General features: G+C 33.3%; 9 protein-coding genes and 2 pseudogenes across 12 annotated transcripts; 7 read left to right on the forward strand and 4 right to left on the reverse strand.

Annotated features, from left to right (window-relative positions):
* The first annotated feature begins 6,916 nt into the window (after nt 1-6,916).
* LOC120213202 lies at nt 6,917-15,262 on the forward strand (annotated as a pseudogene).
* Nucleotides 15,263-18,749: 3,487 nt separating this feature from the next.
* Nucleotides 18,750-20,690, forward strand: LOC120213203 (cationic amino acid transporter 7, chloroplastic-like). The gene is made up of 3 exons (XM_039211341.1): nt 18,750-19,730; nt 19,810-20,044; nt 20,125-20,690. Exons 1-3 carry the CDS (start codon nt 18,780-18,782, stop codon nt 20,673-20,675), a joined length of 1,737 nt encoding a protein of 578 aa, XP_039067272.1. The 5' UTR covers nt 18,750-18,779; the 3' UTR covers nt 20,676-20,690.
* Nucleotides 20,691-22,840: 2,150 nt separating this feature from the next.
* On the forward strand, nt 22,841-24,568 carry LOC120213403 (RING-H2 finger protein ATL8-like). The gene is made up of 3 exons (XM_039211562.1): nt 22,841-23,246; nt 23,448-23,545; nt 24,193-24,568. The coding sequence occupies exons 1-3, from the start codon at nt 23,088-23,090 to the stop codon at nt 24,566-24,568; spliced, it is 633 nt and encodes a 210-aa protein (XP_039067493.1). The 5' UTR covers nt 22,841-23,087.
* A 371-nt stretch (nt 24,569-24,939) lies between these two features.
* LOC120213204 (putative pentatricopeptide repeat-containing protein At3g08820) lies at nt 24,940-27,062 on the reverse strand. Its single transcript, XM_039211342.1, has one exon. It carries the CDS (start codon nt 27,033-27,035, stop codon nt 24,951-24,953), a length of 2,085 nt encoding a protein of 694 aa, XP_039067273.1. The 5' UTR covers nt 27,036-27,062; the 3' UTR covers nt 24,940-24,950.
* Nucleotides 27,063-29,967: 2,905 nt separating this feature from the next.
* LOC120213205 (R3H domain-containing protein 1-like) lies at nt 29,968-34,093 on the forward strand. Its single transcript, XM_039211343.1, has 4 exons — nt 29,968-30,436; nt 31,168-31,876; nt 32,904-33,273; nt 34,013-34,093. Exons 1-4 carry the CDS (start codon nt 30,187-30,189, stop codon nt 34,061-34,063), a joined length of 1,380 nt encoding a protein of 459 aa, XP_039067274.1. The 5' UTR covers nt 29,968-30,186; the 3' UTR covers nt 34,064-34,093.
* Nucleotides 34,094-36,582: 2,489 nt separating this feature from the next.
* LOC120213206 (40S ribosomal protein S15a-1-like) lies at nt 36,583-38,203 on the reverse strand. 3 transcript variants are annotated; one of them, XM_039211346.1, is made up of 3 exons: nt 38,134-38,203; nt 36,924-37,235; nt 36,583-36,790 (listed from the first exon to the last, which is right to left on the reverse strand). In XM_039211346.1, exons 2-3 carry the CDS (start codon nt 37,215-37,217, stop codon nt 36,692-36,694), a joined length of 393 nt encoding a protein of 130 aa, XP_039067277.1. In that variant the 5' UTR covers nt 37,218-37,235; nt 38,134-38,203; the 3' UTR covers nt 36,583-36,691. The 3 variants fall into 3 exon arrangements, with proteins under 3 accessions (XP_039067277.1, XP_039067275.1, XP_039067276.1); XM_039211344.1 differs by having other exon boundaries at nt 36,924-37,238; nt 38,134-38,202; XM_039211345.1 differs by lacking the exon at nt 38,134-38,203 and having other exon boundaries at nt 36,924-37,255.
* A 704-nt stretch (nt 38,204-38,907) lies between these two features.
* LOC120213207 lies at nt 38,908-42,041 on the reverse strand. 2 transcript variants are annotated; one of them, XM_039211349.1, is made up of 5 exons: nt 41,933-42,041; nt 41,416-41,897; nt 40,379-41,370; nt 39,603-39,714; nt 38,908-39,418 (listed from the first exon to the last, which is right to left on the reverse strand). In XM_039211349.1, the coding sequence occupies exons 2-5, from the start codon at nt 41,801-41,803 to the stop codon at nt 39,162-39,164; spliced, it is 1,749 nt and encodes a 582-aa protein (XP_039067280.1). In that variant the 5' UTR covers nt 41,804-41,897; nt 41,933-42,041; the 3' UTR covers nt 38,908-39,161. The 2 variants fall into 2 exon arrangements, with proteins under 2 accessions (XP_039067280.1, XP_039067279.1); XM_039211348.1 differs by having other exon boundaries at nt 40,379-41,897.
* A 1,570-nt stretch (nt 42,042-43,611) lies between these two features.
* LOC120213208 (copper transport protein ATX1-like) lies at nt 43,612-45,422 on the reverse strand. The gene is made up of 3 exons (XM_039211350.1): nt 45,307-45,422; nt 44,702-44,777; nt 43,612-43,866 (listed from the first exon to the last, which is right to left on the reverse strand). Exons 1-3 carry the CDS (start codon nt 45,313-45,315, stop codon nt 43,718-43,720), a joined length of 234 nt encoding a protein of 77 aa, XP_039067281.1. The 5' UTR covers nt 45,316-45,422; the 3' UTR covers nt 43,612-43,717.
* Nucleotides 45,423-51,548: 6,126 nt separating this feature from the next.
* Nucleotides 51,549-53,518, forward strand: LOC120213209 (OVARIAN TUMOR DOMAIN-containing deubiquitinating enzyme 4-like). The gene is made up of 5 exons (XM_039211351.1): nt 51,549-52,133; nt 52,234-52,355; nt 52,562-52,602; nt 52,702-52,800; nt 53,160-53,518. The coding sequence occupies exons 1-5, from the start codon at nt 51,608-51,610 to the stop codon at nt 53,329-53,331; spliced, it is 960 nt and encodes a 319-aa protein (XP_039067282.1). The 5' UTR covers nt 51,549-51,607; the 3' UTR covers nt 53,332-53,518.
* Nucleotides 53,519-55,686: 2,168 nt separating this feature from the next.
* LOC120213032 lies at nt 55,687-56,888 on the forward strand (annotated as a pseudogene).
* Nucleotides 56,889-58,580: 1,692 nt separating this feature from the next.
* Nucleotides 58,581-60,567, forward strand: LOC120213051 (cytochrome P450 714B2-like). The gene is made up of 5 exons (XM_039211194.1): nt 58,581-58,916; nt 59,006-59,232; nt 59,296-59,534; nt 59,716-60,070; nt 60,142-60,567. The coding sequence occupies exons 1-5, from the start codon at nt 58,622-58,624 to the stop codon at nt 60,565-60,567; spliced, it is 1,542 nt and encodes a 513-aa protein (XP_039067125.1). The 5' UTR covers nt 58,581-58,621.
* The last annotated feature ends 381 nt before the right edge of the window (nt 60,568-60,948 follow it).

Here is a 60,948-nt window from a genome sequence, read left to right on the forward strand (position 1 = left end):
TGTATTTAAGTTCGAGTTCGATTTTAAATATGGAACTTGATATTTTATTTGAGTTTGTTTGAACATTCACTTTTAAGTTTGAGTTCAGCCCAAAATATAACCAAATTATTCAGTTTTGAACTTTTAGGGGGTGTTTGGTTCAAGGAATGTGGGATTCCCATGGGATGGGAATCCAACATTCCCATGTTTGGTTGGCCGGGAATCTCATTCCCGGTAATGTTTTATTACCAATAGTAGATTTTTTGGGGTATATTACCGGGAATGTCATTACCTCCCTTCCCTTAGGTATTGTAACATTACCGGCATTTTGGACTAAAATGCCCTTAAATTTTTATTTTTTTTCAAAAATATCCTTCTTCTGTCATTGAATAATAAAAATTCTACGAATGTTAAATTACAAATTTATCCTTAAATTATTTTAGATTTACAAAAAAAAATCTATAATTAAAATTTTATATGAAGTTTAGGGGTTAAAAAAATTTTACATTTTCATTAAACCTTTTTTATATTTTTAATTTTGTAAAAATATTATATAAATATTATGAATTTAATTTTTTAAAAAAATATATAAATATTTTACAATTTGTAATATTATAAAAATATATAATAATAAGGACAATTTGGTCAAATATACATTCCAATAATCTTTTATTCCTTTAACCAAACACGGTAATCTTACATTCCTGCTAAACCAACCAAACACAAAATACAACATTCCCAGTAATCCTATTCCTTGGTAATCTTTTATTCCCACTGGTAATCTTACATTCCGTGAACCAAACGCACCCTTAGAGTATGTTTGATAAACTGATAACAACTTTTTGAAAATTAATTACGTTTTCTAAAAAACAAGTTTTAGAAATCATTTTTTGATGTTTGGGTGATGTTGTATATATCATTTTTCGTTGTTTAATATGTTTTCCTAAAAACAATTGCAAAACGTGTTTTTAGTGAAACAAAATATATTATAGATTTTTATTATTTGATTACCTTAATTATACCTAATATGATAAGAAATCTTTATGTAGTTTGATAAGTTATCTAAATATTATACATATTTTAACAGGATTTTAAAAAGAGAAAATCGCCTCAGTGATAAAAAATGTCTTATAATATACTATTTTAACCAATTTTTTTTGGATTTGCCAAAATGACCAACAAAATCGCAATACGAAATAAAAATCGCAACGCGATCTCCAGAATCGCAAATCAGTTCCCAGAATCGCAATGCGATAGTACAAATTCGCATTGCGATTTTCCATAATCGCAACGCGAACATATAAATCGCAACGCGATTCTGACTATCGGAACGAGTATCCGTAAAATCGCAACGCGTATCCGTAAATCGCAACGTGAATACGTAAATCGCAACGCGTATATGTAAATCGCAACGAGAATACGTAAATCGCAATGCGTATCCGTAAATCGTAATGCGAAAACGTAAATCGCAATGCGAATCTGTAAATCGCAATGCGAATCTGTAAATCGCAACGAGATTCTGACTATCGCAATACTGAATTTCAAATTCGCAACTCGATTTCTGAATTCGCAACAGGTTTTAATTTCGCAACACAAATGTTTTGGGTATATAACTACGCAGCAGCAGCAACTCATAACCTAAATCCCTAAATCGCAACTCATTCCATCTCCATCTATCACTCTCTCCGGCGACATCCGTTCCTATATCCAACGACATCCTTCCCCATCCGGCAATAGGTTTTAGTTTCGCAGCTCGTTTGTTTAGTAAATTAATTTACAATAATGAAATCATCTAATGTTGATCATGTTTGGATAGATTTGTGTTTTGGAGGGTCATGGGAGAATGTTCATGGTGTTTTACAATATATGCCTTTACACATGAATCTTCAACTAAAACTGTCATTAAAAAAGTTAACTTATGAAACTCTAATGTTACGTGTTACAAATAAATTGAATTTAGAGCCCCTAAGTGGATTTAGGCTATCTTATCAGATAAATGGTAAAGTTTATTTGTTAACCGACAATGAAGATGTTGAACGATTCATTGCTTAGATTAGTGTTTCAAGTGATGATGTTACATTGTATGTTGTTAAACCTAGAAGTAGTGAAGTTGGGTCAGTATCGGGTGAAAGCTTCGAAGCAATTGTAATGGCTAGGCTAACTTTATTCCTTAATGTCAATGAAGCCGAAAAAAATTTCTACAAAAACAATAAACATACCAAGTTAGATATACCAAAAACTACACTGTGAAGATATACCAAAAACAATAAACATAAAGAGTAGTAGTTTATTCTTGAAACTAAAATTTGCAACACTGTTTTCTCTTTTGATTGAAATGAAAATCGCAACGAGAGAATGAAAATCGCAACGCGGAAATGACTATCGCAATGAGAGAATCGCAAGGCGAAATGAAAATCGCAACGCGAAATGAAAATCGCAATGCGATTTTGGTTTCGCGTTGCAATTATCTCGTTGCGATTGTCATTTTCGTGTTGCGATTTTCATTTTCATGTTGTGATTTTAAGTTTAGAAACTATTCTTCTTCTGCAAATTGAAACTTTAATGGATTGCATTACTTCAACCAAAAGACAAAACAAAGACAAATACTAACTTCACAGGGTTAAAGACTAAACAGTTTAGCAGTATTGGCAGCAATCGAATGAATTTAATAAGAAATCTAAGTGAAATGATTAGTCTATTATTGAAATTACCAGTAAACTTATCATCAATTTCAATATGAAAAACCTAAAATAATGTAAAATTTTCAAAATAAAAATAATTAAAAAAACTAACACTCGGAGGTTGATTTTCCATTTCTGAATGATTGTGAGGGATTTCTGACCGTGAATGGTTGTGAGGGATTTCGACGGAGATGGGACGGATTTCGCCGTAGAGAGTGAGAGATGGAGATGGGACTGAGTTGTGATTTTTTTAGGTTTTAGGTTATGAGTTGCGATTACGGGATATACTGTGGACGGTTCAATGTTATGATTTTCTCTAATTAATATTCGTGTTTGGAATTTGAAAATAAAATATGCGTAGCGATTATAATGGCGCTTTAAAAATCGCGTTGCGATTTACGGAATCGCGTTGCGATTTTACGTATTGTCGTTGAGATTTACGGATACGCATTGCGATTTACGTATTCTCGTTGCGATTTACAGATACGCGTTGCGATTTACGTATTCTCGTTTGTAGATGCTCGATTTTGTCCGGGGCTAGGACAGAGTAGACCCGAAGCAGAGCAATTGGAAGCCCAAACCAGATGAAGATCCAACTCAAGACCAATTGACAACAGTTTGATGCAGAAAAAGAAAGAGATTGAGGTTGGTTTTTAGCAGTTGAAATAATTAGATAGTGGGGATTAAAAAACTGTAAATAGTCAGTTTAGAGGGAACAGGACAAAGGATTACAGATAAAAAAAATATAGCAGGCATTACGGGGGAAAAAACAGAAAAGAAACAAAGGAAGACTAAGAAACACAAAACAACACAAAAAAAGGAAAAAAACGACCAGAAACGGGGGGGAAGCAGAAAATTGGATCAACTATCAGCGATTTTGCATATTGAGGGAATACGAAAGGAAATCACAGTGTAATCATACAATTCAAAAATAGATAAAGCAATAAAGGTACATTTCTCCTAGGGGTTCTTCTCCAATTTTCTTAATTTTCCAGTTCGTCCTTTTGTTTTATGCATGTGTGATTGTTTTTAAGATTAAAATGTTGAAAGGGATTGGGACTTACCTATACTGCTCGAGCCTAAGAAAAAGAAGGAGTCTCGTCGGCTTCATTTGTTCTCTGTTTGGGTTCAGTAGTCAATAAAAAGTGTGAGATTTAGTTTAACAATACCAAAATAAAGAAAGTAAAGAAAGGAAAGGAAGCGAGGCAGTACCTTAGGGTCGAACAGTAGAGATCAGAGTGTAAGGGTCTCAGGGTTGAGAGTTTAGGTTTGCTTGAGGTTTGCCTGTCGAGATTAACTAGGGTAGATTTAATCTTCATCGGAGCTTGCGACGACTTTGTGTGGTCGTGGGTTCGTAGGAGGGGATGAGAGGCTCGGTGGCGTTCATGGATCGAAGGTAAGTATAAGGATTTTGGCTCTCGGCTAGAGTTGTGTGCGGCCAAACCCTCGTCGGGTTTAGGTGGTGTTCTCATCGGAGTCGAGCGTAGGAGAGGGTGAGAGGCTTGGTGGCGTTGGAGCTTCCTTAGGCTGTGAAGGCGATCGTGAGTGAGGAAGAAGGGGGCGGTTGAGAGTGAGAGAGAACGGTGAGGGATCTGTTGGGTTTAGATATTAGGGTTTTGTTTTTTAGGTTAGATTTTATTAAAGTATTAGCTAAAACGCCGTCGTTTCAGTCGATACTTTCCTAGTTTCTATTTCTGACCCAGTATTATGCGCGCATTCCATTTCGGTCCCCAAAATCAGGCATTTCGAGCTTTGTTGTTATTTTAATATGGTCTCTTAATTTTAAGCGTTTTACATTCTAGTCCAGTTACATATTAGGGTCATTTTCGCACAGTTTTTACATTGGTTGTGTAATTTACGGAACTTTCATTTTGGTCCTTGAACAAATCTGTTGCACATTCTTAATTTGGTCTTCATATTTATGAGCACTTTTCATTTTAGTCCTGAAATGTTTTTATATTTTATTTTTAAAATGTAATTTGTAATTTTGGTTGTTTGACCATTTAGTAACTTAGCATGTTTTTTTTATTTAATAGTTAAATTCTATTTTGCATGCTTAGTTTAATTTTATTTTATTCTGGTCCTTTATGGTAATTTTGAATATTGAAATCGAGTTACTAATAGTTTTTATTGTATATATTTGTTTTATTCCAATGTACGCCAATGTCGTTGTATTCATGTATATACCATATCACCATACTTTATTTTAGACTTAGGTGTTCGTTTGAAAATAGGATACTATTTAATTGGTTTTTACATGACATTATTTTGCATAATATGCATGATATCCTCATGTGCATAACTGGACATTATTACATAATTTAACTAAGGGTAATATCCTTTTAATTTAAAATTATTGAAGTGGGCAGTCATAACTGATTTGAGGTCCGCTTTTAATGATTTTAAATTAAAAGTGTATCCCGAAAGTGAAACAAAAAAAAATTGATTCGTCACCTAAAATTTGGGAACGAGAGAAAAAGAAATGTTCGTTTATTTAAATATATCGAGAAAATGTTGTTATATCTTTAAGATCTGGTCTCGATATTTGTAAATAATCGAACATTCTTTATCTTTCTAAAATGACTTGGTAATTTTAATTTAATTTGTTTGAGTGTTTTTGAATGTTTTGAATTTACATTTTTACTTTATGGGATCAAGAATCAAAATAAACTCGAATTTATAAAGTTCATTGCAAAGACGTTAATTAATCGACAAGGTACCAATTTAGGGCGTTGTGGGGGTGCTAATCCTTCCCTACACGTAACCGACTCCCGAACTCGGATTTTGGCAACGCAGACCTCAATTTGTTGTTTTAATTAAAATTAATTTTTATTTAAAATGACATCATTTTTGGGTGCCCAATCACACCCTAATCAAAGATTGGTGGCGACTCTTTGAATTGTATTTTTTCGATCGTAAAGGAAATCTAAAAATTTTTCGAAATGAGAGGTCTTTTAAAGCACATTTGTTTTTAAATTAAAAAGAGATAATTAAGAATTAATGTGGTTTTTAAAATCTCACTGTTTTTCACCTTTTAAGAAAAAAATCGTTTCGACATCGTTGCGATTTACGGATAAGCGTTGCGATTTTACGTATTGTCGTTGCGATTTACGGATACGCGTTGCGATTTTACGGATACTCGTTGCGATAGTCAGAATCGCGTTGCGATTTATATGTTCGCGTTGCGATTTTCATATTCGCGTTGCGATTATGGAAAATCGCAATGCGAATTTGTACTATCGCATTGCGATTTTTATTTCGCATTGCGATTTTGTTGGTATTTTGGCAAATCCAAAAAAAATTGATTAAAATCGTATATTATAAGACATTTTTTGTCACTAAGACGATTTTCTCTTTTAAAAAAATGTTCATCACATAAACAGCTCCTATAGTATACAAATTTATGAAAAATAGGTAGCAATAGTTTAATTAAGTAGTAATTATCTAAACTTAGGGTTAAGAAACAAAAATCGATTAATAAAACTATTAACATAATAATATACCCAAAGTAATAATGAGATAAATCTTGAAATGTTTAGTAATTAACGAGATTCGAAGAAGAAAATTTTGAAGTAATAAAGGATGATTTGAGGAACCATTTAATCGATTTTGTCAAAAAAATATATATAGAGCGAAAATTTATGAACTCGTTATAGAAGATGAAAGACACATAAGTATCTTGAAAAATAAAAATTTATCTAACAAAAAGGTTTTGTTTAATATTATGAATGAAATAAATTGAGTTGTAAATTTTTTTTAATGATAATTTTCAATAATATTCAATTTAAAATAATCGACAAATAAATCGAATATTAATAATTAAATAAAAATAATAATGGATTTTGTTTTGCCAACTAATGAGATATAAACCATATTACCTCTAACAAAGAATTTTATTAAATCGAATGCATCTAAAAAATAATTATTTCAAAACACTTCATTATAAGGAAGATTGAGTTGGCTTTAAAGTAAAGTATTGGAAGCAATCGGAAATTTAAAAACTATTAAAAATATATAAAAATAAAAGATTATATTTAATTTTTAATCAAATAAATCTTAACTCTTGTTTGCTCGTATGCCTGTCATTTTCAGATTATATGAGGGAATTTCGTAAAAAAAATAAAATATAAAGAATAAAAATTTTATTAATTAAATAATTAAAATATGGTAATAGTACTTCATCACTATTCTCGGACCGGTTAATTTCCGGGTCACGCATGATCTGACCCGGACAGACCGACAAAAACGGTAGAAAGAAACGAAGAATCGTCAACCCATTTTCCTCACCAAATTCAGAATATAAAAAACTTCTGCTCAGAAAACAGAAAGCAAAAGAGAAACCACCCGAAAAAGGATCGAAGATGGGAATTGCAGTTGCAGGGATGGATTCCCTAAGCGAGAGAGCAGCAATGATGAGAGAAGCTCTTCAAAAGAGCCAAACAATCACGGACAACGTCGTCACCATTCTCGGCTCCTTCGACAGCCGCCTCTCCGCCCTCGAAACTGCCATGCGTCCTACTCAGGTCTCCTTCTGCTTTCTATTGATCTCGGCTCTAAACTAAGTCGGATGAGTCAATTCCTTTTCCTCATGCTTTTCTTCGTTGGTTTCCGGTTTTGCAGATTAGAACTCATGCCATAAGGAAAGCTCATGAGAATATAGACAAGTCTTTGAAGTCTGCCGAAGTCATTTTGGCGCAATTTGATATCTCTCGTCAGGTTCGTGCTTTATTAGCATTTGTATCACTGAAAAGAACAAAGGCAGATGTAGATCTGTTGACTAGGTGTATGTTAGTTTGTGTATATTCAAACCTAATCCTTGAATTATGGAAGTCTAGGTATTTTTATAATTGATCGTTTGAATTTCGGTAGGCGGATGCTAAAATACTTAAGGGGCCGCATGAGGATCTAGAAGGTTATCTGGGAGCAATTGATGAGCTAAGAAGCAATATTCGGTTTTTTAGCGGCAACAAGAACTTTAGGAATAGCGATGGGGTGCTTAACCAGGCTAACACTTTACTTGCTAAAGCTATTTCAAAGCTAGAGGACGAGTTTAAGCAACGATTGAACTCTTATAGGTTTGTATTTCTGACTTATAATCTGCTTCTGACCTTGTGTTTTTCCCTGTGAGCTGTACATTTAGAGAATTCTTGTATTGCAAAAAATTTAGGCTCCTTAATGAGATGGTAGCTTCTTTGCTTGTATTGAAATTTTCTGTCATCAGAGATGATCTTTTACATTTGTGCCTATAATCCAAGCATATGGGGGGGGGGTACCACTGCATAGTTGATCTTCCTTTTCCTACACCCGATATATTTCTTCCTAACAAAACACCGAGAAATTGCATTGATATTTTGAGTTGGCTTTCTCAACGTCTCTTGCATCTGTATTTGTGTGAGTGTGGGCATACATGAGTCTTTTGGGCATCATTTCTGTCAGGTTTCATTTATCAGAATGTACATAGAAAAGAGGCCATAGTCTTATTTTTTATTCTGATTGAAATTATGGTTAAAGCTATAAGGCTGAGATCCACATGGTCTAATTGCTAAGAGTTGAATCGATAATGTTAATATTGCTAAGCACCTCATACTTTGGTGCCATTTCTCCCTGTATTTTAGTCTAGTAATAGTAAATCCAAGCATTAACTGGGAAATACTTAAATTCCTTCATTTTTAGTTGATTTTACTCTTGTCAGGGAGTTTAACGGTAACCTACTCTATGGGTGTTTTCTCAATCATCTTTAGGATAAGATATTTCCATTTTAAGGATCTAGTTTTTGTAGTTTACTTGCAATTGTCATTATGTTTATTCCTTCCATTTATTTCTTTGGCCTTGCAATTGAATTCCAGCAAACCTATTGAGCCTGATCATCTGTTTGATGGACTTCCAAATGCGCTACGTCCATCATCAGGATCACCTGGTAATCAAGGAGATGTTGGTGGCAGGGCTACATCCCATAGCCATTCTGAACATCAAAATATTGACTTGGAAACTGCTGTGTATACTCCTCCCACTCTTATACCTCCTCGAATTATGCCATTGCTGCATGATCTGGCCAAGCAAATGGTTCGAGCTGGACACCAGCAGCAGTTACTCAGGATTTACAAGTAAGATTTTCACTTTTCTTTTAGTTATCTATGCGTATATTATATTCTCTGACTGTTTGATTGTTTAGACTTCAAGCCAGATAATGTTTTTTGAACAATTAAATTATGATATGGTTGTCATTTCATTCATAAGCGTTTTCTTGGAGTTCTAGTTAAATAGAAGTGGTGAGCAATAGGCTGGGCGATGGGCTGGGGGAGAAAAGTCATGTTGGCAACATTAGGGAGCTAACATAGACAAAGTTAAAAAAAATTGATTCCCTAGTCTGAAGTCTCCTTACAATTCGATAACATGTTAAACTGTATCTTGTTCTTCCCTGTGAGATACACAAGCACACACAAACTGTTCATTGTGATTTTTTAGAGGTGTTGCCTACAGTAGACATATATACTGTTAGTTTCCTTTGATGGGCAATTCATATCTATAATAGCATGTGTAGTTTGATTATTATTTTGTGGGAACTGATCTTACATTTTTGTTCTTCTCTCAGAGAAACTCGTTCTTTGGTCCTGGAAGAAAGTCTCCGCAAATTGGGAGTTGAAAAACTTAGCAAAGATGATGTCCAGAAGATGCAATGGGAGGTTTTGGAGGCAAAGATTGGAAATTGGATTCACTTTATGCGTATTGCTGTAAGTAGTATAGTAACGTTCTCGAATATGGAGAAATCTCAATTAACATGCTATTCTAAATGACATCTTGTTTGAACAGGTCAAACTACTATTTGCCGGAGAACGAAAAGTTTGTGATCAAATGTTTGAAGGTTTTGATTCTCTTAGTGATCAATGTTTTGCTGAAGTTACTGCTAGTAGTGTTTCTGTTCTACTCAGCTTTGGTGAGGCGATTGCGAGAAGCAAGAGATCGCCAGAAAAGTTATTTGTACTTCTAGACATGTATGAGATAATGAGAGAGCTTCACTCTGAGGTATGCTTAATATGACAAAACTCACGAGGTCATTGCATTGAGAAAATGGTACTTAGGGAATGGATAAAATAGATATGCCCATTTTATGCAGTTCCACTTAGTTAGGCAGATCTGGAATTTTCTAGGATTTCCATCTTGGTTAATTTTTTATCAAGATGTGGGTCAAATGGAACAACTTATAATATTTTATATCGTCTTGGCCAAACACGCACCCTATAGTATTCCACTGATAAAATAGTTCGAAAATAAAAAAGAAGGGCTGCACTTTGTTTCATTTTTCTTCTTTATTTCTCTTTTTGTTGCTGTTAATACTCATTTTCTTAATAAAGATTACAACAACAGATAGTTTTCACTATAAGACTACGACTTTCTATTAGAACTCATACTTTCTTTATCGAATTTTTGCTTATACTTGTATTTACGACTCATTTCAGTATATGGAGACTGCTACTTCCAGTTAAAGTTAATTATAGTGAAACTGATGTCCAGATTAATGCCAGTCTATTTAATTTTGCATTTTTTCTGATGTTAGAATTTATAAACATCGTGTATCAAATGCATATCTATCAAGTCATGCTTTTTTATTTTGTTCTTTTGAATTAGATATTAAGGTTTTGAAGTATTTTGTTTCATAACCATGTAATGATCTCTTAAAAATTTCATGAATCTCATGGACTGGACATTTAAGGTTTGCAACAATACATGGTAAAATTTTCAAAATCTATGATGTATTCAAGTTCTCCTGGTCTGTCACCTTCGTTGTTAATCTAGAAGCATAATGATAATGTGTAGCAATCACATCCATGCTGTGAAGGTGGGGGCATACTCAAATGGTTCTAGATACTTTTCATTAACTTAACAGATGGTTTCTTTCGCAGATTAAAGCCATTTTCAAAGGTAAAGCTTGCACTGAGATTAGAGAATCTGCATTGGGCTTAACAAAGCGATTTGCCCAGACAGCTCAGGAGACCTTTGGTGATTTTGAAGAAGCTGTTGAAAAAGATGCGACCAAAACTTCTGTTCTGGATGGAACTGTTCATCCTTTAACCAGCTATGTGATTAATTATGTAAAGTTTTTGTTCGAGTAAGTTCAGTTTCCTGTAATTTGGAGTTTATTATTGCTCTCTTTTGGTCGTGGTAATGCATGCTTTACATCCACATTATATATAAATTTCATATTACTTTACCGTTTTATTACTCTCTCTCTCTCTCTCACACACACACACTCATACGCACATTCTTGCACAATTTACAATAGTTGCCCGGCTTTCCTTAATTTTGCATTGTTATGTTCATTTATTTAGTGTAATTTTTTATATTTATTAAATGGTTAGTTTATCAAATATTAGTTCAACGATCTTGTACCAAATTAGCTACTACTTGAAAATAAATGGTTGAAGAAATTCCCCCGTCTGTGGACATAATCAGCCATATTCCATCTGATATATGGAAAAACTTGCTTGCTTTCATTCGTGTGATGCTAATTGTATGTTTCTTTTACATTTTAACAAATTATGCATGACCTGGGATCTTTAGGGCTCATTTATATTTGGTTTTCATTTTAACAAATGGAGGACCGGGAATTTGTCAGCAGGATTAACCATGATCAAATCTTGATATGATCATATGATATTTTGCCTTGTCTTGATCTTGAAGCCAATTTAGCTGTCCAATTTTAAGAATCTCTGGTTGTGGCATATTTAATTATTTAGTTTTACTGCATGATTCCATTGGCTATTTATATATTCATGCTGTTGAACTGACAGTCATGTGTTGAATTCCTGCAGCTACCAATCAACATTGAAGCAACTTTTCCAGGAATTTGAAACTAGTGGTGATACAGGATCTCAGTTGTCTTCTGTAACAATGAGAATTATGCAGGCTCTTCAAACAAATTTGGATGGAAAATCCAAGCAGTATAGAGACCCTGCATTGACTCACTTATTTCTCATGAATAATATTCATTATATGGTGAGATCTGTGCGTAGGTATGCCATAAATCTGATATTCCCGTACATTAAAGGTTGCTTGATAGTTTTACTTGTAGTATTGATACTTTATAATTTCTTGTTTAGGTCTGAAGCCAAAGACCTGTTAGGGGATGATTGGGTTCAAAGACACAGGAGGATTGTGCAGCAGCATGCAACCAATACAAAAGGAATGCTTGGCAGAAGGTATTTTCTAATTACCTGATTGACATAATGCAGAACGGGACAAATTTGGCATTGTTTTTTTCATTGATATTCTTACTAAGATATTCATTGATGAAATTCATAATTGGAACCTTTTCAGTATTTTAATGCTCGAATAATGAAATCAACCTTTGAACACAGAGTAAATTGAACCATATAATATTAACTAAATTAGAAAGTAACGGCAATAAATTTTCCATGTAGTAACTTGGAAAAACCCAGCTATGTGGGCCCAAGATTAAGAAAAATCAAGATCTAAATTGGTGCGAACAAATAAGGAAGACCAGTAGCAAGATTTATGTTGTAACTATAGTTTTGACAATCTGCCATTATCTCAAAGGGGTTAATTACAACCTTCTTGGAGCCCTCAGGCACTGTAAAATATAAATCTTTGCTTAGGGAAGTATGAATAGTCAATTTTTTGGCTAATGTTTGGTAATTTCTCCATTTATTACCTGCTTGTTGCCTCGTATACAATTGGAAATAACTTGCAGTTGTATGATGCTTTCAGATTAATCATTTGCTCATGTTTAAAAAATTAACCATCTTTTTCTCAATGGCTTTTCTACTGTAGATCCTTCAGTGCCTTTCTATACAAGGATTGACCTCATCTGGAGGTGGTAGTGCAGTAGGTGATGGAGGCAATAGCAGTGGAGTATCCAGAGCATTGGTGAAAGACAGGTCAAGTGTAACTGGCCTGTTGACTCCGTTTGGATTTTCATTTAATTCCTCAAAAAATTTATATCAGAATACATCTAGTTTATTTGTCCTATACTTCTGATCTTGATGTGTAAGTTCTTTGGATCAGGTTCAAGATTTTCAATATGCAGTTTGAGGAGCTTCATCAAAGACAATCTCAATGGACAGTGCCTGACACGGAATTGAGAGAGTCTCTGAGGCTTGCGGTTGCTGAAGTGTTGTTGCCAGCCTATAGATCATTCCTAAAACGCTTTGGGTACATATTTCGCATCGCTCATAACCCTATTATAGATTTAAGTTAGACTAGAAAATTAAAAAACCTCTGAACTTTCTTATTTTAGGCCCCTCTGTTTTCATCCTATCAAATAAGCTCTAATCTTTTAATTTATACCCAAATAAGATCTTACTTTAAAAGAAAAGACGATTTTTGTTATAGTTAGTGTTAAAAAGGGTGCCAGGCGCACTAAGGCGATAGGGGTTTTATAACCTACGCACAAGGCGCGCGCCTTATTAAAGTAAGGCGCACTTTTTGAAAATAAAAGATGTACAAGCTGTTCCATCCACCATTAAACCCTGAGAACCCAAGCACCCCCCCTTTCTTGGTCCACAATTCCATATAAGAAACTGAAACAGTAAATAGAAGTCTAATAATGAGTTGGCATCAACTTCTTACTTGTCTTCTTCTTGTCTCTCCACCTCGCACCTCTCAATAAACGTGTCTTCCTCCTTTTTAACACCACCTACATCCTAAACCCCACTACTCCAAATCCACCCTAATCCTCCATTTTCGTATTTCTAAATTGTGTTCCCGAGCTTTTCTTTCTCTCTCATGGGTTCAAATTTCGCCATGTGCTAAACGTGCTGCTTAAGAACCCTTCACCATGCAACAAAACTCACCGAAACCAATCTTTTCCTCCCCCGATTCTCAATCCGTGCATGCATGCCTCTCTCTCATTTTCTCTGTCCAGTCGGTTGTCTTTATTAACACCAAAAATGGCCTCTATTCATCCCCCTTTGTTTCTCTCTCTTTCAAACTTGAAGACAAACAGTAATTATATAAGTTAAAGCACCCCCTTTATCTGTATTTCACGCCAAATTTTCATTTGTCTCCCATGAAAGTCTCTTTTCTAATCACCCGCACCATGTTTTACTCTTTTCTCCACTGACATTTCATTTTTTTCTCTTTTTTTATTGTTGTTGATATACAAGTTAGCATGTAAACCATAATAAAAAAATAAAAAAAATGACAGAACAAAAAAAATTGAACAGGCGGCCTTAGGCGTGCCTTGCTGCGCTTCATTGAAATCGCCTCGCCTAGACCCAATTAGGCGCTTCCCCCTCGCCTGGCCTTAGCGCCTAGGCTCGCCTGGCCTTAGCGCCTAGGCGCGTCTCAGCTGCACCATTTTAAACACTGGTTATAGTCAATGCCAACTAGAATTTCTTGTCCACATAGAAGTTGGCCTTACCACGTGCAAACTACTTCTCATTTTTTATTCTGTCCAAATCCTTGCTCCCCATTCCTCATCCCTGATACTGGCTGGATGAATCTGGGTCAAGAATTAAGGCTTTAAGTGGTTGAGTGGAAAAATAGATGGATGGAACAAGGAAGTGGGACAGTGGTAAGAGAACAAATTTTGAGTGTGCTTGGTAGGAGAAAAAAATGAGAGGATGATCATTTTCCATCCTCATGTGTTTAAACAAATCATTCCAATTTGGAAGGGAAAGGGCAGAGAAAATGTGAGTTTGTTCAAAATATGTATTTTTCAAAGTTCAATTTTCTTCTCAACTTTCAACTCTACTGAGCAATGAACTGAAAGAAAATTGCATTTGCTTTTAATTTCTCCATTCTTCGTACCCAAGCACACCGATGGAAAAAATTAATTTTCCGGCTTTCCACTTTTCTTTCCCTTCAATTTCCCATCTATATTTTTCTCTCTACCAATCAAAGCCAAAGAGTGAGAATTAGGAGGAAAGAGAGAGAACAAAGAAAAGGAAATGATAGTTTTGTTTTCCCCCAGTAATTATATTGTTTAATTTTCAGTTTCTGTTGGCGTCTTTGGGCCATGGCAACAGTAAAATATTTTTGGTTGTAAATCTCGGTTCGTCCACTTCATCAAATCCTGCAGGCATTGACTGTAACAAAAGTTTTCGACTTTCCATTTGGAATAAGGCTTATTTTGGTAAAAATCAAAATGGCTTATTTGGTACAATAAAAGGGGATCGTTTTGGGGGCTTTCATCGTATTGTTAGAACAGTTTGGGGAGTCTTATTCATTCAAATGGAATCATATAAGAATAGTTGTAGGATTATGTCAATTTTCATTTTTGCTTGCATGCATGTTGGTAATGGATTTCCTCACCTTTCATATCATTATATATATACAAAATGATGATAATTTCCCCATACATGCATGAGTTTTATATATGATACTGAGATGTCTTTACTTCGGTTTTGAACATGTTCTTATTTCTGAGTTTTTATTTCCTGTAGACCTCTAGTTGAGAATGGGAAGAATCCTCAGAAGTATGTCAAGTATACGGCAGAGGACCTCGAACGAATGTTGGGAGAATTCTTCGAGGGCAAGAATTTAAGCGAACCTAAAAGATAGTTTTGATCCTGCCGTTTGAGGTCGACTGGTTGATTAATTTTCAGGAGGTATGTTGCCCGTACCGCATATCATTGCTTGAATGTGTGGTGGTGGTTCTGTTTCTGAGAAGATCTATCTATATTTTTAAGCGATTAACTCAAACCTACACACTAGGTTCTCGTTTTATTTTTCTCTTCATTCTTTTTTAAAATGTTTTCTTAAATAATATTCAGCAATTTTATGATTTTTTTAATTTTTAAAATCTGCATAAGTTTACAACTTATTTAATGTTTATATTATAATATTATTTATTTAATTTTTAAAAATAAACATTATAACTTATGAAATTAGAAAACGAGCTAGGCTCAGGCATTAAATAGAATTTTCTTTTCTCTTAAAATTTATTTTTAGGATATGTGTGTGTGCCGTGTTGGAGGTTAAAAAATCTTATTGATGAACTGTTTAAAGAGGTGCAATGATCAAATCATTTATTACCGATTTCCATCCGCACAGTTTTCCACTCGACAAATAAAAAAACCTTTTTTATTCATTTTTCCATGATTTTAGCATGTGTATTTCAGTTTGTTTTTAAGGCTTATATTGTAAATATATATTTTTCTTTTATGCGCCTAAAGTTATTCTTTTTATCAAAATATGTACTTAAAGTATACAATTTTTTTAATCTAAATATTTATAGTATCTTTTAAATAATATCACATGTTAAAGTTTTTAAAACTTAGATAAAAAAGATAGGATATTTTAGGTACTTATTTTGATAAAAAGTATTTTATATATCTATTTGGACTAAAGATATACTTTAGATATCTATTTTGACCAAAGAGATAACCTTAGGTATTTACATTGATAAAAAAAAAAACGTAAGTATTTGGAAAAAAAAAGGATAACATACTTTAGGTACTCCTTTGTAATAGAAGTCTGTTTCTTATCTCCCAATTTTTCTGTTTTTTTCCATCCCGTCTCAAAAGTATAAAATGAAGTAAAATAAAATAAAATAAAATAAAAACTATTAATCTAACCCAGCTTTTGATTTTGAAGGAATAAAGTAATTTTTAGTTATTGATTTTGATTTTTTTATAAAAAAACAAAATTTGAGTCTCAGGTGCCATTAAAACTATGATACTGAATACATGTTAAAAGAGAGAACAAAAACAATCTCAACAGAAAAGGAGCAAGGATTATGTGGGCACCAAAAATCGGGGTGAAAAGGAAGTTGTATTTGGAACGTAATGCCCTTATAAGTAAAGGTGTATGCTTTGTGTGTGTCCCTCTCAAATCCATTAACCCAAAATGGATAAGACCCTCCAAAAATCTTCTCCCTCACTGTGCATCCAATCCAATGGCCATAACTCTCCATACCCCAAACACCAGAACCCATCATCTTCCCAATCCTATCCCTATTTCTCTCTCCCCCATGTTTCCAGACAACAAAACTATCTCTTAGTTTCCTTAATAAGACCCGCATATCAAACCAAAACAATTATAGGAAATGGATGAGTTTTTGGTCGACTTCAACTTGACTTGAAATGATAACAATAAAATTTGATATTGTTGAGTTTAAAATTATTTAGCCCAAAATTTAATTAAAATCCGATTTGATTTAACATAATTTTTTATATTTACATGTTTTTTTATCAAAATAAATTAATAATTTATTTAATTTAATAGTATAAAATTAATGTAAATTTCAATTTAATATCATAATTTTAATATCTCATATGTTAATTTTCTTTTATATTTTTATAAAAATTTAACTTATAATGTAAAAATAAATAAAAATATTTTATAATTATCTTAAGTTGGATCAAGTAAATTCTTCTAAAATCTAAATTTAACTCAATTAAATTTAAAAGATATTTTTTCTATTTAAAACTCACATTTTATAACTAAGAATATTTAACCATGTCAATTCAAATCAAAATCTATTAAGCACATGTTTTTTCCATCCTTAAACATATATGGCTTTGGCTAGAAATATCAATAATTGGGAATTTGAATTCAAAATTTTGAATTTAAATTTCACTTAAAAACGTATGTATCATCATATAGTATATAATTAAAAATATATAAGAATATAAATTTATGAAATTCAAAATCACTAGTGATCATTAACAACTAACTTCCCACCTACTCATCTTTCCACTCGGTAACTGAAGCATATTTGAGAATGGAAATATATTTATTCTTAGCGCAGGCCTAAACCATAGAGAGTGAGCAAAAGAAGGAAAAATAGTTTGTTTGGCAGAAACATTCAAAGTGGAAGGTAGGGTGACAGTAGGTGTAAGTAAAATTCAATTTGACTTAAAAATTGATTTTTTATTTAACTCGATTTGAAAAAAAATCGACTCTTATTGATTTGATTCGTAATTTTATAAATTCAATTAACTCAAAAAAAACTTAAAATTCAAGCCGAGTATAAAATAAAATTTGAATAACTCGAAATTTTAATAATTAGTAAATGTTGAGTCACTCAATTATGTATTATATATGTATTGTATATGGCTATATAAAATCATTTAAATTAAAATAAAATATCATAATAATATTATAAATATTTATAATTAAATTTGAAGAAAAAAATTACCCCTAGGTGATAGGGCAGCCACCTTTAGATAAAGCCCGGGATAGAGTGGTCAACGCCAGTTACTATAAATGTAACGCCCGCCAGATGTGCATCCTTTTTATCTCGTAACCGGGACCTTTCTACATCGCTCAAATATCTTTTCAACCGATACAAGGGCCATTCATGTCAACGCCAAAAATGTATCATCATACAAGTATTTTTATTTTATTTTATTCATATTAATGTATTTTTATTAAATTAAAAATAACAATTAACTTTATTGAATACATAATAAAATTATGAAACTATTTTATTATAATCTAATTGTGATATATCTTTAGCCATATTGTAAACATCTATCAATGAAAAAAAAACCAATTTGACGATATAAAATAGAAGTAGATTATCTTGATAATCAAATAAATGTCAAATGAAGAGATGATGTTAAATCTAATCTTAGAAAAATGGAATACGTGTCATAAGAACAAGCAAAATGTGATATAAAAACAAATAAAAGACTATTTTCATATAAAAAGAGGAATGCTAATTAAACAAAATAAAAATATAATTTAGATATATAAAAAGAATAAAACATGACAAAAACTAAGACAAAGTATAAAGAAAGAGAGAATTGTGAAAATGAAAAGAAAAAAATTGGGAAAAATATTAATTATCAACTATCAGATTAAAATTAATGTTATTATCAATAATAATAAAATATAAGAATATTGAGATATAATTAGCGTTCAAAAAAATTACAAATTGTAATAAATTCTATTAATGTATTGTCAATATATTCTGTAACTATATTTGCATATGATAGATAATTCATTTTGATATTTGTAATTTTGAAATAATTTTTTTTAAATATTTATAATTATTTTAGATTTAATAAATAATATGAAATTTATTTAAAAATGGCATAACAATTTTAAACAATAGGATATATCACCATAGCGCTCACTCTGTTATAAATTTCATGAATGAAGCCATAGCTCTCCATTACCCAAATCCTATCTTCTTCTTCGTTAATTCTAATGGAAACCCACTCTTCCTCTTTCTCTACTGTACAATCTTACCTCCATGCCTTGGTCCATACTCCACATCGCTTTGCTCGCCGTGCACCCTCTGTTTCTTCCTCCTACGAAGAACTCAGCCAAGTCAAGGCCCGTTCCGGCTCCGACATGCGAAAAACCCTCCGTTGGTTCGATCTAGTTGGCCTCGGAATCGGAGGTATGGTCGGAGCCGGTGTGTTCGTCACCACCGGCAGAGTTACTCGCCTCTACGCCGGCCCTGCTGTTGTTATCTCTTACGCCATCGCTGGACTCTGCGCCCTCCTCTCCGCCTTCTGCTACACCGAGTTCGCCGTCCACATGCCCGTCGCCGGCGGTGCCTTCAGCTACCTCCGAATCACCTTCGGTGAGTTCGCCGCATTCTTGACCGGGGCCAACTTAATAACCGAATACGTCATGTCAAACGCCGCCGTTGCCAGAAGCCTCACCTCCTATTTAGCCGCCGCAATGGGTATCTCCACGGCGAAATGGAGATTTTTTCTCCCTTTTCTTCCCAACGGAGTCAATGAAATCGATCTCGTAGCTCCGGCCGTCGTACTAATCATCACGCTTATCATCTGTTACAGAACCAGAGAAAGCTCCATCGTCAACATGATTCTCACCGCATTACATATCCTCTTCATAGCTTTTGTTATATTAATGGGGTTTTGGAGAGGCGATTGGAACAATTTCACCCGCCCGGAGAATCCTCAGAATCCGTCCGGTTTCTTCCCCCACGGCGCCTCCGGTGTCTTCAATGGAGCTGCCATGGTTTACTTAAGTTACATCGGATACGACGCCGTATCGACGATGGCCGAGGAGGTTCGTAATCCCGTAAAGGATATTCCGATCGGGGTATCGGGCTCCGTCATCATTGTCACCATTCTTTACTGCCTCATGGCGGCTTCCATGTCCATGTTGCTACCTTACGATATGGTAAATAACAAATTTTCAGTATATTGATAAGAGTGTATATGTATTTTATGAGTCATCGAGTGTTGAATTATCGACGCAGATAGACGTGGAGGCTCCGTTTTCGGCGGCATTTCGAGGGGGGAAGGTGGGATGGGAATGGGTGGCGAGGGTGATAGGAGTGGGGGCGAGCTTCGGGATAGTGACGTCATTACTAGTGGCGATGCTGGGACAGGCTCGGTACATTTGCGTCATCGGACGGTCCAATGTGGTCCCGGCTTGGTTCGCCAGGGTCCATCCCAAAACATCGACTCCGGTCAACGCCTCCGTTTTTCTCGGTACGCATTTATATATCTTTCATGTCAATTATACGATTTATGTTCAGAATCCATTATCGATAATAAAATTTCATTTGCAGGGATTTTCACAGCTGCAATTTCCCTTTTCACCGATCTAAACGTCCTCCTAAACATGGTATCCATCGGTACTCTCTTCGTGTTCTACATGGTATCGAATGCCGTCGTCTACCGTCGTTATGTCGTGATCGGAATGACAAAGCCATGGCCAACATTATCCTTCCTATGCCTCTTCTCCCTCACATCCATCATCTTCACCCTGTTGTGGCATTTCACACCAGCAGGGAAGCCCAAACCCTTTGTGCTTGCTGCTTGTGCCGCAATCGCCGTATCCATACTACAAGTCTTCCATTGCATGGTACCACAAGCAATGAAGCCTGCATTTTGGGGTGTCCCTTTCATGCCTTGGCTACCATCCATGTCGATTTTCTTGAACGTTTTCTTGCTGGGATCACTAGACGGACCGTCGTACGCGCGATTTGGGGTCTTTTCAGGCCTGGCGGTGCTCGTATACGTCTTGTACAGTGTTCATGCTAGTTTTGATGCTGAAATGGAAAGTCAAAAGAACGTTGAAGAATCAGCAGAAAGTGAAGAGGGTAGTCAAAAGGTTTAATTTTTCTTGATTCCCAATAGAATTTTTGAAGCAACTTGTATAGCATAGTTGGTCTCTTTGGGGGGAAAAAAAAGGCAATATTAGATTCTGGTCCTTTGCAGTTGCAATATTGCGCATTGTCATGTCATCCACAAGTTTGACTTGCACTATCTATTTCGATGTAAATCCTTACTATAAATGGATATTTCATACCTAACAAACCAAGATTTAACCGAAAATTAAAGGATTTAGAATCTCTTAAGATGAAGATTTGAAGAGATATAGCGTCATTGTGCACAAAATGATAAAAGATGCCTTTGGTTAGCCAGTATTGGTAGGGAAATGTTTGATCCAAATCAAAAGTGATAATGTGAAATAGGTTTACCATGTTGGCTGTGAAGTGGACTTGTGACGATATATAACTTTTTTTCTTTTAAATAGGTCACAATATTGGGTTAAGAATAATCCCGTGTTTTCTCAATATAATTCTCAATCTCAAGATTTAAATTTTTAATTTTATTTAATAAATTTAGTATCTTCATTTTAATAGGTGAATTGATCATTAATATTTTAAGATGTAAATTTAATAAATTATTATTATTATTATTTCAAATGTATAAATTAATTATAAAATATAACAATCTTTCAAAATATGAATAATTAAAATTGTTATTAATTAATTAAATTTATCACTACGTCATATAACATAATTCAAATTATATATATCAAATCATATTACATCATTAAACATATATATTTATTTCTATAAAAGGAAACCACCCATTTTATTTGAAAGAAGTTTTTTTCCTAATTGGAAAATGATTAATTGTTATTACAAAGCAAACTTTAAAAAGTATACCATGCACGAATTAAGCGATTTTAGTGATTATGAATTTGTTGTTATTCTTTAATATTTCGAGTTCAAGCATCATGTATGTTAAAAGTATGATTAATTATGTCTTTATAACATGTTTTTTTTATGTCTTTATGACACATTTTATCAACCTTTATGACATGATTTCGATCGTTTAACCGTTATTTTTATTTATCATTTTTCTCATGGTTAGACTTGATATCATAACGACCAATCAAGATTATGTTTATTTGTTATCCTGTTAATCTTTTCTGTTTTGAACCCTCATATTAGATTTGAATACACATTTTACATTTTGTTCGATTTTGTTATCTTTCTATACAATTTGGGGACCTTTTGGGCTTGGGTTTGTTTGAGTATGGGGTCTGGGCCTGCCCTTTATCCTTTTGATTCTGGTTTTTGGTTGTTTCAGGGTCCCACTATGTATGTTTCATGTCTGTAATCGGTACTGTCTTTTTGTTCGGGAATGAAATCTTCACATTATCTTTGAAAGCCTTATTATGCAGGGAAGTAATAAAAAATTTAAACAAATAAAGATTTTGAAAATTTAATTAGAAAAATAAGTTATTAGTCATCTTTAGTTATTGAAGTTCCCCCCCCCCCGAAAGATGGTTATTGAATTTTTTGATAAAATTATCTTCCGATAATTTTAACGTTGAAGATCAAAATGAAAAATAAAATAAAATTAAAGATGAGTGTTTACACTTTACATGTTATATACAGATAATAATATAAACGCAAATATGACCAAATAATGACACCAACATACATGTAGAGACTTGGTTCCACTTATCGAATGAAAGAAAACATAAAAAAGTGATATCCAACCAATGTCAATTTTGTTATCGATCTAGGGTGATTGTAAAGTAATTTATGTTTTCAAGATTTTTGATAATTTAATCAAGAAAATTCAAATACAATCGTAGTATCTGATGCTCAAACAAAAGACCTTTAAAGATAACAATCATTCATTTAACCAACATTAATTTTGTTTCTTTGTATTATCACCAAATCCCATATTAGTTAGACAATTTGATTAAAACATATTTCATTAGTTAATACAATTTGTATTAACACTTGTATGCAACAAATAATGTTAAAATTTATTTTTAAACACTATTTTTTTCTTTTAAATTTTCACAAGATCAACCAATTCTTTTACGATCACCATCATTTTTTCCACTTTACGGGGCCTCCGGAGGCAAATTAAACTAAAATTTAGATCCATAATCCCATAATCTCTTACAAAATCTCCCTCAAATTTTTTCTCTTTTTACTCCCCCCCCCCCCCATGGATTGGATTAGTCCCTCTCTCTTTCCAAAAATGAAACAGTCGCCAAACTTCAAACCCCTCCATTGCCCGACTCACTGAAAAATCATTGTCACTCGAGCTAAAGGGTTCATATTCATATTTAAAGAGTGGAAAACGAAAATGGGTTATCTTAGAATTGCTTCAGTTTTGTTCCTATTGGTTGTAATGAGCATGGGAATTTGATTTTTCTTCTTCTTCTTTTTCTGGGTTTAGGAGATAAAGAGTTGGGTTATCTATTTATATAAAAATGATATCGGCGGGGACAAATTTGGTGATGACAGTAATAGGATTCGCAATGAGTGTTATGTTCATAGTGTTTATTTGTACTCGTTTGATTTGTGCTCGGATTCAGCTCATTGCTTCTCGGAGATCCTTCCCTGTTGCTTCAAGATCTGATCTTAGTATAGTAAGCTTTCTTTTCATTCTTTCTTTTCAATCCTTTAAATATCCAGAACTGGGTCCTATCCTGTCTGTGTGTTATTGTATTTTCTCGGTTTAGGATTCGCAATTAGAAATTGTATATTGTTTCATGTACCGTCAGGATCTAGCTGCTTTCAAGATTAGTTGATGTTTTCTTTGCTGATATGTCGTTTTTGTTATGGTGCAGCTTGAGCGGGGTGTACATGGACTTGAGCCTGTTGCTGTTGCCAATTTCCCCACCAAGAAATACAGTGATGGGTGCTTCTCAGCTTCGGATGATGTTCAGTATGTTTTCAGAACATTGGCTTAATTGCAGAAATCTCTGCCTGCATTTTAGGCTATACCATTTTAGATGATTTTGTTCCATCTATGTTCGGGTGTGAATATGTCTTTGACAGAGATATTATTGATGAATGAAATGAGATTTTGATAGTTAATCCTTTTTGATTGAGCGGAGAGTATATAATTGTTCACTAAATATGAAAGAACGAATGAATTAAAGAAGATGATAAGTAATCGTCTTGAGATGGTGATTTATATATAATAGTACTGGTGTCAGCGTTAAGGTAATAAGATTATTTGTAGGTTTATAGATTAAATAAATATGACCGTTAAATAGTAGATTTAACTGATCACATAAAAAACCTGTAGCTCTCTAGAAGATCTATAACTCCAAAGTACAAAGACTTCGAGAAATTCTGGGAGTCTCAGTAAGGGAAAGAATAACAGCCGATATGCTGCTTATGCAGGAAATTTGGAGGAAGTACAACAGATATGATCAAAGTTCCAAAGAAGTTATAGTTTCAGCTGTTTATCTGGTCTAACAAGCTTGTCTTTTGTTTATTTCTTATGTGTTAAGTGTCAGTAAAATTGCTTATAACCTCTTCAATTCAAGCAATGTCCAGCTGAATGTTGATTACTATTTGTGGCAGGTGCATCGTTTGCCTTTCCGAATACCATGCCGACGATATCTTGCGGATCCTGCCCTACTGTGGCCATTTCTTCCATGTAACCTGCATAGATACATGGTTGCAACAGCATTCCACATGTCCCGTTTGCCGGCTATCTCTGTGTGAATTTTTCGAGAAGAAGTGGTTGAAGCAACTGTTGTGGAGTTCAGCCGTTCGATCTCATTTCGACACACGACGGCATGGCTTTCCATTGAGAAATGACCGCCGTGGGATGGACCCGGATCTGGAAAACTATGGGGGCAATGCATCGGAAGCCAGGGAGACCGTATCCCCCACTACCGAGGATGATGAAGCCTCCATTAAAGACCCGAGAAACAAGCATGGAGAAAGCCCTTAAAACTTTTGAATCATCTTGGTTTTCAGCAATCTCTTAGTTTTAGTCGAGTTTAATGAATGTAGATTTTATATTGTTTGGACTCTCCATTTTTCTTTTAAATTATAAATAATTTAACTTTGCAGATAACATAAGAAAAGATTGGGAGAAAATCTCTTAATTATCTTCCTATTTAACCCAATTTTAAACAAGAATAATTGGATATAGACCTTATAAAGCGACTTTAGTTATAAAATAGAGTATTATTTAACAAAATATGTACGAATTATCAATGATTAAGAAAGATTATGAATAGATATTACCTTGAGATACTATGAGATAATTTAACAAAACTGAAAAAGTCTAGGTTTCTTTATCACTAACTGTTGCTGTCTATATGTTAATTTCACCAATAGTCTCCACAGGAGCATGAACCATCAATGAAATGATGGAATCTGTTATTATCCCTAACAATTATCTCTCTTCCTGTAATCCTTGAAATAAGCTTTATGGCTTCATGACAATCGCCACATACACGGAGGTTTTTAACAACTCGAATCACACCTGATGGAGCAATACTGATTAAACCAAATGCAACAGCCAGCTTCTCACTGTGGCAACCAAGGAAATGCTCTTTTTCTTCCTCTTCTATGTCGAACAACACATAATCCGTTGTAGGAACATAACCAGCTGCTTTAAGTTCCTTGGCCAATTCACCGAGTTTTTTATAGATCGTTTCGGACAAGGGGTGAGACTTGTCACCCACAAGGAATTCATTAACAACACCGTTTACTTCAATCCAACTGTATCCTGGCACTTTCTGGATTCCCCTCTCATTCATAACTGCCCTAATTTTTGCAGCAGCATCCCACTTATGACTTGCTGAATACATATTCGATAAGAGAACGTAATTTCCCGAATTCCATGGTTCTAAATTAATGAGTTTCTTTAGTACATATTCTGCTAAGTGAGTATCCTTGTGCAATCGGCATCCGCCCAACAAAGCCCCCCAAACAATAGAATTGGCCACCATTGGCATATTTTTAATCAGTTGATGAGCTTCATCTAATAAGCCTGCACGGGCTAGAAGATCCACCATGCATCCATAATGCTCAATGGTAGGAGTCAAAGAAAAGACATGGTTCATGCTGTGAAAATATCTGCGACCATCATCAACCAGACCAACATGTGTACATCCACAAAGCAAGCCCATAAAAGTGTTCTCATTAGGTAGAATTCCTGATTTTTCCATTTGGCCGAAAAGACCAAATGAGGGTTTAACATGTCCATTCATCGCGAGCCCGGATATTGCAGCATTCCAAACTACTACATCTTTCTCTTTCATCATCTTAAAGATTTCCCAAGCTTGAGTCATACTTCCGCATTTTGCATACATGTCAATTAATGCTGTACCTAGTACCGGGTTAGACCAAAACTCCTCTATGTCCATTAACTTACTAGCCCAGTCCCCTAGTTCTAGAGCTCCTAATCTGGCACAAGCGGAAAGAACGCCAACCATAGCGTAACGATCAGGTCCCAATTTCTCTTTCCGCATTTGGAAGAAGAGGTCTAGTGCTTCTTTCGGGTGTCCATTAGATGCATAGCCTTGAATCATAGTGCTCCATGTAACTATGTCCTTCTCAGGCATCCCATCGAAGGCGGAACGTGCTTTCTCCATATTTCCACACTTAGCATACATATCAACTAAGGCGGTAACCACAAACACATTTCTGCTCAATCCAAACTGCGTTACGCATCTGTCGATCCACTCTCCACTATTCAAATCCCCTAATTGAGCACAAGCTGACAGAACTCTAACAATGCTGAAACTATCAGGCCTCAAACCCATTTCTATTAACTTACTAAACAAATCAACCGCCTCCCTGTACCGTTCAACATCTATGTACCCACTGATCATGGCCGTCCAAGAAATAACATTTTTGTCAGGAATATCATCAAACACCTTAATTGCATAATCCAAATACCCGCATTTTGCATACAAATGAAGCAAACTCGTCTTAACAAAGACATCCCGATCGAATCCTAGCTTTACAACGAGGGCATGGATTCTTGTCCCTAACGGGAAATCCAAAAGCCTGGAACAAGCCTTGAGTACGAAAGGGAAAGTGAAGTTGTTGGGGCAGAAGCCTTGGGTGCGCATTGAAGCGTAAAACCGGGTAGCGTCGAGGAAACAATCGGTGGAAACGAGGCCCTGGATCGTTGTGTTCCAGAGATAAACATTGGGTTCTTTGGTTTGATCGAAGACGAGGCGGGTGTAGTTGGTTTGACCGAAGTTGAAGGAAGCTTTCAAGATGAGGTTTATGAGATAGTTGTCTTGGTGAAGGTCGAAGCGGAAAAGAGCGGCGTGAACTTGCTTGAGGCGTTTGATGGAGGTAAGGCCTTCGAGGATGCAATTCTTGATTTCAGTAAATTTTGAAAACGATGAAGTTGCTGCTGCTGGGACGAGGTTCGTAAACATGGCCACTGCCATGGGTGTCTACAGCTTTGTCACACTGAATCTTACAAGCTCACGTCTAGTTAAAATGTTAAAAGAAAGTTTCAATCATAAAAGTCCATTTATTATTAATGAGAGTAAATTTTTTGGTACATTATCGTTAATAATTTAATATTATATTGACATATCATTATAAAATAATATCATATTATCATTGAATAAAATAAAAAAAATTATATCAATAGTTTTATTAATTTTTTAACTATCAATACTAAATTAAAATGTAAATTAAACATTAAATATAATTTATAAAAAAAGAAAATGTAGACATCAAAATAGAATAAAAATAATAATTTAAGTGTTAAACATGTAATTTATCCTATTAAAGATAAACAACATCATCGGTACGGAAGCTGGTCTAGTTAGTGTGGGAGCTGGTTCCATAAGCTAATTTTGCTTTAGTTCTTTTCTGGATTATTAAAAAAAAAACAAATTTGATATTATTTTTGTTTTTCATCATTAAACTATAAAAATATAATTATAACTAAAATTGTCGGATTTATTGTTTAATCAACTTTACTATTAAATCTAAAATAGTTGAATGATGTGATCCTTTTTTATTGACGCAGAAGGTAAATTTTTTTCTCTTCATTTTATCATATTTTTAGAAGAATCCACTAATGTTTTTTTCCATTTAAATTTATCACCGAAATCTTTTTTTTCAATGTTTCTTTAACCATTTTAATCGCCAATAAATTTATTTCACTATTTTTTTTTATCATTTTATCAATTTAAATTTTTTCAATATCTCTTAAAACTCGTGAAACTTTAACACAAAACTTGTCAGTTTTGAAAAATTTAGAGTCTCATCGGAATTGAGGGATTTAGAATCTCTATTAGTAAATTCCAATAGTATGAATCACCTGTCCTAAGAGAATGACAAAATATCTCAAAATTAGTGTATTTACCAAAAGAAAGCTTAAGCATTAACTTGATTTTTATCGATTTTGAAAGAGATTTAAAGAAAATCAACCTAATAAAAATAAATAAGAGGAAACAATAAATGTTTTAGCGCCAGATATGTCACAAATAACGACCAACAATATTAAATAATTAAAGGCCTTAAAGATCCTTTTTATGAACGTCATGAGGATTAAGGTTATCTTGGAAAGTTTATTGTGATGTTCTTTACGAAATTATTTAGCCGAGACGATAATGCTGAACTAAATTACGACATCTTATGTAGGTTTCAAAGTATTTCAACATAGGAGAAGGATTGTTTGGTGGAGATGGCGTTGGATGAGAAGGTGTGTGATGTTGCCTTTGAAACGCAACCTTTTTAAGGCGCATGTAACATTTATTCATTAAAATATTCATGCGAAGCATTAGCAGTGTGTTTAAATTGATTATATTAAATGATGGTTTAAAGTGAAAATTGATAAGTGAAATTAAAAGTTCGAGGACCAATTTGACAATGAACCAAAAAGATGGATGTTACATGACAAATAATCCAATGATGTATATAGTGAATTTTGATGGAATATTAAAGGTTTAGGTGTCATGTTCTTATGCTACAGTAGATTCTAGTAATTGATGATAAATATATGTTCTTTCTTAATATTGGAAATACATGTTTAATTTGGAAAACATCAAGCCATTCATTTTTTTTTTGTCTTCAGACCGATTGGGAAGAGAAACTCTTACCTTCGATCATTCTTCTCCATCAAACCTCCTTGGTAGCCATTGATGAATGCTTATATGAATTAATGAGGTAAACTTCAAAATTCTCTAAATTTCCTCGAGTGCCTATGAATTCAAGCTTAGTTTTATAAACTCTAGGTGAAATATTTTTAGTTAGTGTTATTCATTCTAAGTTCAAGGGTTGCCAAGAACCCTTCAACCCATAAATGAAAGATTAAGGTTTATACATGTAGAGACAGATGTAAAAATTTATGTCGAGGGCGCGAACTTAAGAAGTTATATTAAAAATTTAAGAGTGCAAAGTTATAAAATTTTAAGAGGTGTGAAATTAGATAATAAATAAAAAAAATACAATAAAAAAATCTAAAATATATGAGAATTTGAAATTTTTAAGAGATGCGATTGCACCATAATACCCCACTGTTCGTCTCTGTATACATGTTAGGTATTAATTTTTATTTTGGCATATTAATATGTCAGTACTTTGTGTTCGTGTATTTTAAAAAACAAGGTGAAATGAGAACTTTAAAGGAAAAAGAAAACTAAACTAATCAAGTAATTCATCAATTTGAAGAATATTGTAAGCTCGAATTAGGTGATTGTAAACAAAATCGAGTTTATATGTGTGTTTTTTTTTTATGATTTTGCTTTGTGTAGAAAAATTGTGTAAAATACCTAATTTGTGATTTTGACTTTAAAATGAGCACTTGATTAGTATGTTGATTTTTTTAAAAATTAATGTAGAGGGATTACGACGCTTGAATACGAGATCTTTAAATATAACAATAATCTCGTTAACCACTAACATAACTTAGTTCGTGCAATTAATATTTTAATTAAAAATGCATGTATATGTGTGTTTTAATATAATATAATATAGAACCTAATGCTATGATAAAATTTAACATGTTATCATATGTTTTTATTGTACAATATTGATATCATTGTCAAAACGTGTTAATTATAATATTCGAGAAGTGAAAATGAATTAAATGTATTATTCAATATTAATAATCATAAATAAATTTAATATATTTTTTTAATGGAAAAGTAAAAATTAAATATATATATATATATGAAGGAAAATTCATTTATATTAGTATAAAACTAAATGGAAGCGTAATTTTATATGATATTTCATGGTATAAAAGAATTAGAAACCCTATCCCTTGGTTTTCTTTTTAATTATTCTCCACCATAATAAAAATAATAATAAAAAGGAACAATAAATTTATTATATAAATAAAAGTAATAATTGGATAAATGGCATCTTTTCCTTCCTCTCCCACTCTCCCCGTTCCCCCAAATCTCCAAACCCTAACCCTACCCCTATCAACCCACAATTTCTCATGAAATTCGCCCACCCTACTTTCCCTCTCCCCTCTGTAGATTCTTCTCTCCACGAACCCTAGCTTCGATTCTCTTTTTCCTTTCAATTGGTGGTATATAGAGCCCTCAAGAAGGAAACCCCGTCATTCGTTCCACCATGGAAGGCTCTGTGGTGGAGGATCTTGGCGCGCCGGAGTCGTGGGAGGTCGCCGATTTGGACGCTTCAATGAGCCGATTGATGCTTTCTTCGAACAAGGAATCTAAGCCCGAATTCCCCGATTCTACTTATTCAGCTTCGGCTTCGGCTTCTGGGTCGTCGGATGAGAAGGTGGTTTCGGAGGATGCCATCAACCAGGTTGATCAGTTCCTCCGCGAGGCAATCCAAAACCCCCGCGAGCGCCTCTCCAGTAAGTCTCCTTCCTTGCCTGTTTCGCAGATAATTCATTAGGGTTTCTGGATTTAGGGATTGGTTTTTGCATATTCCTTTGTTATTTTCTCTCCCTACGTCTGATCCAGTGTATTTCTTACCTGGACCTTATCTTATTAGTTGTCTAAACACATTTGAATAAAAAATAGGAATGAAAATGATTGTATTTTTCTGGGTAACTAATCATGTTTTTGGTGCATGCTTATATGGTGTTTAATAATTAATATCCTAGATTGAAATATTTTAATCCACGTATATTTTTCATGTTCGATTACTCAGGAGTAAACAACTTTGCAATGGTGCATTTGATATGCCAACATTGCCGATGACCTTTTCATAACTCGTTATGTTCCAATGACTAGAATGAATATGTTGAACTTAGTCTGGCTTTGGTGAGAAGTTTTTATTAGATATCATAAAGGTATCCTTGGAACTTAGAAGATTCTTGGCTACTTCATAATAGCATAAATAGATTGACTATCTTTTAAAAGTTGGCCATTTAAGAATGCTTGTGGAAGATATAAATAAAGTATGCATTGGTGGAACAAGTTGAAAGTACATCATAGATAAAATTGAATCATCATATTCCGGCATTTTTTCATTTGAAAACTATTGTATCTTCATAGAATGAGTTGTCTGCATCTTTCAATATACGAGCAAGAGTGTTCATTTATACTCATAAACTGAGATTTCTTAATTCCTTCTGTTCAGTCCTGAGGATGGAACAAGATGTTGAAAATTTTATCCGAGATCCTTCACAGCAGCAATTCGAGTTCCAACAGCTGCCTACATCATACTTAAGGTTGGCTGCACATCGCATCGCACAGCATTATTCATTGCAGTCGATGGTTTTATTAGACAATAATTTACCTGATGGTTCTGGCTCCAGAATCATTGTCTGTAAGACTTCTGAATGTAGGCTTCCCCGTATCCGCCTGTCAGACATCCCTGTAAATTTACCATCAGAAGACCCTGGTGTTCTTAAGGTGGCTATTAAACAGAGGCCACAGAAAAGGTCTCAGCTTGTGAACAATTCAAATTCAAATTCTTCGAAGTCAAACAGCTCCAAAAGTGTGGAAGAAAGAAAAGACGAGTATAACCGAGCTCGAGCAAGGATATTTAACTCTAATAGTTCTAGCAGTGGTCCTAGTGGAAAGCCAGCAAGTGAACCAAGGTTGCAGGATGTTTCCTACTATGGTTCCTCAGGGATGGCAAATATGGAAGAGGGATCTGTCTCAGTGATTTCTGATGTAAATTCTGATAGTGGTTTGATTGATTACTCTTCAAGTAGTAGTAGGTCAGCTAGAAGTAGGACAGAGAAGGAGCCAATTGGTAGGAGCAAACCACATAATAGGGTGGCCATCTTTCGGGATCATGAGACTGAGCGCAAGGACCCTGATTATAACAGGAATTATGATAGGTATGTGCCACTTTTTTTAATTTTTTCCCCTCAGGGTATTTCATTTTCTGATTCATTGCCAGGGATTTCAAACATAGCGGGGATTCATTATAGTTAATATTGAAAGTTATGTTGTAACTTGAAAGGGAGTAAATGTTTTATTCTCATAGAACAAAGTTTTAGAACAATTTCTCTTTACTTTTCAATTTTGTGTAAATGAGTCTTGAATGACTGCAATAGGTATCTCTGTTTTTATATTTTGTTTCCAGCAGGATTCATTGAAGTTAATACTGAAAGTTATGATTTAACCGTAAAGGGAGTAACTGTTTTACTCTCATAGAACAAGTCTTTTAAACAATTTCTCTTTACTTCTCAATTATGAGTGAATGAGTCATTCTTTTCATCTATAGATACCCATTCATATGTTTATAATGCCTGCTCTACATTGTTATTGTCGATCTTTATGCTTGTAAGATCTGATATTTTTTTTTTCCATTACCTTTCATAAATTCTCTTTATTTGTATCAATTGAACACACTTCCTTTTCATTATTATTTTCTTTTTTGATGTCATTCTATGTATGGCAAGTCTGTACTGGTATACTCATTTTCTTTGAAAAGTAATAAAAAAGTAATTTACCATTTAAATACAATTTGTACATCTATTAATTGGAATATTTAGAGATAATTGGTAGAAGGAAAACTTCATAATGGTGTAAGAGGAAAGGATCGATAGAGCTACTGATTTTTGGATCCTTATGAGTTTTCTAACAATAAAAAGATCTGCAGTTTCTGCTTTTTGTTGTCTTACGTGGTAGGAATATTTTGTTGGATTGTAATTTGTGTGTGTGGAGGGGGGGGGTGTTTTTTTAGATAAAAAGCTTAACTATATCAAAATGTATTCAAATCCGCTAGCTGCTAAGATCAATCCTGGATTGACCTATTTCGTTTGTATTTCATCTTTTATTTCATATTTATAGACTTGGGTATTGCAAAACCATTTTTTTCTTCGTGAGGCATAAGTTTATATAGTGTTTGTTTTTCTTCAGGTACATGCAAAGATTTGATCCTGGGTTTGGGTTCAATAGTGGACCATACACAATGCAGCCTATGTACACCCCTGCAATTAACTACAACACTGAATTCCCACAACTTGGATCTACTCATCGGCCTCAAATATCTACCGAACACCAACCTCATCCTGTCCCACAACAGACACCTGGGCCCTGGGTGCCTCCACCAACTCCTACAGGAATCAGTTATGGTCATCCTGAAACAATGATGCCACCTTTTAATCCAAATCATGTTGGTGCACGCTCTACATCTGCCATATATTTGCATTCTTCTCAGTATCCTCTTCAGCGTCCTGGAATGCCTTTCATCCACCCTCATGAGCATGTTCACCAGCCTTTTTCACAGGTAGAGCAACGTCACAACTCTCCTTCCTAATGTCATTAAATGCACTCATTTTTGTTCCTTCTTTTGATGCTTGCTTTTGGTCACTTTTTTTAGTTCAGACTTAATTTTAAGGGATTCCAACAACATTTTTGTTTTTCATCATCACTTGCACATGTGCAGTGAACAACAAAAGTTTACCTGCTATGTTTTAAATTGAATCTTGAAAATTTTGGTCTATATAGAACTACTATAACCATGTTTAAGTAGCCCTTCTTCCTTTCTCTTCATTTCCATTCTATCTTTCTTTATTTTTATTGTACTTTCGTTGTTTACTCGAAGGTGAAAGATAGACCAATCAACCCAATGGTAAAATATTAAATATGCCAGATGCTTTCATCTAATTTTTATGTATAGTGTTGGAAGGGATTTTCAGATACCTATCTTAAGGTTTCTTATTCTACTCTGGCTTGAAGACGCCTGCAAACCCCTGCATATAAACAGAATTTACATGTTGACCTTATAATTATTCCTGAATTCTTGATTGAAATCCCTTCATATTGATAAATTTTTAATTCAAAACCGTTTAAGTGACTTTTCAAAAAAAACCTTATATTTATAACAAAATTTACTGCGATATGTCTTGGGAAAAAAAGAGGTGGGGTGAACAGGGGAGGGATAGAAAGGAACAAAATTTGAAAATAATATTTGTCTCTTTAGTTTATAGCTCTGATGATGGTCTTGAATTATTGAATTTATACAGCCTCGTCAACATCAGCCTAATGCTAGTTTTGGATTAGCCCGGCCCCGGTGAGGGGCTTGGGCCATGCCTGCACCCTGCCAGGAAAACAATGATCTGAAACTGCTGAATCAAAGTTGTCACAAGTTATCTTAACTGGCAGGAGTGCAGGCATAGAAAGCCGGGGTGAGCTGGACATGATTTTGAAGGAAATATGCATTGATCCACAACCTCACACTCGGTTTATCTTGGAGCTTCTGTCTCTTTGGCAAAGGTAGGAGAAGTTCATTTGGTTTGGCATATTCATTGCCTTTGATGATGATGATGATGAAAAGTAGATGAGACTTCTTGGAGCTAAGAATGTAATCACTCATCAATGATGAAGGTATTGCTCACCTCATTCATGCCCCCTCTCCAAAGCAGACATAATATTCCGAACTGCATTTATATGTATCTGCTATGTCACACCTATTCGAGGAGCCAAGGGGAATTGAGAAGATACTTGCTTTTGAAGTGGGCAAATTGAATATGTCCTGTGAGGGCTTTCGACGAGCAGCATCTCCTGTTGCGTATGGGGTACAAGCTTTTGCCTTGAAATAATATGCATTTACTGGAAAAGTTGTTTGCTGCAATAATAAAGCGGACATCATTATGTACCATATAACTATTTGATCGGAGCATATTTTGAAACTTTTGATCACTATCAGCTAGTATCTTTAGTCTTGCTTGATTTTTACTTGCACACACTTGTTTTCTATATATTTTGTGCATAGGAAAACCACTAGTGTTTTCTGCTGGTGACTTTACACAATTAATGACCATTGTCTGTATTTTGATAGAATGCTACATGCTCTTTGAGACCACACAGTTTACCAGCAGCCAGCTCTTTGTTCAAGATTATCATCAAAATATTACTAGGCTTCGTTTCGCAAATATATGATTTTCTAAGATTAAACATCAAAATGTTGTTTTTTTATTTATAGAAATATCACATGGACAAAAGTATGTCGTTCTTTTGGAAGATGTATGTCGGTGAATGTCTTTTAAAAAAGGCTTAATGAAAAAAAAAAACGTTCAATCTATACTCTTTGTTCATTTTAAGCGTCTGAAATATTTTTTTTATCAATTTAAGTTCTTGAAGTTTTGACGTTGTTATTCTTTGAAGTTCTGATGTTATAACGGTCATTAAAAAGTTTATCATTTGACATGTGTTGTGTACAAAATTGAAAATTATATATTTTTAAGATAAATATTAAATTTTTCTAAAATCATAAAAAAGATCTTGAAATTCTAAATCCTTTATTCAAGTTTCTATCATGATCAATCGTTGGTCCAATCATGTCGGTCACAATTGTTGTCACTGTCGTCAAAAAAATCACATGCTCATCGTAGTCGCTATTGCTGACACCCTTGTTTGCCAAACAAGGCTTTGCGATAAAGCTGAGACCAGTGCGGTGTTTGATACAACTTGTATAGCAAGTATCCTTTCTTGAAACCCTTCTCTACTAGCTCGAAAAGGCCACATTGTACATGCTAGGAATGAATTGGTGGGTGTTCTGATGATGGAGTCAACATCCTCTAATCGTGTCCGACTCTTCTATCTGGTTTCCTCGAAGTTCCATCTGTTCTTTGTTCAACAAATCTAGTTCTTCTGGCAGCTCTTATCCTATCAAGGTTAAGATTTACCACTGTTTAGATAATGTGGAAGCAGTAGAGAATTGCATTAATTATTACTGCTCAGGTGGAGAATATAGGTACGTATCTGCAACGACAAACCAAATTTTAGGAGAACAATACGTGCATGGTCACAAAACACACAGGAAAGGGAAAGAGCCTTACTCGCTGCTTGGTTCATCAACATGGGTGATCTCATTTTCAAGCCACATCTTAATTTCACCTGAAAGGCATAGAGAACAACTACACCAATTTGATAGTCAACTTCAGGATTCATTCTTGTTTCTCTTTGGCCTACATCTCACTCATCTCATACTCCAAAACAAAAGCTGGTTTATGGAAAATGAGACCAACAAAAGGAGCTTAGATTGAAAGCATTTGCTAATTATATAAAAGAGTCGGTTGATTATTTTGTATAAACAGTGATAAATTAAGAATAAATTGAAAGCAAGAAAACGTCGGCGATGGTCGTAGTAGTGGTGACGATGGTGAAAGACATTGACAATACTGATGAGTGTGTGATTGTTCAACAGTGATGGTAAGGTCGATAGTGATCAGCAATGGCTGATGATGAGATTTGGAATTAAGTATTTAGGCTTTTGATTTTTTTTCCTTTTTGTAATTTTAGAGATTTGGAGTTTATTTTTAAAATGTATATATCATTCTAAGCTTTTTTTTTTAAGTGAACAAATTGTATAATTTGGGTACTGACAATAAGAAAAAAAAGGACCCTCAAAATACTTATTATTTTCGTGAACAAAGTACAGGATTTCCTTTTCGAAAGATAGAAAAAGATAAGATACAATAAGAAAAAAGGATACTCTTAGAGCATGTAGAGATGGGAATTACAACCTACACCGTATTATGAGAATAATTGAAATCTCCAAAAAATCACGAGCAAAACATAAATATTATCCTCAAAATACATATTGGATCAGAACCAAAATTTGAAAGAGTAGCTAAACTATTCTGTCCCCAAGGTAAAACACATAATTTCATAAAGTTCTAAACATGAAGATCAGAAATCCCTCAATAGAAGAAGCCTAGTACTTTTCCACCAACATTCTTTCTTCTAGCTTCTTCATGGTCCATTATTCCAGCAGATGTAGTCAGCACAATATACCCAAACTGCAATCAAAATACAAACATATACATCTCAACTCAATAAAAGGATCCATGTTTCTTCGGACAAACCGTAGCTAATGCATATGAAAACATTTCCACGAGGGAAAAAAATTCTTAATGAAGTTTCTAAGCTAACCTGTCTTGACGGAAGTAGCCTAGCAGTCCAACCCTCGATCTCCTTCACTCCTATGTCGAAACGAGGACTGATGACTCCACACTTGTTAAGCCTTCCGTTCAATTCGACCACTATTTTACCAGCTCTGTGATCATCGACATACTCAAACTCTCCAATATAACCGTGCTTCTGCATGACCAAAAGGAACTTGATGATCACTTTCGAGGAAGGCCTGATCATGACCTGGCGTTTGCCCCTCTTCTCAGCATTGTACATGCTCTTCAGTGCATCATTCAAAACGCTGACCCTCACCATCCTTCCAAATACAACTTACTGCTGCTTTTACATCAAATTAAGCATTAATTTAGAATTTTTTAAGAAACTCACTAAAGCAACTCAAACATATTATTCTTCTAACCAGTGTTGTGGAGGCATGTGCCTAAAATGTATGTGCAGTACACCTAAACACTCGGCAACTTGATTGAAGTTCTCCTTAATTTCTTTTGATTTTCAGTTTTCTTCATTAGATATACCACTACTAGTAAGAAAGGGATAATATCAAGCTCTATATTTATAAAATATTTGAGTATTCAAATATAGACAAGGACCATAAGGAAATAATTCATTTTGACAAATAAAAAGATTACATGTTTTAAAAATAAACTAGACAACACTTTTAGAGTTATATTACATGTCCCAAGTTATATCGTATATAGATACACACGCATACATAACGCATTTCTTCACCCCTGGGTCGGATCGAATACAAGGGTTTTAACACCCAGAGTGTGTCTTGCAGTTTTGACAACAGAGCTATTAAACAACCACTATTTTCCTATAGTAATAACAGCATTTCCAGTGATCAAATATCTTATTCAAATGAGGAATCGTTTCAATTCAATAAACCCAGCTTTCTAATCAGAGCTTACATAGTGACAAAACCAAGCAGAGGAAAAAAGTTTAAGGGAACCACAAGTTTTAACCCATAGGGGTGAAAAAAGTATATTCTTTGCTTCCCCATAAACCGAAACACAAGATCATTTCAGTGTCATATCTTGTCCATGGAATGAAACATCAACAACGTAACAAATACGAAGACAAATAAAACGAAACCTGATCAAATGTGTGAATAAATCTTGATATCCATATAATTCAATGAAAGAGAGAAGAAAAAGAGAACCTCAAAGGTCTTAAAGTTGAAGAAAGGAAAGGGAGTGAGTGTGCTTCTAACCTGAAAGCAAAAGCCGGCGGCCGCGTTTGAAGAGTAGTAAAAGGAAAGACAAAATTACATGAAAGCTAGGTTTCGGCTTTAAACTTAAGTTTTTGGTTTTAGGGGCTTTGAAATTACTCAGAAATGGGCCTGTGGATACAAAGGCCCAAATGGATGCTTTGCAATTGTATAAAATCAACTCAATTAAAAAATATTTTTATATTTTTACATAATCTTAAATAAAATATTTGGTACATACACTAATTTTTAATATTTTTATATAACTATTATCTTGACTGATTAATTCAAATCAAATATTCTATAAATATATTATAAGAATGACTCTTCCGGCCTAATTTGTTTCATTTATAATTCAAAATTTCAATATATGACTTTACTTAAAAATGTTGAGGTCTCATCCTTCTAATTCAATAAAAAAATTATACACAGAACAAGCGATCTCAATGATTAAAGAATTATTATTATTTCATGAAATCTTGAATTCAAGTATCATGTATATCGTAATATAAACGTTTAATGTCAAATAATTGATAGGTTAAAGAAATACTACCTTATACATACTCTATTTAATAAAATAAATTAAAAATCGTTAATTTTCAACGTTTAAATAATATGTGCTAAACTATGGCTCCTTATCATTTAAATTATCAAAAAATTACAAAAAAAACTAAATGATAATTGATAAATCAACATAACAACATTTTAATCATTAATATTTACATATTTTAATTTTATCTTAATTCTAGAAAATTAACATGCAAAATTTCAATATTATATCAATTTAATCTCTATTAATCCATTCTCTTCTCATTCCCCAAACCATACCATACCATACCCCTTCAACTTCAACAAAGAGCCCATTATTTCCTGTAATTCTCCCTTTTTTTCATATTTCTCCACCAAATATCTGGCAAAAACAATTTTGGTACGACATCAAGTTACATAATAATACACAATGTACATTTAAATTAAATTAAAAACCTATACATTATTACACTACTCTCCCACTCTTATCCAAACTTGTTCTACTAGCTTACTACCGGCACCTCATCAACCAAAAAGTGGGCCACTGAATCTTCCGACGATTCGGTAAGACTAGCAGCTTCAGCAATTCTGAGTGCCATCATAGCTTTGTATGTAGCCATATCGGCATTTTGCATTAGCAACTGAGTATGTTGGCGTCTCATGATAGCTGTTTCGATAGATCTCGTTGCTGCGGCTCTAGCTTCTTCCACCTTAACCATCACATCCTCTTCTACCAATGCAACGTGTTCAGCGACCATGGCTGCAGGTATCACAAATAATAGTGTCTCAGCAACAAATCTGAAACAAAGTCTTATCAACACATACACACTAGGAAATTTATATCATGAAATCATTGATGACATGGAAAACCATATATACACATCAAAATCAGACCAAAACTTGTATGGTACAGCATGACTGCTATAGTGGAGAGCATAGTTTACCTTGCAACAAACTCGGTTGCTTGCCTCTTGCATGGCTAGCTTGACGCTTAAATGACCTCCTTTTACGTAGGAAGGGCTGCGGAACTACTGGAGCCTTCTTGACCTGATGACCCTGTTAAAATCAAACAATAGTTGTAGTCATATATCTACAGCAGTCGAGCATATACAATGCTTATAACTCTACATGCACACCAGACACCAGAAAGAAGAGCAAGGAGACTGAACTGCAACTGCAACTGCAACTGCAGAAGGGATGAAAGTTTCAAATTTCAAGACATTCCTGGGAACAAAAAGGGATATACTAGTCGTAAAGGAAAGTTCAGAGCAAGAACATATCGAGTGCCTCAATTGCGAAACAGAAGCACAATTTCACAACTTGACCACACACAACCTGTTATCTTTTTCCCTCTAAATTCTTAAAAATGTTAATGTTGTATCACATTGCTCAGGATGTGTAATTTATAGCAAGCAACTCATGCAACCCTATAGTAAAAAAATCAGTTGACCCATAAATACAATTGTATGAACTCGTCAAACGATAAATGTAGGAACCAAAACAAGAAATAGGCCTATAAACCCTTCGGAAAAGGTATAGTTGTCCATGCTAAACTTCGCTAAAAGTTCCAACAAACAATTAAACTTACTTAGAACACGAGATAGAATTTTCTTCATTTACAAAGGATAGTATACAATAAAACGATGCAGAGTTCATTTTTCCAAATGAAAATACAATGATATTGACATGTATCTATAAATAAATTTTCCACAAAGTTTACCTGGAAAACTCTAAGCAGCGGCGATCGCCTTTGCCCCCTTTTTTTCGACCAGTAAGCATGAACAGCTTCAACCACTCCACTAATACCCAGATCAGCAGCAGCAGCAATCACATTTGAGTGATCATCTGTGCTACAAAAACATGCCTTCTCGAAAGCATCAACCATCAACTCAAAACAATCCTCTGAAATATGCTCGCAATGACCATTTCCTTGAAAAAACTCATTATTGAACTTCTTTAACCACTCCTCATCTTCTGAATCCATGTCATAGTTAGCAGCCCTATTTGCCAAGGTTCTCGATACCTCATCACCATCAACAGATATATATGAATCCGGTCTTCGAAATGGCACACTGGGTTTACCCTCATACCCTGATACTTCACGAACCCCAGGCACGGGGATCACTCTACAAGTTGAAGCAGGCACATTGCGCTCATTGCATTCCTTGTAAAGATCCTTGAAAAGGATCCAATCTTGCCGATTTGGAAACTCGAGCTTCCAGGTATCATCCCCGGTCCATATCATAGCACGTGTGAAGCGATTCAATGAGGGTGGCCTCATAATTTTATCTGCCTTCTGTGCATATTTGGTCTTATTGTCCTTTTTCACTATAAGAAGCCATTCTTTTGATGCAGAGTGCTCTAAAGTGACAATTGCTCCTTCTTCCCTGTAACATCTATCAGGTTCAATGATCAATACATTGGCAGAGCATTGCGATGAATCTGATTCCAACTCTACCTTCGGCATTAAATCTGATATCGAAGAGCTCGCATCACTCAAGTCCGATGTGGAACCGCGGATTGAACTCCTAAGCTTGTTTTTAGAAACTACGGAGGAAAACGGAATCCCATTTCTCCTGCTACTTATCAAATCAGACATCAGAGCTCCACTAGAAATAGGGTTTCTAGCTCTCATTTTCCTCAACGAACTCCTCCTCTTCTGAATACTGCTTCGAACTGTTAGTTTCGAAGCTCTAAAACATGGATGCGAAACGGCTTTGCTCCCGTGCTTATCGGTTTCAAGAACCGTAGAACCAATGGGACTCTTCGGCTCAGAATTTTCCGAAAGATGACACTTAGGTACCCCGTTTCTCTTCCTTTTTCTAGTATAAACAATCCCAAACATCTTATCTACAGTGCCGCCATTGTTTTCGGCTTCAGCTTTCACTTTCCTGGACCGTTTCTTTGGATTTACTTCGTGGCCCAGTCTTTTGGGTTTCTCATTTACGTCTGCAGGAGACTTACGTACTTCATTCTTTGGGGTCTTTTTCACCGAGTTGTTGAATTCAACACCGTCGTTGAAGCGCCTCTTCGGCTTTACTTCGCCGGAATCAGGTCGGAGTTGCCTCCCGGAACGAAGAACCCGGGCCTCCGAGCTCTTCATACTGCAAACACGTGTGCTCCGTTTCATCCCCACCGAAGGCATCGCCGCCCGGAGAAAAACACTGCTCACACGCTCTTCCTATCCCGAACCCAACGAGTTGACTCAGTAACCGACTAGACTCGGACGAGTCAAAAAGGAAAAAGAAAAAACCAACCCCGAAAAGCCCCACTCAACCAACCACCTCGTGAAATACAACAGAACGTTAACAATTAGACAGCCAACGGATGACCCTCCATCTAAGAAACAGATCCATACTCAAAAACACAAATCTGCCACTCGGGAAAAGTAGGAGTAACCCAGACCGTTTTGACTCAGCTACACGATTTTTTTTTAAAATTTACGTTTTGCTTACGAAAGAAGAAAACTAGTAAAGATAACTACAGCAGAGTGAATAGTACACAAGGACAGGGAAAAGTAAGACAACATTTCACAAGCAAAGATCGTTCGACTCCAACTCAAAATTAAAATTACATCCACAAAATACTTACAAAACACACACAAAGATCTTGTTTCTTTACAGAGATCGAGAGGGAAAATCTTTAGAAAATAAGATGAGTTTCTCTCTAGAAATTGAAGAGAGAGAAAACAGGGTTATGGAGTTTCACGTAAATCTTGTTTTTTTGGGAGGGAGGGAGAAATGGAGGCTAGGGTTTATGGTGATGTGATAAAAAAACCACTGAGTGAGAAAATGTAGAAAGGGGGGAAATATAATTGGAAAAGAGAAATCGACTTGCCGATTGATGGAATCCGTTGATCTTATGGAACGGACGGTTGAGATCATTGGGTGGCTCCAATAACTGGGCCGTTTTTGCCCTCTAGTTTTAAGAGGGAGAAAGGGATATTTTTATATTCAGGTTGTGTGCCTGAAATTACTAAAATAACCTTCGGTGAGTATGGTATGGTCAAGGATGGTTATTATTCAGGGCAGACTCAAAATTTAAACCATTCACTTGTATTAATTGGACTCGAATTTAGAAAGTTTTGATTTGATTTAAAATTTAACTAAAATTTTAAAGTGAAATTTATATTTGACTCACTTAACTTGATTTGTTCTACATATATATTGTTAAGTAAATACAAATAAAATTAAAAATATAATATAAAAAATAAAATTATTATAATTATATCTAAATATATAAAATAAAATTATAATATTATTTTAGATTAATTGATTCGATTAAATGAAGGCAAGTTCGATCAAAATATCCATCTCTAATAGTGGAAATGTGTTTTTGAGGGTAAATTAGGAAGTTACAAAGGGGAATGTGGAGCAGTAAAAACTGACTACAAAGATCTACCGTTAATGAGACACAAAGATGATTTTTAATATAGCCCACGCCTTTGACTTCTTTATTTGTATTATAGTTAAAGGGTAAAGTATATAAATAATTTTATTGAATATTTTATTATTAAAAATTATAAAATAATTTTAAATTATAAAATATTAATTTATTAAGTCTTTTAATTATTAAAAGTTATAAGATAATTGTTTGACTACTCAACTAATATGAATTGGGTACTAAAAAGACAAGGATAATATTTTAAACTCAATTTACTTCATTTACAAACATTAAAATTTGATTTCTCGACTTACTTAAAGTATTTAGTATTTCATCCCATTAAATCAACTTAATTAAAAAAAAGATAATATTTTAATTTGTGCACAATCAATTTAGAATCGGAGAACTTCAAAACCAAAGGAAGATAATATTTTAAGCCCGAGTTAACTTTCTATTTCTATTTGATGACCAGTCCATTCAATTACAAAGACAAACAATATAAACTGAGATTCTTTAAATAAAACAACGTACCTTAGTTAAAAGCAGAGAATTATCATAATCCAATTCAGTACCATCACAAGCACCCAAGAGCTTATCATATATACATTCAACAAATCACATGCCAGTTCTAAAATGCTATAAGCATATAGATCAAGTAAAAGCAACTGTGGACATTTTAAGCCGCGGAAACTGCTTCGGCCGGAGCTTCCCAGAATGTGGTCTTCTTTCCGGTCTTCGACACAGTTTGCAAAACCGCATCAGGCTGGACGTTGCCCTTCACGGTCACTTTCTGCTCCTTCAAATCTACTTCATATGATTCCACACCTGAATAGATTTATGGCAAAATATATGATGAACATGAGTGATTATTATTCTAATTCTTCATCAAATATAAAGATATCCATGCCTCACACACCTTAATGCAAATGTTTTTTTCCGTGTTGCCCTTACTAATTTTTTGTATTCAATTGCACCCTTAATGTTTTATTTTTGTCAAATACACTCGATTTTGATGGAAAACGCTAGCCTACTAATAATCAACCTATTTTGGTGATATGGCGTGACACGTCACATAGGGATATAAATGAATTGGTTTTGAACTAATAAGGTTGTGTTCGTTTATTTATTATTAAAGGTATTCTTTAACTTTCGCGAACATGCTGATGAAATTACACTACTAGTCTTTAAACACTTTTAGCTACACAGTTTGAGCACCAAAGTTTACCTTATATTCAATTTAGTCCCTACATGCATTAATATTTAAAATGTAAAAAAATAAAAGGAAAAGGAGAACTAGGTAAACGGGCCTATAAACAAGCTAATAAAAGTTTTCAAACAAGCTTATTCGTGAACATAAACGAACCAAATACACCTACGTTCATGTTAATTTGTATATAAAATAAACATAAATTTTTTGTTCATGCTCGTTTATTTAGCTTAATAAATGAACATAAACAAAAGTTATATGAATGGTTCACGAACAATTTATCGAACACTCTATTTATTTAACACCTAACGTCACATCACGGACTCGAACGTAATTCTGTGACATAAGATGTTGTAAACTTTGTAAACCTTAATTTCTGACAATTTTTAGCACCAAGGACTATATCATCGCAAATGACCAAAGTGTTAAAAGAATGCAAGAGTTACAACACACCTTGCATATTCCCCAGAACTCTCTTCACGGCTCCAACGCAGCCTTCACATGACATGCCGACCTTGAGAACAACAGTCTGCAATTCAACCGAATCGAAAAGCGGTTCATAACATTATCAAAAGAAACCTTACAAAAGCAGCGTTCAACAACCATGGACCACGGCAAAACAAGGCGAAAACATACGATTAGATGCTTTGGAAACCAGAAATAGATAACCGAAACCATTCAAAAGAACTTGGTGGTCCACCAACACAGGTAGAATTTCCAAATTCAATGAACAAAAATAGCAGATAATCTATATTACCACCATTTAGAGATTTGTATATGTTCTAAAATACCATAAATTTGATTTCAACGATGCCCAATTCATACAATATCTTTCATTATCCTTGAAACCCAGAAATGCCAAATCATTCAAATTTCCATATAATGCTCGGAATTTGAATCCTAAAATTAAACAGACCCAGAAACCAGAAAACAAGAACGAAAGCTTATCCATAGAATTCTCCCAACCAATAGAAAACCAAATACAAAACTCAAAAAATTTCAGCCAAAAGAAAAGAAAATTTTAATCAGAAAAAAGTAGAAGGAAAAAGAAAAGTTACCTGAGACATGGCTTTAGATTTGGAAATTCAAAGAGGGGGGAGAGAAAGGGAAAGATATTGTTGAGCGTGTGGGGTATGATGCAACGAATATCGAGAGGGTGGAATTTTATAGCAGAATCATTTGTGGGCGATGGTGGACTGGACCATTTCTTCCATCTTCAACGAAACTCGACGTTCAAACCCCGACCTTTTTCAAATGTTCTCTATTTTTCCATCTTTTTGTTCTAGATAAATTACATCAAATATTATTAATTTTGTTCATAAACTCATTTAATATTACTAAATTTTAATATTATCAATTATAATATTAAATTCTAATTTTACATTTAATTATGTCACTTATTATTAAATCAGTAAGAAAAATATGATATAATTAACGATTAGTGACGTGATCTATCACATTAAAATGATATTAGTTTGACGATGACTGTTATTATCTAAAATAACTCATTTTAGACACTAAACTTTGAAAGTGTATCGATTTTATTAATAATTTTTTTTCATGGTATGTTATGACCATCATTTATAGTCAATAATCATCTTCAATGATTTTTTAATTAATTGCATCAATATCCTTAAACTATAACTCTTATTTAAAAGTGGTATTTGAATTTTTGAATATTTCAATTTTATCTTCAAATTATGATTCTCGTTTTAAATTAGTCTTTAATCTTTTGAATATTTTAATTTCATCTTTGAATTATGACCCTCTTTCTAAATTGGTGTCCAAACATTTTTTTTTGTTACAGAAGGGGTATAAGTCATCTACACTATTTAGTGTTTTCCTCATTTACTCTAGCTGCTACCATTTCAGGGGGTTGTTCAAACTCATGTAATCCTTTCGGCCAAGACCATGCGAGTTTTGCGAGGCAGTCTGCAACATTGTTGCTCCCTCTCCCAATATGTCGTATTTGAACATTCCAGTCTTGCCTTAATAATCCATCGACATATTGTATGATGGTGAAGTTTCCTCTGTTGTCGGGGATTATTTGTATCATCTTTACAGCTTCGCAACTATCTGTTTCGGGCTGGACTTGTCTTTTGCCCAGTTTCCAAGACACTCTAAGGCCCTTTAGGATTCCCGACAATTCTGCTTCTAGTGGAGAGTAACTGCCAACTTTCTTGGTAAATCGCATCCACCAGCATCCTTCATGGTCCCGTATCACTCCACCGCGGTAGTCTCCCCGGTTCGGGTTTTGTGTGAACCATCCGTGTTAAGTTTAACTCAGGGTGCTTCAGGTTTTTGCCACTTATCGTTCCTTTTATCCTGTACTGGCGCCCTTAGTGTTGCGGTAATTGTTCTTGAATGAAGGATATCCTGAGTCATCCTCTACCCTTTTTCCAACACAGTTTCTCTATCTACCTTGTCAGGATTAAATATTTGGTTAGAGTCTCTCATAATTTCCGGTTCTGTTTCACCTTGTTCTTTGTCAAGAGGTTGTACGCCGTTTTGACCGAGAATAGGCGGTTGTCGGTTCCTCTCCACCCCGGTGTGTCAGCAGTGCTTTGGTCAATCGAGGGAGGGATGGTCTCCAAACTTTTTAAACATTCCAATATCATCCTAAATTCATCTAAATATGTAATTAGTTTCAATCATAATTTAATTTAAATATTTTTTTCAAACATATAATAATATAATTTGGTCTAACAATTTTATTAAAAATAAATGTGATTACTATATACGTATAATTTGAGATAAAATTAAAATGTTCAAAAAGTTTGAGGACTAATTTAGAATGAAAGTCATAATTTAAGGATAAAATTGACATGTTCAAAAGTTTGAGTACTAACGTAGAATGATAGTCGTATTTAGATATAAAATTGAAATATTTAAAAGTTTAGAGATCAATTTAAAATTTTAAGGACCAATTTACAGTAAGGGTCATACTTTGAGGAAATGTGATGTAATTAACTCTTATTTTTTCTTTCAATTGTATTATTAATATTTTCCGGCCATAATGGCGCACGATATGTGTTTTTTCTAGGCGCACATTAGTTGGCCTAACAGGTTCTGAGATTTCATCGATTTTTTCGAGTTTTATTAGTTTGAAGTGATTATTAGATGTTTTTAATTTGAAAAAAAATTAATTATTTAACAATAAATGCTCAAATATCTTTATAGACGATAAGTTAAAACTCAAAATTTCTAGAAATAATTATTTATGTCGCTTTATGCACAAACAAACCGACTATTTAAATACCCTTAAATGTTTGGTGTTGGTGTGCTATTATGCACAATACACTTAACATTTTGACAAATATATTTTGAAATCTGTTTTTATTAATCAGTTAAATTGTTCAAATTAATAATCAATTATCTCAACGATTCAATTAACATTACGATCCTTACAAGTTTTATATATTTATATGATTAAAAAAGACAATACACATTTATTATAAATTTCTCCAAGAACAAAAAAAATAAAAGGTTTACATCTATATAAAGATAACAACATATTCAGAAATATCTTTTAAGATAGATACATATATATTAATAATAAAAGAATTATATAAATATATATTAATAAAATTTTAAGATAAACACCGTTAATAAAATAAATAACAAATATAAAAAAATTAAATTTTAAAGTAGAAACATATTTACCCAAAGTAGAATCGTGAAGGCATGAAAGTTGGAAAAAAATGCAACGAGTTTTACACGCAATAACAACCTTAAAAGCGACACCCCCATTTTGAATGATTTTTTATTTAGTTTCTTTGCAATTTTTAGTTATATTTTATTTAAAATTATTTTTCCTGGTTAAATTGTTGTTACAAATTAAATGAATATTAATTTAATTAAGAAAATAATAAAGTCCTTTAATTCATTGATAGTAAATATTTTTACAATTGGTTTTTATTAATTGAACATTTTAAATATTTTTTTAGTTTTCTTTGAAATTCATACTTTATATAAATATATATTCATTGATCAAATAAGTTTTTGAATTTTGACATAAAATCTAGCATGTACGACTATTTTGCAATTACAAGTAAGGCATCTAAATTTTTTATGAAAACATTAAATTGAAAAGGACTTTTGATGGAGTTTTTCTTTTTGTTTTGACAAACTGATGGAATTTTTCTTATGTATTAGTCTTCCACTTTTGCACCAACTAATGCAAACGAGTTGTATAGGTCAGTCCACGTTGCAGACTTGCAGCCTTGACAATTGATATTTATATGAAAATACTTTTATTATAAATAAATAAAATAAACATAAATATTTTAAGTATTTCTATAAAAAATATAATATAAAAAGTGCTAAAGTTATACTTATTTTCTCATTTAAATGTTCAAATTTCGTTAATAATCTCTAGATTAAGTTGTTAAAAACCCTATGTTGACACATTTTATATTGCCTAGATTATGTATTCAAAACTCATTGGGAGTAAAATTTTACATTCCCATCCCCGTAGGAATTGTTCAAAAAAAGTTTAAATTTTTTTCGTATCAATGTAGGTGTCTAACATTACTAATATTATCATTTTAAGTGTATGGTCCCCGGCTATCGTTAAAGAAGTCTATTATATGATATGTGTTGCGTTATATTTTTTTAAAAAACTTAATAATGTTATTATTATTTTAAAAAAACCTTACAACTTTTTTAAAATTTTAGAAAAATCTATATATTCTTAAAATCTCTAACTCTAGTCAATTTACTCCCGTCGTCGATCGTCTCTGGCCACCCATGCATCACTACTCACTCATTGATCGATCATCACCCTTACCATCGTCTGAAATCCCTAAATTTTCAAATCCATACACTTAAATCCCTAAAATCCCAAATACTCAATCCTTAAACTCTGATCAATAATTGACGACCATTGACAAATCTTTTGGATGAAAACAACAGTCACGTTGACTCCACATTCATTTGTGTTGTTGTTGGTGGTCGATCGACGATGTTGGTCGTAGGAGGCGGTAATAAGGGATTTAATTTAAGAATTCTAAAACATTTGGGGTATTTTTGAGTCTTCGGAAAAAATTTCAATTTTTTAAATAATAATATTCTTGACATTTTTTTAAAAATAATTTTTTTAAAAATATATAAATGCAACATTTGTCACATAACAAACTTCTTTTTAATGTTCATTATGATTGATGCACTTAAAATGTTAATGTTTATAACATTAAGCATTTACATAGACCGAAAAAATTTAAACATCTAAATGAAAAAATATATATAATTTGAACATTTTTATTATTAAACCTTATAAAAATAAAAAAATTAAATAACCAAACTTATAAACGAGTTTAAAAACAAATGAATTCATTTGTTTCGTATCAATAAATGAACTAATAATTCTATATTTAAATTTATTTGTTTTTCATTAATCAACATATTTTTTACATTAATTTATTTCGTTTATTAAACAAATATACTCGCACAATATACAAATAATATATATCTAATTCGTCGAACGCTTTTTTTACAACTAATATAATTTATTTCTTTTATTTAGAGTTGTATTAATATTAAATAATATAATCATGATTTCCAATAATTTAAAATTTAATGACAGACTTTTCACCTACCACAAAAGTTAAATCAATCAGAAGCAATCAAGCTTAAATTGGCTCACTAAGATATCCTTATATTCTTTAGGATAAATTACCTTTCTGCTATTCAATTTTATCTTATTTTTATTTTGGTCATCTAAATTTAATTTTTTTAAATTTTATCACAAAAAATTTAAGTCATTTTTTTAGTAAATTTAATAAAAAAAATTCTGAAACTTTACTTTAAAAATTAAAATTTTAGATTCCTTTCTATTCATCAGTGTCGAAGTATTTTTTTTAATTTGAATAACAAAAAGATAAAAATGATTAATATATTTTAATTTTACTCTAATCAAATAATAAAAATTGTAAATCAGATCAAAATAACATCAAAAATTTTATTTATTTTTTATCAATTTTATTTCCAATTATAAAGACAAAAAGGAAAAATATGTCATGTTTTAAATTTTATTAAATTAATCTATATATCATGTGATAAGAGGTACTATGTAATAATTTCGCTAAAAATGAGAGATTTTTTCCAACGTTTTCCGTGAACGTGAAGACCGGAGCCTAATATTTTGTTCGACTTCACGTGCATTTGTTGGGTAATTTTGTTGTACAAAATCTTAATTTTGGGTAATAACATTTTTTTGTTGAACGTAACTTAAAATATTAAATTTTTTAATTATTTTTTGTTGTAATGAATAAGATAATATTTTCGATTCAACAAAAAATATTAAAAAAAAGTTAACATTTTAAGTTATGCTTAACCTAAAATATTATGTTTTTTATCACACTTTCGCTTAAGTTTATTTCCCTCATTTTTCATCCTTAAATTGTCATTTCTTAGACTTTCCAATGTTTGTTTAAATTTTGTAGAGGAAACTATCAAAATGACCAATTTCATTTAATAAGAGTTCACTTTTGGTCATTCAATTTAAAAGATAACATCATAGTCACTTATATTATTAATTTATATCATTTTAGTCGTTTATGTGATCAATTGATGATGTTTTTGTCATTGATACGTTTATACTTTCAGCTTGTTGTACCATATCATCATTTTATTGTAGAGTTTTTATCAGATCCACTTGATAGTTTATTTAAAGTTTAAGAATCAAATTAATATATTGTCTATATTTTAAGGGTCCAACTAGTATTTTATCTAAATACAATTTATTGTATGCCATAACTCATTTTATTAACATACCACATAATCAAACTAACGACGTTTAACGTCTCAATGGGCAAAACGTTATAAATCTATAGCGCAAATGACCAAAATATTATAAATCAATAACATAAGTGACAAAAGCATTATTTAAAAAAAATTCAATGACCAAAACTTTATAAATCGATAACAAAAATGACCAAAATATTATAAATCAATAATATAAGTGAGAAAAGCATTACTTTTTTTAAAAAATTCAATGACCAAAAGTAAACACCTATAAAATAAAAGTGATGATGTTGGCAGTTTACCCAATTTTTTAAAAAGATATCTCAGTATTTTACTTTGGTATCCTCATCTGAAATACCTGAATGACACTTAATTGGTGATATTTGTCATTTAATATTTTAATAAAAGGCCAAAACAAATAATAAATATTTTGCTAAATTAAGTTTTCCTGGTGGACCTCACAATCCGTCCTCTCTATCTCGCCGTCAAAAAGAAAAAAAAAGAAATCTTCTGGGAGAATTTGATTTACTATATCATATATAAAGCTCAAATGTATGAAGGTTAACATACTCTAAATCTATCGGCGTTGATTAGTTCATTAGCAATAGCTTGGTGATGCTTGGTGTATTGTGTGCACGACCTCCTAAGCCTTGGATCCTCAACACATTTTCTCTCATCTCCCACGGCGGCGGCTCAGCGGCTCACCATCACGATAATCGATTGTTGCATTGGCCCACGCATTTTGCCGGTTTATCGGCTGATAGTCGACGTTGTGGGCACCATTCTACGGCTTGCCGGCTTGGTGGCTTGGACAGGGGTGCGGCTTCTATATGGCATGCCATCTTGCCTTGCGGCGGAGACCCTGGAGGAGTAAAGAGTAGAGGGGATGTGTGGAAGAATGTGGAGAGGAGAGGGGAAGGCTCCTGGAACGTGGCTTGGGATGCCAGACCGGCTCGGTGGCTTCATCGACCTGACTCTGCTTGGCTTCTCTTTGGAGTTTGCGCCTGTCTCGCGCCCATGGTTGAATTCGTTGATGTTAATCTCGACGATGATGCCAAAACCGATGGAACTGAATTGAATTACCTGGGTGCTGACGATAAGAGTTGTTCATCTCCAGCGGCTGATAATTACAAAGTTACAGGCTAGTTGTAATAAATTAACGGTGATTGATTACTAAAAGATAGTTTCATTTTTTAATATTAAAACCCAAATTTGAATGTGTATTTAATCGACAATTGCAGGGATTTTAGCCGATGGTAGATGCCTTTTCAGAGCAATAGTTCATGGAGCTTGCTTGAGGTCCGGAGAAGAAGCACCTGATGAGAATCGTCAAAGAGAACTTGCTGATGATTTGAGAGCTCAGGTAATTTAGGAAAACTTAAAATATATAGATGTTTTAACTCTAAAAATAAGTTACTCAAATACCATTTAAATTACACACTAGCTTCCTTATATTCGAACAAAATCTCGGTACCAGCTCACTAAATTAGTTTAACAGGGTAGATTTCTTTTCTGATACATAGAAATGCTTCATAGTTTTGTTGTCCTTCCAAATGTTTAATCATGTAGGTTGTGAATGAGCTTTTGAAGAGGCGTGATGAAACCGAATGGTAAAACTTTGTCTTTGTTATATCAGAAAATCTATCCTTTTTCCAATTTTATTTTGACATAGTTTTTATTAAGCATAGTGTTCCATTCGATATCTGCAGGTTTATCGAGGGTGATTTTGATTCGTATGTAAGAGAAATTCAACATCCTTATGTTTGGGGTGGAGAACCTGAGTTGTTGATGGCTTCTCATGTTTTGAGGTGAGTTTTATGCTACTTCTTGTATTACTTCGTTAGATCCTGAAGAACATTCAATTTTGATTGGTCAATTGTTGTGCGATTACTGCAAGTTACATGCTTTTGTCTCCTGTAAACAAATGAAAAGTTTAGGAGAAATTCAATTGTGTGTTATGGCGCTTCATCATTCTTGCATACATTGTGAATAAACTGTTTAAACACTGTTCGATAGTTACTGCTTGAGCTTTTAGGTTGGTATATGTATTTTGCATGAAACTAAGCTGATGTCCTGTAGAATGTTATCAAAGCAAAACCATACTTGTTCTTTTCTTTTGCATTGCCCAAATTGTATTTGACAAACTATTTTCAATCATTGGGCTCAGGATTCCGATATCAGTGTACATGATTCACAGTAGTTCTGGTCGTTTGATAAACATAGCGAACTATGGTGAAGAATATCAGAAGGAAAAGGAGGCTCCTATTAACGTACTTTTTCATGGGTATGGTCACTACGACATATTGGAGTCATTGCCGGAATTAATTTCCACCAAATAAAGACAAGTTTGGTCTTGTTGTATTATTTTGCATAAAAATAAGCTGAGCTTATTTTCAATGGAGGAATTCCATTGAACCTTTGAAGAGTGTGATGTTTGATAGATTAGCTTGCACCTACCTCAGCTATTGCAATAAGGTCGATACAATTTTGTAACTTTCAAGGGTGTTTTATGATTTTTAGAACTCAATTGATGAAGCCTAAAATGAAACATAAATTAAACGATAGGTGTGGTTTTGAAAAAAAATTTAGGGTACTAGAACGGAGAATAAGTAATCATTTAGGTACTTAATATGTAGTTTACTCTAAAATTTAAGTAAAATTATTTTGAACTTTAATCTTGAAATTAAATTATTATATTATTTTTATTTGAAAATTTTTATTCTTTATTTTACTCTATAATTGTGAAAAAGTGAAAACTACTTTTAATCTCTCATATTTATAAATTTTTAAGAATCAAATTGATAAAAAAATAAATTTAAAAGATTAAAAAATATTTATCATTATTATGATATTAGGTCAAGAATAAGAAGAATAAAACTAAATAGAAATTAGAAAATGAGAAAAAAATTAAATAAAAATATATATATATTAACTCAGTTTTAAAAAAATATAATATAAGAATTAAAAATTTGAATTTAAAATATTACATGGTTTTCAACATGTTTTAATTTTAAAGTAATATAATTAACGTATTCAAATTTAAAATAACAAATCGAACAATCTCAATAGTGAAAGAATGTGTTCTTCTGTCTAGCGGTTTTGTTTTTGAAAAGTATATGTGCGTTGTAAAGAAATTAATTTTTTAAAACAAATACTACCTTATAATTACCAATGACAGATGCAAATGCTTACCCACCATTAAATCTAAATTCATTTTTATTAGTTATTTATATTAATAATAATGTCCACTTTGAAATTTTATTTTACTTTATAATCACCAATAGCGTATACAAATACATTTGAGGGTGGATACTGAAATTTGAATTTCTTATTGTTCACTCTAAAATTTTATTTATACCGATCTCATATATAAAAATTATATTGTTAATATATATACCCAACCTCATAATATTTCTGATTTTATCACCGATAATCATCTCAAATTATATAAAAAAACACGTAAAATATTTGAACCATTTCACAAATCATTGACATATTTTTTTTAATTAAGTATAAAATAATATATGTTTAAAGATAAATTTCAATCATTTAATATAATTATCGTATTTAAGCATTTTCCATGCGTGGTTTGGTGAATAAATATCAATTTTCAATACCTCTCACGTGATAAATTATGATTCTTTGGTTCCCAATTGTACTTCAAACACTTAATTATTTTCAAACCCTTGGGGCTGTAAATAACTTTGTTTTAATTGTACCTTTGAATTTCCAATTAGAATTGGTTTTCAGTACAAATTTGAAGGTTTATCTGATAATAAAAAAATATTTAAATTAAAATATTAAATTTAAAAAGAGAACTAAGAAAAAGTTAAATTCATTTATATAGAAATCCAATTTCAACCGAATAATTTAAATCAATTATTGGATTGAGGAAAATCAATTTGGAGTCGTTTGTATCCATTTTTATTCTTCTGCCTATAGATCAAAACCGATAACGTAAAGGACCGTCATTAATAATTTTTTGAATTGATGATTAAAATTGAACAAATCAAAAATATAAAGGATCACACATATAATTTGCTTTATGATTAATATAAATACTAATATATTTTTTCATGTCATGTTCTATATTGTCATGTTTATTCGAATTAAGAAAAAACTATAAAATAATGATCGGTAGATAAATTCAAGCAAATTAAACAAATGAGCAAATATAATAAAAATATTTTATGTATCTAAAATTGTAACAGAGAAAAAGTTTGTAGAAAGTCTTGCTTTATACCCAAGTTCTTCATTTTCTAGAGTCTATTCCTTTTTATTAAACACCAATTTACAATGATCAATCTTTTTTCCATAGAAAGTTTCATTAGATTTCATGTACCATTCTTATGAATGATAGAGAAAAACATACTATAAAATTAAAGAAAAACGTGTTATAAAGATAGAGTTATTAAGGATTAAAAAATAAAAAAAATAAAAAGGGTATAATATAATAAAATAAAAGACATATAATGAACTAGGAGAATTAGATATTAATATAAACCTTTAGATATTAAAGAAGAGAATTAGATATATAGTGACCTTTACGGTCCAATATGTATCTAATTCTTTCAAGACGTCGGCTCACTCACGTATATAGTGACCTTCACCGTCCATATACATGTTTTATGGACTATAAATAACAAAATATTTCACTGGTATTCTGTTTATATTTGTTCGAAATATACTTTTTTATTGAATGTTTTCTCAATCAGTTGATTATAAGATGGATATGGCCAATGGCAGTGAGGAGAATGTTAATGAGCTACTTGGAGCTCATGCTCACGTTTGGAACCACCTGTTCAGCTTCATACGCTCCATGCCTCTAAAATGTACAATTGATTTAGGCATCCCGGATATCATTCAAGACCATGGCAAGCCGATGACCGTCACTGAGTTGGTCGTGGCGCTACCGACGCTAGACCCTACGAAAGCATGCAACATCTACCGGCTCATGCGTGTTTTAGTTCACTTGGGCTTCTTTGCACGTCAAAAGCTAGGCGATGATCGCCCAGAAGATGGTTATGTTCTTACCAATGCTTTTCGTCTTCTTCTCAACGATCATCCCTTAAGTGTAACGCCTCTTTTTAAAGTTGTATTGGATCCTATTTTAATATGGAATTGGCATTTTCTAGGGGCCTGGTTCCAAAATAACGATCGTAGCTCATTTGAAACCGCACATGGGAAGACATTTTGGAACTATTGTAGACATGATCCGCATGTAAACGATTTGTTTAATGAAGCCATGTCTAGCGATTCTCGATTGGCTGATAGTGTTCTGATTGGCAGGTGTAAGGGGGTGTTTGAGGGGTTGAATTCCTTGGTGGATGTTGGGGGTGATACAGGAACACTGGGCAAAGCCATTTCTGATGCATTTCCACACTTGAAGTACACTGTGTTTGATCTTCCTCATGTTCTTACTGGCCTACAAGACAGTGGCAACTTGAGATATGTTGGAGGCGACATGTTTGAGGAAGTTCCAGCTGCAGATGCAGTTTTATTAAAGGTTTTTACTATTTTTTGTTGTTGATTATCTCTCTTTTTGTGCATTTTGCCTAATTGTTTATGCTTTCGAGTCGATTAAACAGTTGATATTGCACGACTGGAACCACGATGAGTGCTTGAAGATTCTGAAGCAATGTAATGAAGCAATTTCAAATCGAGGGGAGCAGAGAGGGAAGGTGATTATAATAGACATGGTGTTAAGAAGGTGAAAGATGAAGCATGGAACTTGATCGAGACACAACTTTTGGTCGACATGCAAATGATGGCGTTGGTGACAGGAAAGGAGAGACAAGAGGAGGAATGGGTTAAGTTGTTTGAGGATGCTGGTTTTAGTGATTATAAATTTATTTCTATACTTGGTATAAGATCTTTGATTGAGGTTTATCCCTAGGAGTCTTCATGTTACAATTAAATATAATATTTTCCTCTTTTTCTCGCATGCAAACAATATACATGTATGTATGTTTGCTTACAAATATCACTTTCAAAATACTAACACCGTTTTTAGTTGGCATGCCAGTACTATTTGCTTTAAATAAAGTTGTTATTTTACATATGTTCAGAAGTAAGGGACATGTAGATTTTATGTAAATTTATAAAATTTTAGAAGAAAAAGATCTTCAATAAAAAATATATATAAAAAATAATCTAAAATATATAATAATTTTAAATTTTTAAATGGACGATTGCTCCTACTCATTTCCTCAATCCATCCCCGAAAGAATTCATGAAGGTTGTAGAGTTAATTTCATTAAGGGAAGCACCTGTAGGATTGCAATTGAACTTGTTGCCAACTCATGCATAGTATTCATGGATGAGCCTACATATGGTCTTGATGCCAGAGCAACAACTATAGTGATAAGAATCGCTAGATATTGACTTAAATTTTATTAAAAATTAAATTAGATTTTGTTATAATTATATGGGTAAAATCATGAAAGATTACTTGATTATTAAGTTTATTTAGTAAAAAAGTTTATTGAATAAAGATTCTTAGTAATCAAGTATCTGACTCTATTTTAATAAAAAAAAATATTTAACTCTATAAATAAATAGTATTTCTTAATCTTTAGAAGTATAAAAGAACTATTTTTTGTAACTTTTGAAATATACATTGTATAAGTAGATTTTATAAAGATATTGAGAGAGTGATTTGACATATTTTAGATTTTCGAATATATATATTATATTTTAAAATACATATTGTATCTTGTATTTATATATTCATAATTTATAAATTTATAATAAAATTATTATTTTTCTTAGCTACGATTCATTGATCAGGTGGAAAGCTTTGACTCCTTCAATTGTTGTCCTACATGGACCTCTTCAACCTTAGTTTTATTAATTATAGGTTTTCCACTTGTATGAACCATCTACCTTTGCTTTTCCCTGGATTTTTGGCCTTGTGGTTGACTTCTCCATCAAAGCTCCAATATTTCTCGTTCGGGCTTCTTCAATTGACTAGTTACTCTAAATTTAAGAGCCCTCCCAGGTTGACTTTTGATTTGAAGTTCCATTATGTTCAATTTTAACGGTTTATTATGTAAATCGATAACTTAATTTTGTAATGTTTATTTTGATGTTACCTAAGTAAAGATATGTCACATTAAATATATCTTTTAAAAAACATAAAATCAAATTAAAAAGAGTATAAAAAAACTATACGAATTTTATTAAAAAAAAACACACACAATATGTGTGAAAGACACAATATCTAATCAATGTAAAATTTGTATATTACATCTTATATTATTTTTTTCTTCAAGTTCTTAAATAAAAATATTTTGTTACAATCATTTAGTAATTGGAGAGAAGTTTCACACATAAGTTCCATCACCTGAATAGTGTGTTTAGTTTCTATTCATCGTATAATTTTTTATGTATAGTAGCTGTTTGGAAAGATTAAAAAAACTTGATGCTTTCAATTACAAATCGGCAGATGCGTCATCGACCTGAAGAATTAATTTTCAATTACAAATAGAAAAAAAATATTCTACGCGTTAAGTCATTGTTGTTGAACATGAAAAATGAGATATCTTTATTTCAGAAGCGCAGATGAAAGTAGAGTCAAAAGGGATGATAAACCATCATTGAACATCTGGGAAAGCTGAGTTGAATGCCATGGAATTGTCGTTTATGCTCTTGAGGATCATATCCAGCATCTTGTTAATAGTATTGATTGGCGTGATCATACACATGTACGATTCACTTATATCGAAGCCCGAAAGACAACGGTCGAGGCTGCGAAAGCAAGGGATTCGTGGTCCTCGACCGTTGATCTTGGTCGGTAATCTGCTGCAGATGGGAAAGACACGGTCTAAGGATTCAAATATGGCACAGGGAGGGGAAAAAGTGATAACCCACGGTTCTTATGCTGCTCTTTTACCATTTCTTCATAAGTGGAGACAACAATATGGTATATAAATTCATAATTTCGACTTGAGTTTCGAACCGAGTGCTTAATTTTTAATTTCGGGTTCTGAGATGTTTATGGTGTATTTACAGGTCCAACATTTATGTTATCAATGGGGAACATACAGGTTTTGCATATGAGCCACCCGGATGTTGTGAAAGAAATAGCAGCATACACTTCCTTTGACTTGGGAAGGCCTACTTATCAGAAAAAAGGGCTTCATCCACTGTTTGGCGAGGGAATTGTGCACGCAAATGGTGCAGTATGGGCACATCAAAGGAAAGTGATGGCTCCTGAATTCTACATGGACAAAGTCAAGGTATGGTTTAAAAATTGACAATCTTGTATTCATTGTTGCTTCATCTGATTGTATAATGTGTAGGGTATGATGAAATCAATGGTCGAGTCTGCAGTTTCGGTAATAAACAAATGGAACCGCGAGATCGAATCGGCAGGGGGAGTGGCTGACGTAAAGATTGATGAGTATCTGAGGAACTTCTCCGGAGAAGTTATCTCAAAAGCATGTTTTGGAAGAAATTGTAAAGAGATAATCTTGAAGCTCAGAGCACTTCAAGAAATTGCATGCAAGAAAGTACTATTGCAAGGGATCCCCGGGCTAAGGTGAGACCCCTTCACTTTGCTTTTTCCTAGTCATTGATTCTAGGGATGGGTCGAGACGGAACTGGTGGGGATAGTCGCATCACGAAAATTTTAAATTCTCATATAATTTAAATATTTTTTTATTGATAATATGTTTTCGTTCTTTAAAATTTTATAAGTTTGACCATGTTTAATTTCTTAGATCACTGCCGACTAAAAGCAATAGAGAAATGTGGAGATTAGAGAAAGAAGTTCATGCTCTAATCTTGAAGGAAGTGAATGGGACAAAGGGATCAGAATCGGAGAAGAACATATTACAAATGATAGTTGAAGGAGCAAAGAGCAGTAATTTAAGCCAAGATGAAATAGACAACTTTGTTGTTGACAACATCAAGAACATATGCTTTCCGGCATACGAAAACGGTGCTGTACCGGCGATTTGGACCTTGATGTTATTAGCCTTGTATCCAGAGTGGCAAGACAAAGTCCGGGCCGAGGTTCTCAAAGTTTGCAACGGCCAATCGCCGAGCTCCAACATACTTAACAAGATGAAAACGGTAAGTACCCATTTGCACATTTCTTTCAGTATTCGTTCGACACATTTATAATCACTCGAAAAATATGGCAGCTAACAATGGTGATATACGAGTCATTGCGACTCTACCCTCTCGGTTCCATGCTTACTCGAGAAGCGTTTCGAGACACGAAATTCGGAGGCATTGATGTGCCGAAAGGGGTTAGTATTTGGGTGATGTTGATGGCACTTTACGAAGACCCCAACATTTGGGGACCGGATGTACACAAATTCAACCCCGAGAGGTTTGGCAACGGAATCAATGGTGCATGTAGGGTTCCACATGTGTACATACCCTTTGGCAGTGGACCTCGTTCGTGTTTGGGGCAGCATTTTGCCATGGCGGAACTCAAGATACTCATCAGTCTTTTAGTGTCCAACTTCACGTTCTCGCTCTCCCCAAAATATGTGCATTCTCCGGTTATGAATTTAATTATTGAGCCTGAATTTGGTGTAGATCTCTTAGTTAGCAAGGTTTGAGGCACTTGTTATATGGATTGATTTTCCTTATGATTTATTAATTGTGTTTTCTTTATATGATCACAAACCTTTAGTTTAATAAGGCTTAAAAAGATGCATTTGCATAGTCACACCTTTCACATAGTCCAATAAAATCTAAGGTAAAGTACATAAATGGTCCATAGATTATATGGTGTTGTTTTGTTGAGCTCATCGACTATTAAAAGTTATAAAATGGTTCTCCAGCTAAAGGGTATTGCTTTGTTGAGTCATTCAACTATTAAAAGTTTCAAAATGATCACTCAACTATTCATATGTTCCAAATTTTGTTCTTTTTCTTTAAAAAATTGATAGTCGTTTGAGTTTGACGCTAACCTGTTGAGTGGAATATGATATTCGTTT

The sequence above is a fragment of the Hibiscus syriacus genome, unplaced genomic scaffold (assembly GCF_006381635.1).
Source record: "Hibiscus syriacus cultivar Baekdansim isolate YM2019G1 unplaced genomic scaffold, ASM638163v2 tig00110020_pilon, whole genome shotgun sequence".
In the NCBI taxonomy this organism is placed as follows: domain Eukaryota; kingdom Viridiplantae; phylum Streptophyta; class Magnoliopsida; order Malvales; family Malvaceae; genus Hibiscus; species Hibiscus syriacus.

Excerpts from the sequence above, each read along its gene's own strand:
- LOC120213203 (XM_039211341.1), top strand. The coding sequence starts at position 18,780 with ATGGAAACCCACTCTTCCTCTTTCTCTACTGTACAATCTTACCTCCAT. Across the intron at positions 19,731-19,809 it reads TGTTGCTACCTTACGATATG|ATAGACGTGGAGGCTCCGTT; the intron begins GTAAATAACAAA and ends TTATCGACGCAG. Across the intron at positions 20,045-20,124 it reads CAACGCCTCCGTTTTTCTCG|GGATTTTCACAGCTGCAATT; the intron begins GTACGCATTTAT and ends TTTCATTTGCAG.
- LOC120213403 (XM_039211562.1), top strand. The coding sequence starts at position 23,088 with ATGATATCGGCGGGGACAAATTTGGTGATGACAGTAATAGGATTCGCA. Across the intron at positions 23,247-23,447 it reads CAAGATCTGATCTTAGTATA|CTTGAGCGGGGTGTACATGG; the intron begins GTAAGCTTTCTT and ends GTTATGGTGCAG. Across the intron at positions 23,546-24,192 it reads TCAGCTTCGGATGATGTTCA|GTGCATCGTTTGCCTTTCCG; the intron begins GTATGTTTTCAG and ends TATTTGTGGCAG.
- LOC120213204 (XM_039211342.1), bottom strand. The coding sequence starts at position 27,035 with ATGGCAGTGGCCATGTTTACGAACCTCGTCCCAGCAGCAGCAACTTCA.
- LOC120213205 (XM_039211343.1), top strand. The coding sequence starts at position 30,187 with ATGGAAGGCTCTGTGGTGGAGGATCTTGGCGCGCCGGAGTCGTGGGAG. Across the intron at positions 30,437-31,167 it reads CCCCCGCGAGCGCCTCTCCA|TCCTGAGGATGGAACAAGAT; the intron begins GTAAGTCTCCTT and ends CCTTCTGTTCAG. Across the intron at positions 31,877-32,903 it reads TATAACAGGAATTATGATAG|GTACATGCAAAGATTTGATC; the intron begins GTATGTGCCACT and ends GTTTTTCTTCAG.
- LOC120213206 (XM_039211346.1), bottom strand. The coding sequence starts at position 37,217 with ATGGTGAGGGTCAGCGTTTTGAATGATGCACTGAAGAGCATGTACAAT. Across the intron at positions 36,791-36,923 it reads GGCTACTTCCGTCAAGACAG|TTTGGGTATATTGTGCTGAC; the intron begins GTTAGCTTAGAA and ends TTTTGATTGCAG.
- LOC120213207 (XM_039211348.1), bottom strand. The coding sequence starts at position 41,803 with ATGCCTTCGGTGGGGATGAAACGGAGCACACGTGTTTGCAGTATGAAG. Across the intron at positions 39,715-40,378 it reads CGCTGCTTAGAGTTTTCCAG|GGTCATCAGGTCAAGAAGGC; the intron begins GTAAACTTTGTG and ends TGATTTTAACAG. Across the intron at positions 39,419-39,602 it reads GCAACCGAGTTTGTTGCAAG|CCATGGTCGCTGAACACGTT; the intron begins GTAAACTATGCT and ends TGATACCTGCAG.
- LOC120213208 (XM_039211350.1), bottom strand. Across the intron at positions 43,867-44,701 it reads AGTTCTGGGGAATATGCAAG|GTGTGGAATCATATGAAGTA; the intron begins GTGTGTTGTAAC and ends AAATCTATTCAG.
- LOC120213209 (XM_039211351.1), top strand. The coding sequence starts at position 51,608 with ATGCTTGGTGTATTGTGTGCACGACCTCCTAAGCCTTGGATCCTCAAC. Across the intron at positions 52,134-52,233 it reads TGATAATTACAAAGTTACAG|GGATTTTAGCCGATGGTAGA; the intron begins GCTAGTTGTAAT and ends CGACAATTGCAG. Across the intron at positions 52,801-53,159 it reads ATGGCTTCTCATGTTTTGAG|GATTCCGATATCAGTGTACA; the intron begins GTGAGTTTTATG and ends CATTGGGCTCAG.
- LOC120213051 (XM_039211194.1), top strand. The coding sequence starts at position 58,622 with ATGGAATTGTCGTTTATGCTCTTGAGGATCATATCCAGCATCTTGTTA. Across the intron at positions 58,917-59,005 it reads TAAGTGGAGACAACAATATG|GTCCAACATTTATGTTATCA; the intron begins GTATATAAATTC and ends GTGTATTTACAG. Across the intron at positions 59,535-59,715 it reads CAAGGGATCCCCGGGCTAAG|ATCACTGCCGACTAAAAGCA; the intron begins GTGAGACCCCTT and ends TTAATTTCTTAG.